Source organism: Sesamum indicum, linkage group LG10 (assembly GCF_026168435.1).
Source record: "Sesamum indicum cultivar Baizhima isolate 11 linkage group LG10, ASM2616843v1, whole genome shotgun sequence".
Lineage (NCBI taxonomy): Eukaryota > Viridiplantae > Streptophyta > Magnoliopsida > Lamiales > Pedaliaceae > Sesamum > Sesamum indicum.
Window position 1 is genome coordinate 15,179,388 of NC_142666.1, and position 72,089 is coordinate 15,251,476.

General features: G+C 36.6%; 4 protein-coding genes and 1 pseudogene across 9 annotated transcripts; 2 read left to right on the top strand and 3 right to left on the bottom strand.

The window, feature by feature from the left end:
• Positions 1-8,278: 8,278 nt before the first annotated feature.
• LOC105172016 (protein ENHANCED DISEASE RESISTANCE 2-like) lies at positions 8,279-11,653 on the bottom strand. 4 transcript variants are annotated; one of them, XM_011093341.2, is made up of 3 exons: positions 11,507-11,653; positions 9,596-10,559; positions 8,279-8,523 (listed from the first exon to the last, which is right to left on the bottom strand). In XM_011093341.2, exon 2 carries the CDS (start codon positions 10,541-10,543, stop codon positions 9,596-9,598), a length of 948 nt encoding a protein of 315 aa, XP_011091643.1. In that variant the 5' UTR covers positions 10,544-10,559; positions 11,507-11,653; the 3' UTR covers positions 8,279-8,523. The 4 variants fall into 4 exon arrangements, with proteins under 4 accessions (XP_011091643.1, XP_020552861.1, XP_011091644.1 ...); XM_020697202.2 differs by having other exon boundaries at positions 9,596-10,615; positions 11,507-11,641; XM_011093342.2 differs by having other exon boundaries at positions 11,503-11,641.
• Positions 11,654-18,878: 7,225 nt separating this feature from the next.
• On the bottom strand, positions 18,879-19,494 carry LOC105172110 (thioredoxin domain-containing protein 9 homolog pseudogene; annotated as a pseudogene).
• Positions 19,495-23,899: 4,405 nt separating this feature from the next.
• LAP3 (Calcium-dependent phosphotriesterase superfamily protein) lies at positions 23,900-27,867 on the top strand. The gene is made up of 4 exons (XM_011093340.3): positions 23,900-24,436; positions 25,835-26,119; positions 26,204-26,371; positions 27,271-27,867. Exons 1-4 carry the CDS (start codon positions 24,066-24,068, stop codon positions 27,689-27,691), a joined length of 1,245 nt encoding a protein of 414 aa, XP_011091642.1. The 5' UTR covers positions 23,900-24,065; the 3' UTR covers positions 27,692-27,867.
• A 9,310-nt stretch (positions 27,868-37,177) lies between these two features.
• ETFQO (electron-transfer flavoprotein:ubiquinone oxidoreductase) lies at positions 37,178-50,510 on the top strand. 2 transcript variants are annotated; one of them, XM_020697452.2, is made up of 18 exons: positions 37,178-37,776; positions 39,020-39,096; positions 39,911-40,017; positions 40,625-40,706; positions 40,780-40,888; positions 41,398-41,444; positions 41,552-41,626; positions 42,214-42,330; positions 43,905-43,973; positions 46,649-46,741; positions 46,943-47,045; positions 48,210-48,334; positions 48,612-48,661; positions 48,752-48,818; positions 49,110-49,189; positions 49,418-49,564; positions 49,654-49,720; positions 50,164-50,510. In XM_020697452.2, the coding sequence occupies exons 1-18, from the start codon at positions 37,320-37,322 to the stop codon at positions 50,245-50,247; spliced, it is 1,956 nt and encodes a 651-aa protein (XP_020553111.1). In that variant the 5' UTR covers positions 37,178-37,319; the 3' UTR covers positions 50,248-50,510. The 2 variants fall into 2 exon arrangements, with proteins under 2 accessions (XP_020553111.1, XP_011091641.1); XM_011093339.3 differs by having other exon boundaries at positions 37,179-37,776; positions 49,436-49,564.
• Positions 50,511-53,211: 2,701 nt separating this feature from the next.
• LOC105172013 (putative transcription factor PosF21) lies at positions 53,212-59,583 on the bottom strand. 2 transcript variants are annotated; one of them, XM_011093337.3, is made up of 5 exons: positions 59,440-59,583; positions 58,022-58,907; positions 54,864-54,996; positions 54,226-54,310; positions 53,212-53,867 (listed from the first exon to the last, which is right to left on the bottom strand). In XM_011093337.3, exons 2-5 carry the CDS (start codon positions 58,726-58,728, stop codon positions 53,488-53,490), a joined length of 1,305 nt encoding a protein of 434 aa, XP_011091639.2. In that variant the 5' UTR covers positions 58,729-58,907; positions 59,440-59,583; the 3' UTR covers positions 53,212-53,487. The 2 variants fall into 2 exon arrangements, with proteins under 2 accessions (XP_011091639.2, XP_011091638.2); XM_011093336.3 differs by having other exon boundaries at positions 59,307-59,583.
• Positions 59,584-72,089: the final 12,506 nt, after the last annotated feature.

Consider the following 72,089-nt stretch of genomic DNA (forward strand, 5'->3'; position numbering starts at 1 on the left):
CCCCCTTCAACAGAATGGAAGAGCACTGTGCTCCTAATTCAGGTATCTCTTCTTTTGTTTTCTTCTCTATACTTTACCCTTTTCTGACGCTCACTTTTTCTTGCTAGACGGCTAACTTCATTCGAGGCTTAACTCTAAAATGTGCTGGTTTTCGCCAAAACCATCTCTTAGCTGATCGCACAAATCGAGAGTTGAGAGCCCAAATTACTGCCTTCAATGCTAAAGAAGAAGAATGGTTGAGGTCGAGGTCGTTGATGGAAGCCCGCATCAAAGAGCTAGAGACTCAGATGGCTTCTGAGGCAGAAAAAGCGGCTGCAATTGGGGAGAAGAGAGGTTTTGAGGCTGGCCATGCAGCGAGAAAAATTGCAGGGGCCATTGAAGGTCGCGAATCCTTTCTTAAATCCGAAGAGTTCGCACAGCAGGTTCGTGAAACTCGCCTTAACGGTGTCCGGGACTTTCTGAAAACCTCCACTTTTGACACAGCCGTTGAAATTAAGGCAGCCGACTACCTGATGCAAGGATTTGATCGATGTAAGTCCCAAGCTACTCTTCTCCATGGCTTTGCTCCTGGTTTTGATGTTTCTCGTCTCAATCCTTGCCTCGATGCTAACCTCCAACCTCTGCCCGATGAAGATGACTCCCCCGCTGCTGACAATGATGAATTTTTTGTTCTTTTAGGCGAAATAGAAGATATGTAACTCAGTCCTTGGAGTCTTTGTTATTTTGTTTAACTTTTCTTCTTCTGAACTTTTCGCTTGTGATCATGATAATTGATCTTTCACAGATTCAATCTACATCTTTCATATAATTTACTCGTATAAATCATAGAAGAACTATTTCTTGAAATTCTTAGAACTTAATTAATCTTTCACAGATAAAGAAAAGAAATTTATTTGCCTTTCCCAGGCCATATTCTAACCTTTCACATGTTACAACATATGTCAGTCTTCTACAGACTATACGTTCATAATCTTTCACAGATTATTCTATCCCGTAGCTGATACCCTTTAATTAACTAGCCTTTCTCAGGCACTCATCTAAGGATATTCTAAACATAGAATCTTTTAAGATTCTGTATGTTCCACGGTCGTGGTACTTCATTACCTTGAGTATCTTGTAACTTATATGTCCCTTTTCCCATGATCTCAATGACTTTGAAAGGTCCTTCGCAATTGGGATCGAGCTTCCCAACATGCTTTGAAACCTCCACCTTTCTTAATACCAAGTCTCCCACCTGCAACGATCTGGGTTTTAAATTCTTGCTATGACCTCTCAGCATCAGACTTTTGTGGTGCAGCATCTCTTTTCTCTTCCACTATATCCAGGTCGAATGCTCGTTGTCCTCTGTTCCTCTCGAGGTCGAAGCTTACAAGCCTCTGCGATTCTTCACCTATTTCTGCAGGAATTACAGCTTCAGAACCATAAACTAAAGAAAAGGGAGTTTCACCTGTTGAAGTTCGAGGAGTCGTTCTGTAAGCCCATAGTACTCCCGGGAGCTCGTCACTCCATTCTTTCTTTGAACTCAACCTGGCCTTCAAATGCTGCAATATAGTTCTGTTCGTTACCTCTGTTTGACCATTTGATTGGGGATGTCCTACCGTAGTAAAGTTTTGTTGTATCTTCAATTCCTGGAGCCACGCAGTTATCTTTCTACCTTGGAACTGTGTCCCGTTATCGGATATCAACACCCTGGGTATTCCAAACCTGCACACTATGTTTTTCCATATAAAACTTATAGCTTCTCTTTCGGTGATTTTTGAGACAGCTTCCGCCTCCACCCATTTAGAAAAGTACTCCACTGCTACTATGACAAACTTCTTTTGAGCTCGAGAGAAAGGTCCCAGTATGTCTATACCCCATTGGTTGAATGGGCACGTAACTGAAACAGGGGTCATTGGTACTGCATGTGTGTGAATCTGTGAGGCAAATTTCTGGCATTTCTCACACCTTCGTACGAAGTCCTTGCAATCCTTCATCAATGTCGGCCAAAAATACCCCTGCCGGGTTACTTTCTGGGCCAACGATCTGGCCCCCGAATGGTTCCCACAGCTACCTTCATGAATTTCTCGCAGAACGTACCTAGCCTGTGGATCATCCAAACATTTGAGAAGAGGTCCTTCTATTGTTCTTTTATATAACTGAGTCCCTACTAACGCAAATCTCGGAGCTTTAAACTTTACGCGTCGAGCATGCCCAAGGTCAGCAGGTAAGACCCCCTCTTTAAGGTACGCTGTGATATCTTCTATCCATGGGCATTTTGAAGTTACCACGTTAGTTTCCATCCCTTCTAAGATCGCTGATCGTTCCTTTATCATCACTGTGATTTTTCTGTCCTTTATCCTTTCTAGTGTAGCCCCTAGCTTTGATAAGGCATCAGAGTCGAACAGCAGAAAAAGCCCAGATTTTAGCTGACTTTGTGATAGAAATATCCGGTGCCCCAGAGGATCCAAGAACATGGATGTTGCACGTGGATGGATCCTCTAATGCTAGAAAATAAAAGAGTCGATGCCTTATCAAAGCTAGGGGCTACACTAGCAAGGATAAAGGACAGAAAAATCACAGTGATGATAAAGGAACGATCAGCGATCTTAGAAGGGATGGAAACTAACGTGGTAACTTCAAATGCCCATGGATAGAAGATATCACAGCGTACCTTAAAGAGGGGGTCTTACCTGCTGACCTTGGGCATGCTCGACGCGTAAAGTTTAAAGCTCTGAGATTTGCGTTAGTAGGGACTCAGTTATATAAAAGAACAATAGAAGGACCTCTTCTCAAATGTTTGGATGATCCACAGGATAGGTACAGTTCTGCGAGAAATTCATGAAGGTAGCTGTGGGAACCATTCGGGGGCCAGATCGTTGGCCCAGAAGGTAACCCGGCAGGGGTATTTTTGGCCGACATTGATGAAGGATTGCAAGGACTTCGTACGAAGGTGTGAGAAATGCCAGAAATTTACCTCATAGATTCACACACATGCAGTACCAATGACCCCTGTTTCAGTTACGTGCCCATTCGACCAATGGGGTATAGACATACTGGGACCTTTCCCTCCAGCTCGAGCTCAAAAGAAGTTTCTCATAGTAGCAGTGGAGTACTTTTCTAAATGGGTGGAGGCGGAAGCTGTCTCAAAAATCACCGAAAGAGAAGCTATAAATTTTATATGGAAAAACATAGTGTGCAGGTTTGGAATACCCAGGGTGTTGATATCTGATAACGGGACACAGTTCCAAGGTAGAAAGATAACTGCATGGCTCCAGGAATTGAAGATACAGCAAAACTTTACTGCGGTAGGACATCCCCAATCGAATGGTCAAACAGAGGTAACGAACAGAACTATATTGCAGCATTTGAAGGCTAGGTTGAGTTCAAAGAAAGAATGGAGTGACGATCTCCCGGGAGTACTATGGGCTTACAGAACGACTCCTCGAACTTCAACAGGTGAAACTCCCTTTTCTTTAGTTTATGGTTCTGAAGCTGTAATTCCTGCAGAAATAGGTGAAGAATCGAGAGGCTTGTAAGCTTCGACCTCGAGAGGAACAGAGGACAACGAGCATTCGACATGGATATAGTGGAAGAGAAAAGAGATGCAGCGCGAGTAAAGATGCTGCACCACAAAAGTCTGATGCTGAGAGGTCATAGCAAGAATTTAAAACCCAGATCGTTGCAGGTGGGAGACTTGGTATTAAGAAAGGTGGAGGTTTCAAAGCATGTTGGGAAGCTCGATCCCAATTGCGAAGGACCTTTCAAAGTCATTGAGATCATGGGAAAAGGGACATATAAGTTACAAGATACTCAAGGTAATGAAGTACCACGACCGTGGAACATACAGAATCTTAAAAGATTCTATGTTTAGAATATCCTTAGATGAGTGCCTGAGAAAGACTAGTTAATTAAAGGGTATCAGCTACGGGATAGAATAATCTGTGAAAGATTATGAACGTATAGTCTGTAGAAGACTGACATATGTTGTAACATGTGAAAGGTTAGAATATGGCCTGGAAAAGGCAAATAAAGTTCTTTTCTTTATCTGTGAAAGATTAATTAAGTTCTAAGAATTTCAAGAAATAGTTCTTCTATGATTTATACGAGTAAATTATATGAAAGATATAGATTGAATCTGTGAAAGATCAATTATCATGATCACAAGCGAAAAGTTCAGAAGAAGAAAAGTTAAACAAAATAACAAAGACTCCAAGGACTGAGTTACATATCTTCTATTTCGCCTAAAAGAACAAAAAATTCATCATTGTCAGCAGCGGGGGAGTCATCTTCATCGGGTAGAGGTTGGAGGTTAGCATCGAGGCAAGGATTGAGGCGATAAACATCAAAACCAGGAGCAAAGCCATGGAGAAGAGTAGCTTGGGACTTACATCGATCAAATCCTTGCATCAGGTAGTCGGCTGCCTTAATTTCAACGGCTGTGTCAAAAGTGGAGGTTTTCAGAAAGTCCCGGACACTGTTAAGGCTAGTTTCACGAACCTGCTATGCGAACTCTTCGGATTTAAGAAAGGATTCGCGACTTTCAATGGCCCCTGCAATTTTTCCCGCTGCATGGCCAGCCTCAAAACCTCTCTTCTCCCCAATTGCAGCCGCTTTTTCTGCCTCAGAAGCCATCTGAGTCTCTAGCTCTTTGATGCGGGCTTCCATCAACGACCTCGACCTCAACCATTCTTCGTCTTTAGCATTGAAGGCAGTAATTTGGGCTCTCAACTCTCGATTTGTGCGATCAGCTAAGAGATGGTTTTGACGAAAACCAGCACATTTTAGAGTTAAGCCTCGAATGAAGTTAGCCGTCTAGCAAGAAAAAGTGAGCGTCAAAAAAGGGTAAAGTATAGAGAAGAAAACAAAAGAAGAGATACCTGAATTAGGGAATGAGCACAGTGTTCTTCCATTCTGGTGAAGGGGGTATGTAAAAGAGCAGCTTGGTCGCAAGGGAGGCAGCTTGCATCGTACAGCTCCCAAGAATCTTGACCCGATCGGGTTCTAAAGGCAGAACTTCGAGAGATCTGCCAGTCCAGAACCCATTTCTCACCTTCCAATTGAGCTATAGGATGATCTGGACCACGTAGGTCTAACCGAGTGGTCCTCCAACACTCCGTGATACTCCGCAGCATGTTCATATCTCTCTCTTCCTCTAGCCTAGTCTCCTCAGAGGGTAATCCCACCTCGCCAGATTGAGATCGTGTTCTAATCGAGTTGGGTCGAAGGGGGGACTTACCACGAGATTTCCGCTTTCTCGAAGTTTCAGCAAGATCTTCTTCATTCAGGGGGCGATCTTGCGACCTCGCACTAATTGAAGGGATTGCGGATTGAGGTTGACGAAAGCCCCTTGATTGGGTCTCTTCGTTACCAACTTCGATAGGAGTGGGCTCGGGGACTTGGGGAATGTCAGCGTCGGGTGTTGAGGAGGCCCCGGGGGTAGGCTGAAGAGAGGAGGCAGGGGGTGCAGTAGCACGAGCACGAGCTTCGAATTGGGCTCGAAGACGCCGATTAATGCGAGCTTGACTCACCATGCTCACTGCAAATAGAGAAGGATTCAGTTAAAAAGTTACTATACCAGACGAAATAAGATGTGAGAAATCGTATCACCTAAGGAACCCTCCACCTGGAGGGGAGCAGGAGTTAAGTGAGCAAGCCAGAGAATCTCTTCTACTAAAATCTTCTTCGGATTATACCGATAGGTGGTAATGCTGCTTATTTGGTCCCCATATAAGCCCTCACCTTCGATCACAGGGGTAGGTTTATCTACCTTTCAATCAAGAGAAAAGGGCCACTCACGACTCGGAGGAGTTTTGACAAAGATGAATTTTGTCTTCCAAGGACCAACATTGGAAGCAAGGGGATCAAGAAACCTACACTCTTTGCGAGATGTTAGATAGAAAAAACCGGCATCCCCGGATCGTGCAGAAGTCGTAAAGGAGTACAGTGACCAAAAGTTTTCAAAACTTGGTTCAAACCTATGTACTCGCATGATAATGACGAAAAGGATAAAATGCCGAATAGAATTGGGAGACAATTGCATAGGGCATAAATTTAGGTGGTGCAAAATATGGGCTACACAAGGAGCCAAGGGAAAACGCAATCCTGCTTCAAAATGTTGCAAGGAAAAAGAACAGAAGCCGGGAGGAGGCTGGTGCATACGATCGGTAGGTCGAGGAATAATTATTTCATAGTTAGAGGGGATAAAAAACTTGTCCCTTATATTTTGAATTTGTAACCTTACAGTACTAGATATCCCCATCCAAGGGTTTCGCTGCAACGTAGATTGAGAATACTCAGGTGCAGGGTCTTCGTTAGAATTAGACCTATTCGAGGGAGTAGGGGGGCGGAATCTATGTCTAGAAGGCACTAAATCTCTAAGAAGTATATTGGATGGAGTGGAGGAAGAAACAGCAGTGGAATTAGACCCTATGTCAGAAGTATTAGGAGAAGACATGGTACCTGTCAATGGAGGTGAGGATCGAAAGTTGACGAAGAAGGTTGACGAAGAAGCAACTGGAGAGAACAATTGGAGATTAAACTCTTCAATGCAGCAGCGTCGAGGAGTATATGTGGGAGGAGAAGGACAATTTGAAATGAATTCGTATATATATCACGAGGAAGGCGGTTTCAAATTTGTCCGTTGTCCAATCAACAAGCGACATCTGTACTGCGAAAAGGTATAAATCGCAGAAAGGGGACGATGAGTGACACGTGTAAGCTCGAAAACACTCCGAGATCACCAGCCCAACAGTCGGATGAGACTTTTCGACTTCTGGAGTGATGTCATTCGAAAAGTGGGGGAGTAATGATGAGGGTAATTCCGGAAAAGACCAATATATCCTCCTGAAGAAGGGTAAAAAGGACTTCACGCCTTGAAGGTATTTGACCAAGAGTCAACCCCTTGAGTGTTACGTATTTATGGCATAATTAATGCCTATAACCTCGGACACTTAACACCATTTGCGTAATGGGGAGAGTAGACATGAGGACATGAAAAAGCATGTCAGGGGGACGTGGGTGCAATTAGCATAAGAGGGAGAAAATCCCAAGGAAGAAGGTAATTTTTCTTCTTTTTTCATTTTGGATAATTGAGAGGAGGACTGCGAAAGAGAGAGGATTTTCTTGAGGGTTTTTTCTGTGAAGATTAATTTTTATCTTGATGAAAACTGACTTAAGCGTCGGAGTGTATTCGCCGGGACTCTTCCCAGCTAAGTAACGTTTGTTTCTCATTCTCAGAATATCGGTGGACGGGAACAGAAGGTAGATAACAAGCTTGGAGAGTGAGCTGCGATTTCGAGCCGGATCAGATATTGCAGATGAACATATTATCTCTCACGAAAAAAAAAAAATAATTTCTCCCTGTATTAATTAAAGTGAAGCAATTTACCCTCTAAACATGGGAGGGTAAATTGTAATTTTTTTTATTCCAAAGGGGGATAATTTGCTCATTTGCAATATCACGGGAGTTGTTTGTATTTTTTCCTAATGTGTTATAATGATATTATATAAAGGACTAATATAACAATTTTATAATTTTTTCAATTTTACCCCCTTTTAGTAGAATATTGCATCCACTGTAATTTAAATTCTGTTAAGGTGTATTTGGATTGATGCATCCACTGTAGTTCAAAATTAAAATGGAAGAATTTAAAATCCTTTACATCTAAAATTATCCAAACATATCTAGAGAATTTGTTATGATGGATTTAAAATTTTTCGATCCAAATGCAACCTAAAATTTATTTGTCGAGAACTCTAATAAGAGATATTAGGAGCCGGGGGACTAATACGATGTATTTGAAAGATTAAGGACTAAAATGGGATAAAAAAAAGAGATGAGGGACTAATGCTAAGATTTCGCCAAACAATGACCACTAAGAATGACATACAAATAGACAAGGGAAAAAAATATATTATAATGGGGAAAAATAAGGTAATTGCAAAACCAAGACTGAGTGGATGGACTAATACACAGAAAACCAATTACAATAGCCCTTTTTCAAGTGAAAAATGTACTTCATATATAATATCTGCATGAACAAAGGGGAAAACTAAAGAGTTCATTCTCAAAAATAAATAAATAAATAAATAAAAACACAGACACACTGAAAGTTCATTCTTGTGTAGGGATATATAACTTCGAAATTGAAAATGAACATATGCATTATCTGAAATAAATAAACACAAAGGCGTGTGTGCAAACAGACAGATATGAAAAACATTTATATAGTTTTGCCTGCAATCAATCGGGTCCGGATAGACGGAGGCCGAGTTTGTTAGATAATGATATCAATGATGAGTCCTCAAAGAAATAATGATAATATTATATCAACAAATGAAAAATAATGAACACAAGAATCGTATAATTACACGGCCATGTCGATTCTTCCCATTACACAGCAAGGAATAGATAAAACGAAAAGTATGACCAGATAGCAGATGGATGCATAAAGCACTGGATAAAACACTTTTACCTAATTGGAGAGTATTTCAGCGATATTTAATCAGTAAAATCCGCTGTTAACGTAGCAGTTAGGAGATCTGCAAATGTTTAAAATGATTAGGCTTTGTTTTTAAACAAGAAACCAAAATTTCAAGCGAATATAACTGAGATTAGTTGAAAGAATAGTGGATCAGCAAAAGGTGCACGCTGCAGTATAAAAACGATGTAAAATGCATGATATCTCCATGAATGGCATTTACATAACAGAAAAACATGTTTGCACATAATATTATCTAAGTGAAAAGCATATACAAGAGACCCTAATAGAATGTTCAATAGAACTATACTAAGATGACCTTCAAGAAAGAATATTTTCAAGTGCATGAGAAATAAACTACGATTTTTCTATTACCTACCACAATTGAGAACCATTACTAAGGTAATAACATGTTCTACTTTAGTTAATTATGGATTGCTGGAACAACAATGGCCAGATGGATTGATAGATGTCCACAGCCTTTCTAGGGCTTGTTACCTTCCATCTAAAAGCTATGGTTTTTATGATTTCTCCAGCTAGGGGTCCAGATGGCTAGCAAGTGCATGATTCTTTTAGGCAGAAAGCAAGACAACATCTACAAGTACAGGCTGGAACACAGTGCATCTGAGCTAAGGCCAAGATGGGTTAAGGTCTGGTTTGGTTGAAAATGGAGAAAGTGAGGAGCATAAGATTTTGAGGAATCTAAATGTAAATGAGCTTCCTCATATGAAAACCTTTGGCTTAAAAGAATGAAATTTTACACTTGAGGAACATTTGAAACTAAGATTTTGGAGCTTTGGAAATGAATGTAAAAAGTAGGAGAAATAAATATTGATAGACTATGGGAATATAATAATATTGAAAAAATGCAAGCAAAAGCGGAAAAGGTACATAACAGAAGTTGAGGAAGGGAGAAGGTGAAAACATGTCCATTGAAAAACTATATCATATGCATATGTTGTATAAGTGGTCATCAGTGACATCCCAGCTACTTCCAGTGAGTGATATCACCGTTTAAGACACCAAAGTCATGATTTCTTTCATGGCAGAGGAAATTTTACGACTTTAATCGCCTAGGTCAGAAGTATTCAACCTGAGATTCTAATTTAAGTCAGTGTTGTAAAAAGTAATACCTATTGCCTGTTAACATCTCCACTACTCCTGTTATCATCAACAGCCCTGTTCACATATGAAGCACTTAAGTTCGAACCACTATCTCGAGCACTTGGAAGGACAATAGAGATTCCCTGCCCAATAGACTTCCAAAATCTTGTAGGCAGAGATGAGGGCACACTCCCCATGCTATCTTCATATGTCAGTTCAATATGCCTTGCTGAAGCAACATCAAGCTCAGAGAATCTTATAGCTCCTAAGATTTTTTCTGGCAGCTCAGACTCACTTTGACCCTCTATAAGAAAAGCTAGATCAACAGTAAGTGTTGTCAAGTAACCAAATGCTAGGTGAACAACAGCAGTTGCAACCATTGAAGATCCAATATCTATATCAACTTCTATGAAGTTTTCTCCTATACAATACTTGCTAGAAAGTGATCGGCCAATAATGCAGATAGCCTGCTCGCCAACTGCTTTTCTCACAATCCAAGGGCCTTTTGCAATGTTGGCTATCATTTTTAATCTTGAAGTCATAAATCCTTCATCACCTTTCAGGAATCGACTAATCAATGAATCCTCCTGGCTAGGTTCCGTAGCCACAAAGTAGGCAACAGCACTATAATTATCTTTACTTGGGACTTGTAAATTGAAAGCCCAAACAAAAGGTTTATGACCTTTTGAACATTCCTCCTCAAGAGCTCTCCTGACACGGTTTTTTGGATTATTCAGCAGCTCTGAAATCCTTGTTGGTCCTTTAATCCAGTCAAAACCTAGTGGCTTCAGTAGATAATCTCCACCAGGGATCTTGACCTTTGTTTTCAGGTATTCCGGTCCTCTAACAAAGAAAACGTTTCCCGGAGGAGAAGTCCAACCATATGAACAGTTACCGGGCTGAAGATGTGGAACTGGACCTTCTGATCTCACTCTCTCAACCCACTCATGCTCCTTCTTTGCCACAAGCTTTGCCATACTAAGACAAAATCACCTGTCCGTCCAGAAATTCATAGAGCCATAAGGAAACAGGTAGTGATGGAATAACCACTGCAGACATTTGCAGCAAAAGGTAAGCTATAAAGGAAACTTTATTCAGGTTGTCAGAAGGTGAAAGTGATTTAACAGTTACATTATGAAGCAATGAGGAGAGAAAGAATATTAACTATAAGCAAGAACGTCGGAGCGACACAACAAAGACTAGTAAACTAACCAAAATACCACTAACAGAAACAACCAGAAAGCAATGAAATGATTATCAAAACAAGAACAATCAAGGCTGAAAACTGACACAGCAAACCAAACTATAAAACTTTTCATCTCAATTCATTGTTAACACCACACTGAGAGAAAGTAAGAGGACTGTGTGTAGATGCTCAATTTTCTTTCAGTTACATGCATCCGGAACTTCCCCCTAGGCCACTCAATCATAGAATTCGCCCCGATAACATGAAATTTTACTTATCATAAGGAAATATTACAGGATACAGAATATCACGTTTTCTGATAATTACATTACACTTCGCTAACCAAATATCAATGCTTACAACATTCTTAAACTTCTTTTCTGCCACAACAAACAAAAGAAGAACTATGATTCTGTTCCTCGGTAAATTCATCACCTGCTCAATAGTAAAATGGGTAGAAAAATGAAAAATCAAGGGTACAGGATCATCTGAAGATGCATGCTCAAAGCAAGGTGTGATCAAGATAAATTTATTCATAGAGAAAATTCAGTTCAATCCAAAAAAAAAAAACAAGAACAGCGCAGAGCCCACAATGTAACAACATTACGCCATCATAGAAACACAAAGAAACTCCCCATTGCCATCACGGAAAAAATAAAAATTCACAGCAACATAATACAAGTTAACCAAAAAAATTTGAATCAATCAGATAAAGAACACGTCGGAGAGAAGGAAGAATTTGAAGCCTACCCACCAGCTGGAGAAACGGAGTTTGAGGATTAGGGTTTTGTTCAGTGAATGATGATGGCTTTGATTGTTGCAAAATTGCAAAAGCTGGCGAAAATAGAGTTACGAATTGGTTTTTTGCAAAAACTGCTGCTTTATTGGACGCAAATTAAGCTGATCACGTAAAGCACCCACTCGACTCCTCTGCGCTTGCACATTGTGCACCAAACCAATGTGGAGTTGCCATCTGTCGAAGTTTTTTTTTTCAATTTTCTTATATTGATAGTGTGAATCTCTATTTTCAATTACGGATTACACTCCCATCTTTTGAAATTTGGTGTAATTACAAGTAAACCGTCTATGATTTAAAAAATTATTTTTAATACTCTTGAAGTTTGCTTTCATCTAATATATAAGTCCATCCGTTTGTTAAAATTCACTGAATTTATTGGCAAAAATTTTAAAAAGTAATTTTTATTTTTAAATTGTATTTTGATTAAAAATTAAAATATTAAAAGTAAAAGAAAATAAGAAAGTTATAAGAAGTTGATAAGCTTAGATTAGAGTTTATTCTCCCTGTATGGGAGTCTCGTTCTCTCTTCATGAGTGTCCTAGTTCAACTTAACTTCCTTTAATTGTCCGTTTTACTCCAGTAATTTGTTTCTGGCATCTCCTTTCCCTTGTGTCTGTGAGCGTTTGGGCACCATTCTTTAACGGTTCGAGGCATTTCTGGCATCGAGGTTCTAGTAGCAAGACACGGGATTACACTTTACTTTCATGACGACAGGTTATGATTGTTGGATTTTGTTCTTTCTTTATCTTGGTTCAATTTGGATTCCTTGTAAGGGTTCATAAATTTGGTTGCTTCTTTGGATTCTATTTTCTTCTTGTTGGTTGCATTAGGATTAGCTTTCCTTTTCCTTGTTGACCTTTAACACTCTGGTTTGATTCTTGTTTTCTTATTCTGCTATTTTTACTTGATCTCTTCTGTAGTGCACGGGAACAGCTCAGGTTTCTGCTTCTTTCACCAACGGGTGCCTAGCGTGATTTTCTCTATCTATCACTTCTTCTATGGGTGAGATGGATAGAGAACTAGAGAGATTTAAAAAGAACCTTCAGCTTATGGAAGAGGAGGGATGGAGTGGTGATTGCCGATGGACTCTGGAATAACGATTTGGAGACTCATGCCCTCTGTTTCGTTGGTCGGGTGCTGACATCCAGGGCTTACAAATTCGAAGCACTCTTCACTTCTTTGAAGGGTATGCTAAATCTGGTTAGAGGTATGGACTATCTACAATTGACGGATGGGTGTTTTTTGCTTTGCTTTCATCACGTTATTGATAGAGATCGCGCTTTGGGAGGGTGCTTGTGGAGTTTTGCATGCAATACTGTGATCTTAAGTAGGATACAAGCTCAGGAGAATCCGCTGCAAGTAGACCTGAATTGGTGTGACTTTCATGTCCTTGTCCATGATTTCTCGCTAGAGTAAGATGAATTTGGGCATAGCTACGTACATAGGGAATAGGTTGAGCAAGTTTTGGGAGATGGATATGGATGGTTCTGACTGTGCTTGGGCCGCTGTCCTTTGCATGAGGGTGTCTTTAGATGTTAATCTCCCTCTGAAAGGAGCGTTAAAAATTCGTACGACCTTAGGAGATGCACATATGGTAACCTTTTCATATGAATGCCTCATGAATTTTTGTTACTTTTATGGTCGCCTGGGTCATATCTCTGAGTATTGTGAACTACAGTTTATAGAAGGATTCATCGATCTAGGGACAGAAACTCTATGGTCCTTGGCCTCAAGCTCCCCTGCCAACTCACAGCAATACGACATCTACTAAAACGACCAGTGGCTTGAAAGGGATAGCTTCCCCAGCGGATGGTAAGCGTAGGGGCTCTATTTTTGGCTGCTTTGGGGCTTCTAGTTGGACCAAGGAGCCAGCAGCTACAGGGCGAATTCGAGAGGAATGGGAAGAGGATTTATGCTTGAGGTTGGATCAGAATGGGAGGGGGTTAAAGTGGAAAGCCAATAATCCCATGGATAGTGATGACGCAGTCGTAGAAGGGCCACCAACAATGGTTGCAGAGTGGCAGTTCATGATGGGCAAAAAGGGTATTTGTAATATGATACCGAATGACATAGACCAGTCTGAAGTTGTGCCGTTCACATTCCAGGAGCAGGTTCAGGATCAGGAGTTGCAAGTGGCCCACTCGGGTGTCCAAAATCAAGTCGATTTAGAGTCGGACCTAATCCAGGTGCCTTTGCTTTTTGCCGCTCGAGGACTTATGGAGCACCGTAGGCGTAAGCGGGCGTGGTAGGCGTGGCAAGCGTGCTATGTTGGGGTCCGGGATAGTGGGTGGGTGTAACAGATGTCATGGCATTAGCATCATTGAGCTTGGTAGCGATGGAGCGCAACCAGTAAGCTTAGGTTTGTCTTAACTGACGAAACTTCCTCACACTCTTCCGTAGTCCTATCGGCAGTTATGAAAATCTTAGCTTGGAACTATCAAGGTTGGGGGCCCCTTGGACAGTTCAGAAACTCCGCGAGCGCATTCGGCTCCATGACCCTGGCTTGGTCTTCCTCTCCGAGACCAAGTGTAATAGTAGGAGAGGGGAAGTGGTAAAAGAAAGAGTAAACTACTATGGGGGGTTGCTGCTGCTGTAGCGTAAGGATGTGGATCTAGTCTTATTCAAATCACCATATTGATGCAACAGTGCGGTTAGTGGTTGATTCAGTAAGATGGCGATTCACAAATTTTAATGGGCACCCTGAAGTAGCAAAGCAGAAGTTGTCTTGGTCTCTTTTACATCAGCTAAGTACTTAGTCGAAAAGGCAAGGCTTTGCATGGGGGATTTTAATGAAATTCTCAACCGACATGAGAAACAAGGCACCACTGCAAGAGCCCCATGGCAGATCCAGGCCTTTGGTGAGTGTTTATCAGATTGTAATATTCATGATTTAGGGTGTTGCGGCTCCTTGTTCACTTGGTGTAATCGTCGGGAGCCTCCAAGAATGGTACGCGAACGCTTGGATCGCGCATGCAACAACACCGAGTGGTCGTCTTTGTTTCCAGCTGTAGAAGTTTGTCACATCCATGAGCCTTGTTCGGATCATGCCGCTGTTCTATTGAACTCGAAAGGGGCTGCTAGGAGGGAGATTATACCAAAACGTCATCGCTTTCGTTTTGAGGCGACTTGGCTACGTTGATAGGATTGCAAAGGGGTGATTGAGAATGCATGGAAAAGAATGGCTACCGCTATCTAATTGAAGGTCTGTCTAGTAAAATCCATAGCTGCAGTCGTGATCTTATGAGTTGGGACCGCATGAGTTTTGGCAATATCACTCAACGTATAAATGAGCTGGAGAAAAGGCTTAAGGTAGAGGTGAACATGGAGATTACTAGTGCAGGTAAGAGGCGTGTGGTTGACTTACGGGCGGAGCTAGAGGAACTGTTAGAGAAGGAGGAAACACTATGGAAACAAATAGGGGAATCTCTATGGTAAGGAAGGGGACCCTAAACGTCTTTATTTCATACTAGAGCTTCCGAAAGACGTCAACGTAAGGAGATAAAACGATTGAAAACGACTATGGGAGAAGTCACTGTTGATCCTAGGGATATACAAAGAGTGATTCTTGAATATTTTTCTAGCATCTTCACTTCATCTTGGCCTCATGAAGAAGTGATAGAGCAGATAACTAATCGCTTGGAACCCAAAGTGACCGAGGAGATGCACTCGAAGTTGTTGCGACCGTTCACCTCGGAGGAGGTTAAGCGAGCACTTGACGAGATGTACCCTCTCAAATCTCCGAACCCTGATGGCATGTCCCCCTCTTTTTTTCAAAATTTTTGGTCTATTGTGGGCTTTGATATCTGTTCTTGTATTTTTCATATCCTTTATCAACACTTGTTCCATCCTGATTTATATCATACACATACAGTACTCCTCCCTAAATGCATTCATCCCGAAGCTATTATTGAGTTTCGTCCTATCTCCTTATGCAATGTAGTCTATAGATTAGCCTCTAAGGCGATTGCGAATCGTATCAAACCGATCATGGACACCCTTATATCACAATTACAATCGGCTTTTGTTCCAGACCGTTTAATTCTTGATAATGTCCTTGTAGCTTATGAGGTCAATTATCATCGGCTCACAAGTATAAAGCTAATGTCGGTCATATGTCCTTGAAACTTGATCTCAGCAAAACCTACGACTGCGTGGACTAGCTTTTTCTTGAGAAAGTGCTTATTAGACTAGGGTTTGACTCACACTTTGTGGCTTTAATTATGTTGTGCGTTACCTCCGTTTCCTTTTCCTTCTTACTCATGGTACACCATTTTGTTATCTGCGATCGGGAAGGGGTCTCCGTCAAGGGGATCTTTTATCCCCGTATTTGTTTCTTTTTTGCGTAGAGGCTTTCAATGGATTGGTGCGACTAGCTGAGGAGGAAGGATCCATACGTGGAGTTCGTATGTGTTGCCACAGTCTGAGGGTGACTTACTTACTCTTTGATGATAATATTCTGTGATGCAAATCCAGAGACTATTACTTTTATCCGTGAGCTGCTAGTCAGATTCGAGAAAGGCTTGGGACTACAAGTGAACTATCACAAATCGGCCTAGTGTTCAGTAGGAATGTTTCTGTACACGTGCAGGAGCAGCTTTACTTAGGGTAGTGAGGGTTGTTAAACATGAGAAGTGTCTTTGTTTACTGTCCATTGTAGGAAGATCCAAAAGACAAGTGTTCACAGGACTTAAAGAGAGGGTATGACAGCGATTTCAAAAATGGATGTCGAAGCGGCTATCCCAAGCGGGAAGAGCAGTGCTGATGCAGTTAGTTATCCAGGCAATTCCAACCCTTGTTATGAGTTGCTTCTTAATTCCAGAATCCATTTTGGCATAACTAAAATCCATGGCTACGAATTTCTTTTGGGACCAGGATTGCAACCGTAAAATCATTAGATTTCTTGGCCCGAACTTTGCAGAAGTAAAGAGGATATAGGTCTTGGTTTCAAGAGACTTCGCTACCGAAAGTTAGCCTTGTTATCGAAACAAGCCAGGCGTTTGGTAACTAGGCCGCAGGGCCTAGTGGATTTGGTGCTTCGCACTAAATATTTCCTTAATGGTGACTTCTTTATGGCACAGGTAGGACCAAATCCATCATTCATTTGGCGCTTAGTTCTCGCTGCGAGGTCTCTATTGACGGAAGGTATTCGGTGGGAGGTCAGTGATGGAAATTTGATCAAAATGGTGAGCAATCCATGGTTGCTGCGTTCCCCAACTTTTAGGCTGATCTCCAATCTGAAATCTCTGCCTGTGAATGCATCTGTGTCTCTGTTACTCAAGGCGGATCGTAATTGGAATAAGGAATTGATCAATGGGGAATTTGACCTATTGATGCCGAGTGTATTTTGCAAATTGTGCCCAAAATTTCACAAATTCGGATGAGCAGATATGGCATTTTGGCTCAAAAGGAATTTCTCTATCCGTAGTGCTTATGGCTTAATTCAGAACAAAGTTGTGGGGGCTAGTTTGTTATCAGCGGGGATGGGTTCTAGTTGCAAAGGGTACTGGTATTTTATATGGGGTGACAAGCTGCCACCAAAGGTACTTGCTGACATAATTCTACTAATAGAGTTATTAAATTAAGGAAAAAGTATTATTTTAGTCCACTAAGTATGCCAAATTTTAATTTTAATCCGATAATTATGTTCATTTTTGTTTAAGTCCAGTAACTTATGAAATTGCTTACTTTTAGTCCTCTGTCAGATTTTCGGATAATTTTACCCCTATGAGTACATATAGATTAAAAATGCATTTCAAAAGTTGCATAGGGGTAAAATTGTCCGAAAAGCTGACAGAGGACTAAAAGTAAGCAATTTCATAAGTTACTGAACCTAAATAAAAATAGACATAGTTATCAGACTAAAATTAAAATTAGGCATACTTAGAGGACTAAAATAATACTTTTCCCTTAAATTAATTATTGACTATGGTATGTTCAATCGATTTATTATAAAGTTCATTACAATTAAGCTCCCTTAAAAAATATAAAATTATATTTTCTTTTATAAAATTTTTAAACCTTCATGCACCACGTCCAAGAATTCCCCATTATTCTTATATACGAGCAATCAATTGTAAGGAATGTAATTATGAGTAATTTGTTAGATTACGAGAAATTATAAATAAGCAAATACTAGAACAAACAGATAAGAATAATACCATTAAAAAAATGAACAAAAGGCATAAATAAAAGCGAAAGAACGTCTGGATCCCCATAGAACTCAGAGGTTGGAGTTTGAATCCCTTCCTGGGTTTCTTCCACTGACACTCATAACATCACTTTCCTGCTATTGTAAGTGAAACTATTATTGTCTGCTTAGATTAGCAAGTAAATTTTCAACTCCCAAAGCGACTGTAAAGCTATACAAATTATTAAAAATATGGCGCATGACCAATGGTAGGTCTAAACCCATCGGTCCCTAAACTCTCAACCTCACCTGGATGGCTCAAGCCCACTCATGACCTTGGCCTATTTGGCTGGCTCAGCCCACTCCTGCTGGCCCATTACCCCGACCCGCCTTTGACCCGGCTGATAAGTACTTAACCCTAAAATCATAACCATATTCTCATTCTATCTTTTCATTTCTCCTTCTTCCGCCTTCCTTCCCTAGCTCTTCTCTCTTCATTCTCTTTGTCCCTAATTTCCATAGTTTTGAAACTTACTTTGCACCGTCTCTTTTCACCCTTCTCTTCAATGCAGAACCACTATAAATCTAAGTGTGGTTTTCTGGTTGTTCATAAGAAAGAAATTTGCCATCTTCCTCCATTCTTCTGCCCGATTAAGTGTTTTGTGTGACCCTAAGTTTTGTGAGGAAAACTTTGTGGTTTCAAATAAAGGGGTCTGTGTGGCCAAGATTTTCACGATTGGTTTGAGCAACGGTGAGTTTGATTGCCGGTCTTTGTGATCGTGGGTTGTCCCTCTACAGATCTGGCTCTTTAGGCCTTTATACGTTTATTCTTTGTTGTTTTTAATTCTTGTATAATATGATCTCCAATTAGTATATATATTGTTGTAAATATGTTCTGTAAATTAGTCTGCAATTTAAAGGTTTGAAACCCATAGTTTGAATTAGGGTTTTGTGCTCATTAGTTCTGGCCTGTCAAAATCGTTATAGGGTGAAACTGTTTTAACTGCTGCTTTTGTTTTTTACCACCACCGAGAGTAGTAATTGCATCAAAAGACAAGGAAAAAACCAAAATTTACCACCATCGATGGATTAAATGTAGAGAACATGTTTTCTATATTCATGATTTATGGCTATGTGTTGTAAGTTTGTAACAAATTGCCATCTAGAAAATCAATACGAGCAACAGATTGCCATGTACTTTTAGTTAGAGTCGGACGAATATGAAGTTGAGCTTTGCCAAACACTCCTTGATGGAACTTTAGATTTGGATGCCCTCAATAATGGTTCACCATCACAAACAATAACTTGGGATTTAGCTAACCTTTCCTCTAGCTCCTCTGTATTGAACTCATCTGTCCCACCAAGCTCATCAAATCCAACCACACAATCCTCTACTTTAGCATTTTTCGCAAGGGCAAGAGTTGGAAGAACAACAATCCTGAGTTTCTCAGACAAATACATACTTTTCTCAGCATTGATTTTCACAAAACGCGTCTCTATATGTTGCTTTACCAATATATTCAAATGCTTGTCCATAACCTTGCAAAGCCAATTCTCATAGTAGAAATGGCAGATGATACGCTCGCTAGCCTTACCCACAGAGAAGAATTCCTTCTCGTAGGGAATCTTCGAATAGTCTCCATGGCCGAAGGCAATCTAAATCCAACCAATTCAACACCGCTATCTCATCGTCTATCTTCTCCTCCATCGCCTTCGCCACCGTCAGCACTTGCTTCTCTACTATAAATTCAAATGAGAGAGGAGATACTTTTGTCGCTTGGGTTTTAGTTTCAAATTCTCGTTGCAATGAATGCATCAACACCTCAGCAACGAGCTCCAAATAGTTTTAACTGCTGCTTTCTTATTAATAGATCTCCCTCTGTGCCTTTATTTGAAAAAATGCCTGAGTCTGTATGGACTGGTAAAAATGTTGATATTTCTTCCTTATGCCTTTTTGGATATTTTACCTTTGCTTTGCATGCTGATGATAAACTTGAACCACGTTCTAAAAATGTGTATTTATTGGTTACCCTGAAGGCATTAAGGGCTATAGACTATGGCTTAGGAGTAAACCTGGCTTTAAGGTTATAGTTAGTAAGGATGTAGTTTTTAATGAAAATGAAATGCCTTGTCTAAATAATACACCTAGACAAACTTGTGAAGTAGATATAGGATCCACCTTTATTAAGGTGGAGGTTCTGTCATAAGATAACCAACAAGGGGAAGGAATAAGGGAAGAAAATCAACTTGAAACTAATATTAATCATGAACCTGAACATAATGATAAAAATTTACAAAAACAATCAGCTTGCAAGAGATAGGGGAAGAAGAGAACATAAGTTTCTTTCAAAACTTAAAGATTTTCACCTTGCCTAACTGACTGAAAATATTGAACCTAGTACTTACAAAGAAGCCTTAGAATCTGCAGATTCAAAACTATGGCTGAAAGCCATGAATGAAGAAATAAAGTCTTTGCATGCTAGTAAAACTTGGGTGCTTGTTTCAAAGCCTAAAACCTGCTCTATTGTTGATTGTAAATAGGTGTTCAAGATAAAGCAAGAAAATAATACAACATGGTTTAAAGCCAGATTAGTTGCAAGAGGTTTTACACAAAAAGAAGGAATTGATTATACTGAAATTTTTTCCCATGTTGTTAAATATACTACTATAAGAATTATCCTTACTCTTGTTGCTCAGATTGATTGGGAATTAAAACAAATGGATGTTATAACTGCTTTCTTACATAAAGACTTAGAAGAACAAATTTTCATGCATCAGCCTAGTGGTTTTATTGATAAACAAAAACCTGATCATGTTTGTTTACTTAAGAAATCTCTTTACGATTTAAAACAATCTCCTAGAGAATGGAACAAAAAGTTTGATTTTTTTATGCTTTCTTTGAACTTTAAAAGAAACACCTATGATCTTTATCTGTATTTTAAATTTGACCACAATATCTTGTTTTTCTTGTACTTTATGTTGATGATATGTTGATTGTCAGTCCAAGTCTATAATTGATAAAGGAATTACAAAACAATTTTGTTTAAAAATTTTGAAATGAAAGACCTGGGATATGCTAAGAAAATTCTAGGTATGTCTATTGATAGAAACAGAACTAATTCCACAATTTTTCTAAACGAAAGCTCATATGTGAAATTCTGTTTAGAGAAATTCTCTATGTCTAAATCAAACCTACTTCTGTACCTTTGGCTGCACATTTTCAATTAAGAAAAGTTCAAAGTCTTGAAACAGAATCTTATGTTCTCTATTTTAATGTCATAGGTTCTGTAATGTATCTAATTATAAGTACTCGTCTTGATATTGCTTATGCAGTAAGCTGTTTAAGTAATTATATGTCAAATCCAGGCTCTCCCCATTGAGAGGTTTTTAAATGGCTTTTGAGATATCTAAATGGTTCATGTGATTTTGGAATTAAATATTCTAAGTGTTCTAAAGGAGTGAAATTAATTGGTTATGTAGACTCAAACTATACTAATGATATGGATAGTAGGAAATCTACCACCTTTTATATCTTTACTCTATGTGGTGCTTGTATTAGTTGGAAGTCTCAACTTCAACATATTGTTGTATTATCAACAACTGAAACTGAATATATTACAACTACTGAAGCTTTTAAGGAAGCAATATAGCTTGAAGGTTTGCTTAAAGAAATTGGGTTTCTAAAACAAAACGTAACAATTTTCTCTGATAGTCGATCTAGAATTCAATTACGTAAAAAATCAATTTTTCATGATAGAACGAAACATATGAATGCTAGATATCATTTTATTAGAGATATTGTAGGAAAAGAAATCATTAACTCAAAAAAGATAAAATTCTAAACTTATGTTGATCCCCATGATCTCACCAACCCATATACATGCAAGTTCTCCTTTTCTTTTGCAGGTTCTGGAAGTACGTATGGGCAATGATGATTTGCCAGATCCGACCCCTTGGGCCTTGCTTCCTCTTATGGGTCCTGTTCTAAGGTGGAGCATATTAAAAATATGGCCCATGACCCATGGTACGCCCAAGCCCATTGGTCTCTAAACTCTCAACCTCACCTGGATGGCTCAAGCCCACCATGACCTTGGCCCATTTAGTTAGCTCAGCCCACTCCTGTTGGCCCATTGTCTTGACCCACCTTTGACCCGGCTGATAAGTACTTAACCATAGGGCCCTAACCCTATTCTCATTCCGTCTTTTCATTTCTCCTTCTTCCGCCTTCCTTCGCTGGCTCTTCTCTCTCCATTCTCTCTGTTTCTAATTTCCATGGCTTTGGAACTTACCTTCCACCACCTCTTTCCACCCTTCTCTTTAATGCAGAACCACTATAAATCTAAGTGTGGTTTTCTATTTGTTCATAAGAAAGAAATTTGCTATCTTCCTCTTCCTCCATTCTTCTGCCCGATTAAGTGTTTTGTGTGAACCCTAAGTTTTATGCAGAAACCTTTGTGGTTTCAGATAAAGGGTTCTGCGTGGCCAAGGTTTTCATGATTGGTTTGAGCAACTGTGAGTTTGATTGCCAATCTTTGTGATCGTGGGCTGATCTGGCTCTCTGAGCCTTTATACGTTTATTTTTTTGTTGTTCTTAATTCTTGTATAGTTAGATCTGCATTTATTTGTAATTGTTGTAAATGTGTTCTGTAAATTAGTCTGTAATTTAAGGATTTCAAAACCCACTATTTTGCTATAATAGATTGAATTAGGGTTTTGTGCTAAAGGGTTTATACCCAACACAAATAATTATTACCATTCCAAAGTTTCAAAAGACAAACTTTGAAGAAAAAAGTATAAAGAAGGAACAGTGCGGCGGAAAGAGTACCTCTCAAAAGAGAGTGTTAGATGCACTTGTAATTCACCACTAAAAGTTGAGGGTAAAAAAGTATTTGTCCTCAAAAGAGGTGGTAATTGGACTTAAATCCGATTGTCTTGGGATCGGGTACAAAAAATTAAAAGCGAAGCGGATAGTGGGTTCTAAAAATTTAGGATCTAGAAGGGTCTCGGATTCTTAAGGACCCGTCGCGATATGATTATTTAATATATATATATATATACACATATATTATTTTATAAATTTTTTAACAATCGATGAAATGAAAAATTGTCCCACAATACTTAACGAAGAGGAAGATTAAGAAGTTGTTAGTAATGTATAATTGCTATAAATTGTTTGAATGATTTTGTTTATGAATAATCTCATTTAATTTGTACTTGAGACTTTGTTTTTGAACTTGAATATTTGAGTTAATCCATGAACAATTTTTTTTGTAATTGATATGTTAATTTTTTTTATATATGCATATATATATATAAAATAAAAATAACAGTGCCTATTAAGTTAGACCTGTTTCTACGGGTTTGTACCGGGATGGGGCATAGTGGGGCCCGGGTCCTTCCCAAAGTTGGTGGAACGGATCACAAGTCCGCCCAAACTCATTTCGTTGCCACCCCTACTCCTTAGCTTGAACCAATGAGGAATTATGGTCAAGATCTACTTCAATTCACCTTCAAAATAGACTTGTAAATTTGTAATTTTCGAATTCGACAGGCACGAACAATAAGCCGAAGAGAAGTGACTTATATATTGGTCTAGCTATGGACCGCACGAATAGCCCGGACCTTCCTACAATTTTAAAATTTGAATCATTTATCAATTACTCATTTGTTTATGTATTATAAAATTTGAATCATTTACAATTATTTATTTATTGATTTTATAAAAATATAATTCCGAGCATCTTTGCATGGGGTACTAATTAGTAACAAAAGAAACCCGAATCACATAAACATCACAATTTGTTAATAAGATCTTACCTTACATGACTACAGAACATGCAACTAGTACATTCAGTTGTTGGTCACCATCAAGCTTGTGCTATCATAAATATATATATATATATATATATATTCATGAGACAAAGATAGGAAAAGCTAGCCAGCCTCTTCAAGACAACATCCGAACGGGAAATTTTAATTAGAATTTGGCTTGGTCGCATCTGAATCAATAATATGGCAATTGCAATATACTTATCGTGTGATTGGTATACAATTTAGGAAAAGTGAGCAATCACATAACAAGTATGATACACAAGCTCTGTGATTGGTTTAATTTGACCAAACTTGATTTGGATAAGAATTTTTTCATGCAAACCGTCTCTTATTTTACTCGAACAACAAGAAAGAATACAAAAACCATGAAGATTTTTACTGATAGGAAACCTACTTACTTCCAACCCCACAAATCAAAAGCCCATGATCACAAGTCCCACATGATCAACTTCATCCATCAAACACCATCCTATAATAACATGCTACATTCCTACTTCATCAAGATTTCACCAGACTTCAATTCCCTCCTCAAGATTCAGACACACAATTCCAATTATGGAGAACAGGATGCTGCAAGTTAAGGATGTTATTCTTTATCAGCATCCATGCATTGTCATATTTGTGTTGGCATTGAGTTTCATAGTTATGGACCCTTTTGAGCTGAGTCCAGTGGGAGGGCATGACTTTAGGCCTGTGGAGAATGAGATTGCACCTTATCAGCAGGTGATGGAGAGTTGGCCGTGGGACAATGGGAGCCGTCTAGGGCTTGGGAATTTGGTGTTTAAGGACGAGATTTTCGGACCCGAGTCATTGGAGTTCGATGTGTTGGGCCGTGGCCCTTATGCCGGACTAGCCGATGGACGGGTCGTCAGGTGGATGGGGAAGGATGCGGGGTGGGAGACGTTTGCACTCGTAACGCATAATTGGTACGTACGTAAGGCTAGCTCTTTTATTTTATTTTATTTTTTATGTTTTTCTTGTATGATACTTGATGCTTATTTGAATATGATTAGTCCCTTGTGTGGAAAATGTATCGATGTTTTGATTGTTGTCGATTGCATCCTCAATCGAGTCAGGAAAATTGCATTTTATGTCTCGCAAGTGAGTTTATTTGTGATTTTAGTTACATTATTTTTTAATTTATCATATTACATATCATACCTACAAAATGTTTTGTAATTTAGTCCCAAACCTAAGTTCCATTCAACCTTTTACGAAAAGGGCATATGCCTGGCATACACTCCCTTAAGTTTTGAGGAAAATTAAGGTTGTTTTTGTAAAAAATTTAATAAAATTAAAATTTGGGACTAAAATTGTAATTTTTTTTAGAGTTACGGGATACAATATGGTAAGTTAAAAAATATGAAATTAAAATTACAAATAAACTAACTTATAAAACATAAAATACAATTTTTCCAACAAAAATCCCATTAAAAATAGGACAACCAACCCCTAATCTTTTTTATGTAATGTACAACAAGATCGTATAATAGTGAGCTTCTTTTTAAAGATTTGGGAGATTGATTGTGTTAATTGCTATTTTCTATTTTTTTCTTTTTAATTTTGGGAGGATTTTTGCTTATTAGTATTGAAATAAAATACAATTAACCTATCAAATTATAATCCTACTATTTCAAATGCATTAATCATGTCAAGTTAAAAGAACGAATACAATAAAACTATTCTTTTCCTCACTCTCTCGATCCATTTCTTACGACGTTTGTCCAATGAAGATACAAAGAATACGTTATAAGAAAATGACTCAATAATTATAAAAAAATTAATGTAAAAATCAGCTTTGAGCTTAGCAAGAAAAAAATATTCTTGTTAAATTCGTTGTTAATCTATATTATTTAATTGAAAAAAATGCAATTTACTCCATATGATATGATAAACGAACAAAAAAAACCTGTAAAAATTAAAATAACAAATTACCCTCGTGTTTTGGAAAATGAAGAAAGCTAAACCATTGATAGGGGCAAATTGCTTCATTTTTTGAAACACATAAGAGTAATTTGCTAATTCTTTTTTCATAAATAGTATTTGCTCATTTAACATATCACATGGGGTAAATTGTGTTTAACCCTTATTTAATTATACAAGAAAATTACTTGCAAATGAATTCAGTAACAAATTGTTTAAATATTTCGATGTTAAATTCATTTGTAAGTAAATTTCTTGTAAAATTGAATAATGTGAATTAGCAACAAATTTCATAAAAATTTTTCTTACTAATTAATTCGACCCTGATATTTTGTCAAAATATTGAGAGAGAAGGTTAAAATTAACGGAGTTGCTTGCATGTGTGAAACCATATATTCCAGGACTGAGAAGCTATGCGCACAAGGTGTCAACTCAACGACAACGAAGCAATGGAAAATCGAGGCCAAATGCGGACGCCCCCTCGGCCTACGGTTCGACCAGAAGACTGGGAACCTGTACATCGCAGACGCGTATTATGGGCTGATGGTGGTCGGGCCAGAAGGAGGCGTCGCAACTCCTTTGGCGACGCATGTTGATGGAAACCCTATTCTCTTTGCGAACGACCTGGACATTCACGACAACGGATCCATCTTCTTCACAGACACCAGCAGGAGATACAACAGAGTGTAAGTCCAAGAAAATTGAACTCTGTACATATGTATTGTAGAACACAGAGATGACGATGAAGGTGGAGAAATTCTTGCATGTAGGGATCATTTCTTCATTCTCTTGGAAGGGGAAGCGACGGGGCGACTACTTAGATATGATCCTCACACGAGAACAACACATGTTGTTATGGAAGGGCTGGCGTTCCCCAATGGAGTGCAGTTGTCTAAGGACCAATCTTTTCTTCTCTTCACCGAAACTACGAATTGCAGGTAGACATGCATGGGCAACTCTCTCTCTCTCTGTCTCTCTCTTTCCACGCTACGTATTTACTCATAGATCTTGAAAAAAATTGTAATTTTAGTCCTATTGCAGTCAGTTTGACAAACTATGGTCAAAATATATATACACGCATGTATGTGGATTTATTATAGTTGCCTTTATGTGATATCACAAATAAGCAAATTACCTCTTTATAAAAAATTAATAGATATAAATACAAGGGTATTTTTCACAGTAAAACAATTTACCTCTTTAAATATATATATGTGTATATATGTGTGTGTGTGTGTGTATGTACATGCATATATGTGGGTTATTGCATTTACCTTCCCGTGATATTGCAAATGACCAAATTACCCCCTATGAAAAAATAATAGCAACTTACTCTCCTTGTATATTTTTAAAATGAAACAGTTTACCTCCCTTTCTAAAGAGGTAAATTGCTTTATTTTAGAAAGTATAGATGGATTAATTGTTGCATTTTTTAAAAATATAAGGAAATAAATTATTATTATTTTTCTTAGGAGGATACTTAGTTTGTTCATTTATAATATCACAAATAATTACTTTCGTTTTTCTCCATATATGTGTGTACCATTCTATACAAGTTTATATTAATTTTTCATCCCCTACTTCCCACGCCAAATCATACTACTTCTTCTGTTCCAAGTATTAATATATACATATTATGTGTTAAATAAATGATATAATTTTTGTACATGCAACATGTATATATTTAATAAAATGAAAATAGCATATAATTTGAAACAGAATATCCAATCCAAAAAAAAAAGGTATATATCTCTAATTTATTTCAAATCCCGACCGGCCTAATTATCAAGACTCATGTCTCAATGCGTCAACCCTCTGTGTTCTACACCATATATAGGATCATGAAACACTTCTTGGAGGGCCCGAAAACGGGGAAGACAGAGGTGGTAGCAAACCTGCCGGGGTTTCCAGACAACGTGAGAATAAACGAGAAAGGCGAATTCTGGGTGGCAATAGACTGTTGCAGGACAGCAGCACAGGAGGTGTTGATCCACAACCCGTGGCTGAGGAGCGTCTACTTCCGGCTGCCGATCCCCATGAGGCATCTGGCGAGGATGGTGGGGATGAGAATGTACACTGTGATAGCACTGTTGAACGGTGAGGGGGAGATATTGGACGTTCTTGATGACAAGAGAGGTGATGTGATGAAGCTGGTGAGTGAAGTGAAGGAGGTAAATGGGAAGCTGTGGATTGGGACTGTGGCTCATAACCACATCGCCACTCTTCCTTACCCTCAACATACTCATTCATATGTTTGAAAATCTTTTGATCACTACCTACTTTTTTGTGTTTTAAGTTATGATCTTTGCTCAAGTAGATCAACTTTATGAGTTTAGCATGTAATTTGAAGGGGGAAATTAAGACTACTAATTATGTTGGGTGTAACAGTTAATGTGGATCGTTTGTTTTATGTTGTTGTATTGATTATGTCGAATATTGATGCTAGCTAGTACCTAACTTCATGTTGATGGGGTTAATTAATTGGGTTAAAATGGAGAGAATAGTTGACAATTGTTGAGCTTGCTTCGGGGGTTAAGTTGGGTATGCTCAAACATTGATTATTAGGGAAATTTCATTTTTAATATTATATGGAGCACTTTGGAAAAGAATAGATTAGCAATTTAAACAATTAATTGATAATTTTGGGGAAAATTTAAGGACCCTGTGATTTTATAAATGTTCAAAAAAAATTTTTGTGAAAATTAAAATATTAATTATACCCCTGTAATATAAAATAAAATTTAAAAAATTTTCTAAGGTCAGGGTTGGCAGTGCACGCGCGTTGACTGCGAAAATTGGTCTGAAAAGTACTTTTTTTTTAAAAAAAAAAAAAACAATTTTGCCCTTCTCTCCAGGGTTGCACTTCTCCTTTAACCCCAACCAATTTTTTCCCTTTTTCCCCTAACTTCCTGATTAGCCCAATCTACAATTTTTTTTTTCAAAACTAGCCATATGTCCTCACACTCAAGTCGACAGAAAAAAAAAAAAAAAGATATCGAGCATGCAAGGAATTGCTCGATTTGAGGTTTTCAGCTTCACTATTTTGTGGACGTAATGCAAAGGTGAAAATATGGTTGCGGAATCCTTAACAAAACCTTCCAAAGGTAAGTTGTATTATCGTTGTAGATTTCAAGTTTGTAACTTTTTTCATTGGGTACAATTTAAAAGAGCAACATGAACACTAAATGGGTTCCCGATGAACTTTGATTTTGGAGCACACAGAGGATCAAGAAAAGATGCATTTCAAACATACGAAGATGAACAAGATGGGTTTGATATAAATGAAGTGGTGTCGAAAGTGTCAAATTTTGAGAGATCAAATGTAACTGTTCAAGGCAACGGCAACAGAAAAATGGTTAGCAGTGCTAATTTTTGGAAGGAGTGAATGCGGTCTTATGTTTCTTGGTTTTTGTTCTGTTAATGAAGTAGATTTTAAGCCTTATTGTAATTGTTAAATATATGGCCCAAATATCTACAGGCCCAAATCACAAGGAGGCCCACCACCCGGATCCAACCCACTACCCGAACCCGACCCGGTTGTGACTACTACTTAACCCACCTTCTAAACCCTAATCGGTATGTCCCCTCACTCTCCCTCTCTCTCTCATCCGCCGCTTCCTCACCCTCTCTCTCTCTGTTCTTCTAATGGTCCCCTCACCGCCATACCGCTTCATATCTCCGGCGGTTTCCCGGGCCAAACCAATGGCCTTAGGGAAACCGCCTAACGACCTAACCGCTTGACGGTTTGTGACCCCTATAAAGGAACCCTCCTCCTCCTCTCTCGGGTACGACTGAAAAACTGAATCCTCTGTCTCTCTCCTTCTCCGATAAACTGTTCTCTGTGAACTAGAGCGTTGTGAGTTACTGTTGACCGGTCAGTTTCTGAGATCTGTGTGATCTGTGGTGTTCTCGGTGAAGACGTGGTGGTGCAACCGTGATTTGTGGTTGAGGTGTTCGGGTCCGGTACTCTGTGTGACCGTGTCCCTAATCGATTGGATCTGGCTTATACCCTGAGCCATTTTCAAACAAGAGGTTTTTTGTTCTTTTCAGTTCTGTTATTTTCTTTACTTTCTGTTGTAATATTTCTGTATATCTTGGCCTGTAATTCATAAGGAGTTTCGTACTCCAAGTTTCACTGTAATAGTTGGTTAGGCCGATTATTGAAGTAATACCACTGAGGGGACTCTCCCTACAGTGGTATCAGAGCTTGCGTTCTGATACGTGCTGATCCTGGTGGCGGTAATCTCTGAAAAACCCCTCCTTCCTTTCCTTATCGCTTTATATTTTCTGTCTGTTAAATCTTACTGTCATATCCCCTTATCCCTGTTATTCCTGTTTGCCGTGGTAAACCCCCTAATATCCCCCTTGGCCGGACCCGTGAGGTCGTCGGGTATCTAGGCGGGACTTAGGCTGGTAAGCCCCGGTTTTGGCTACAACTGCTATATTTTGTGTTTTTCTGTTTCTGTTATCGGGTATATTTGTGTGTTCTGTTAATATTCTGTTATTGGCTATACCTGTTTATGCTTTCTTATTGCTTCTGTAAATCGACTATATTGATTACATCTCTTGTGACTCCCTGTTACACTCTGTTATCTGCATTCGTGTATATCTGTTGTCTCTCAGTTATACTCTGTAATACTCTGCTGTCCTCTTGGATTTATTTGTGTGAAAACTATCCTCAGTGCCTGCTTGCTTAACGTACTGGTTATTTTTCCTTACCTCCTTACTACAACTTTAAACACCAAGTGTTTTTTCCAAAAATTCTGTTTTTTTTTCTTCCACCTGTTTTATAAAAATCAAACTATTCCTTTTTTTTTTTTTATCTCTTTTAATGGCTGGTTATAGCCTTCAACCTTTTGATGGTAAAAGTGACTTTGCCATTTGGCAACAAAAAATGAAAGGTGTTCTCATTCAACAAAAAGTTTTCAAAGCCATTGATGGCAATTATGCTGAAAATATTTCGGAAGAAAAGAAACAAGAAAATGATGAATTTGCTTACTCCTCTATCATTTTAAACCTATCTGATACTGTTTTGAGAAAAGTTGGTAAACAAGAATCTTCAAAAGCTTTGTGGTATAAACTAGAGGAAATTTACACTGAAACTTCTTTACCTAATAAACTGTTTTTATTAGAAAAGTTTTTTAGATATAAACTCGATTTATCAAAAAATATTGATGAGAACCTTGATGACTTTACTAAACTGATCCAGGATATTAAACTTACTGGAGATAAAAATATTGATGAATATTCGCCAATTGTGCTTTTGAATGCCATTCCTGAATCTTATTCTGACGTAAAGGCTGCCATTAAATACGGTAGGGATAGTGTCAATATAGAAACGGTTGTTAATGGCCTAAAGAGTAAAGAATTAGATATTAAAACCAATAAACCTAGTCAGAACCAACATGAAGTCAACCTTGTTAGGGGTAGAATGAAGACTAGGAACTTTAATCCTAGGTACAACAGTAGGAGTAGAAGCAGAAATAAAAACAGTAGAAGTAAATCCAGGACTAGAGAAAATAATTTTAGAAATGATAAAATAAAAGATAGACGTTGTTACAATTGTGGGATAAGAGGACACTACATAAAGGACTGTAGAAAACCTAGACGAGAACATAGAGATAAAAACTATGATGAGAAAGAAATTGTTAACAATGTGTCTATTGAATCAAATGGTGAGGTCTTTGTTGTGTACGAAGTTAATTCTGTGAATTCTCTTGACATGCATGAATGGCTTATTGACTCTGGCTGTACTTTTCATATGAGTCCCTTTAAAGACATTTTTTCAAACTTAAAATATGAGCATGCTGGTTTTGTATCCATGGCAAATGAGAAAAGGTGTGACATTAAAGGTTTAGGTGACATTTCATTATGTTTTGAAGGAGGTCATAAAATGGTTTTGAAAAATGTTAGATACGTACCTGATTTAAGTCATAACCTAATATCATGCACTGCATTAGAGGAGGATGGGCTAGAAGGTAGATGGGGAAAAGGGATCATGAAGATTATGAAAGGATCTTTAGTTATTTTCAAAGCTGAACGAAAACGGAACCTTTATATTTGCACTGCTACTTATGAAAACACTGCTGCATCTGTTTTTGAAATCACTAAGACTACTCTTTGGCATAAACGACTTGGACACATTAGCATGAAAGGTCTTGAATTCTTAAAGAAAGATGGTATTTTAAATGATAAATTTGACAAATTAGACTTTTGTGATGAATGTGTTATGGGAAAGCATCATAGAGTCCATTTTCCTGCATCCCCCTCCCCAAACCCATCTATGTCCACATGCATCTTAGACTATGTTCATACTGATGTTTGGGGTCCTTCAAATGTTATTACTCATGGGGGCAATAGATATTTTCTGTCTATTATTGATAACTATTCTCGTAAAGTGTTTGTTTTTTTAATGAAGCATAAATCAGAAGTTTTTGACAAATTTGAAAAATGGAAAACTCTTGTTGAAAACCAAACCAGTAAGAAACTGAAATCCCTTAGAACTGATAATGGCCTAGAATTCTGTAACCAACAGTTTTCTGAAATGTGTGATAAGTTTGGTATTAGAAGGCATAAGACTAATCCTTATACTCCCCAACAAAACGGAGTAGCTGAACGCATGAATAGAACACTTCTTGATAAAGTGAGATGCTTACTGATTAGTTCTGGCTTGCCAAAAACGTTTTGGGGAGAAGCTGTTTTAACTGCTGCCCATTTAATCAATGTGTCTCCTTCTGTGCCATTATCTGGAAAAACCCCTGAATTTGTATGGAGTGGAAAACTGCCTGATTTATCCTACTTACGTGTGTTTGGATGTTCTGCTTTTGTTCATCAAAATATTGATAAATTAGAACCTAGATCTCTCAAATGTATTTTTATTGGTTATCCTGAAGGGGTGAAAGGGTATAGATTATGGGTTAGGAGTAAACCTGGCTTTAAAGTCTTAATTAGTAGAGACGTCACTTTTAACGAAAATGAGATGCCATGCTTAGAAAAGACTCAACCCATAGAAACAGAAACCACCTTCAATAAAGTTGACCTAGAGGATAACCAAGAAGGGGAGGAATTAGAGCACAATGTAGAACAAAATGCAGAAAATTTTGAACATCTAGGAAACACAAACCCGGTAACCAATTCTTTAGACAATTACCAACTTGCTAGAGATAGGGACAGAAGACAAATCAGGATACCTTCCAAACTTAGAGATTTTCAAACCAGTCTCAACACTGAATTAGGAGAACCCTCTAGTGCTGAAGAAGCGTTAAAATCTGATAACTGGCTTAGAGCTATGCAAGAAGAAATGAAGTCTCTAATAGATAACAAAACCTGGATCCTTGTTCCCAAACCTAGAGATGCCTCTATTGTTGACTGTAAATGGCTGTTTAAGATAAAACAAGAAAATCCCATAAAATACAAAGCTAGACTAGTCGCTAAGGGATTTACACAAAAAGAAGGCATAGATTATAATGAGATTTTTTCTCCAGTTGTGAAATATACTACAGTCCGCATTATACTTGCTCTTACTGCTCACCATAATTGGGAATTGAAACAAATGGATGTCAAAACTGCCTTCTTACATGGTGATTTAGATGAAAAAATTTATATGTCTCAACCCTTTGGTTTCTTGGATATGTCTAAACCTGATTATGTGTGCTTGCTGAAAAAATCTTTGTATGGACTGAAACAATCCCCCCGTCAATGGAACAAGAAATTTGATGAATTCATGTTATCTTTAAATTTCATTAGGAGTAACTATGATCATTGTCTTTACTTCAAATATATGGATGATACTCCTATCTTCTTAGTTTTATATGTGGATGACATGTTGATTAGTAGTCCTAGCTTACAACTCATTCATACTCTTCAAAAAGATTTATGTAAAGCCTTTGAAATGAAAGACCTAGGTAATGCAAAACAAATCCTTGGCATGAGCATTGTTAGGAACAGGAATTCGTCCGTCATTCTTCTAAATCAAAAACCATATCTTTTAAATGTTCTCAAAAAGTTTTCCATGGAAAATGCAAAACCTACTTCTGTTTCATTAGCCACCCACTTTCAGTTAAGTAAGAATCAATGCCCCAACACTGAAAGCGAAATACAAAAGATGAGTAAAATCCCTTATTCCAACGTGATTGGTTCTATTATGTTCTTAATGGTGTGCACTAGACCTGATGTTGCATATGCTATTAGTTGTTTAAGTAGGTATATGTCAAACCCAGGTTCCCCTCACTGGGAAGCCTTGAAATGGCTACTCCGATATTTACGTGGATCTGCAAATGTTGGTATCAAATTTTCAAAATACACTGCACACACACATCTTGTTGGATATGTAGATTCAAATTATGCTAATGATAGAGATAGTCGTAAATCCACTACTTCTTATATGTTTACTTTCTGCGGATCCTGTATTAGTTGGAAATCCCAGCTCCAACATATTGTCGCTTTATCCACTACTGAATCTGAATACATTGCCACTACTGAAGCATTTAAAGAAGCATTATGGCTTAGTGGCCTTTTAAAAGAAATTGGATTCTTAAAGGAAAAACCTGTGATATTTTCTGATAGTCAATCTTCCATTCAATTGTGTAAAAACCCAGTCTTTCATGATAGAACAAAACATATAGATGTTAGGTACCATTTTATTCGTGATATTGTGAGTAAGAATGAGATAACATTGGAAAAGATTAACTCTGATGATAATCCTGCAGATATGGGCACTAAGTGCCTGCCCTTAGAAAAATTTACTAAGTGTTTAAAAATACTCTTGTTAAATCCTGACTAATTTCAGCTGTGTTATTTCAGTGGTTTTTTCTGCAGGTACATCCATGGAGTATTTTATGGCAATGATGAAAATAAACCAGATCCTAAACCCCTGACCTACCCTATTGGGTATTTGGTCCAAGGTGGGGTATGTTAAATATATGGCCCAAATATCTACAGGCCCAAATCACAAGGAGGCCCACCACCCGGATCCAACCCACTACCCGAACCCGACCCGGTTGTGACTACTACTTAACCCACCTTCTAAACCCTAATCGGTATGTCCCCTCACTCTCCCTCTCTCTCTCATCCGCCGCTTCCTCACCCTCTCTCTCTCTGTTCTTCTAATGGTCCCCTCACCGCCATACCGCTTCATATCTCCGGCGGTTTCCCGGGCCAAACCAATGGCCTTAGGGAAACCGCCTAACGACCTAACCGCTTGACGGTTTGTGACCCCTATAAAGGAACCCTCCTCCTCCTCTCTCGGGTACGACTGAAAAACTGAATCCTCTGTCTCTCTCCTTCTCCGATAAACTGTTCTCTGTGAACTAGAGCGTTGTGAGTTACTGTTGACCGGTCAGTTTCTGAGATCTGTGTGATCTGTGGTGTTCTCGGTGAAGACGTGGTGGTGCAACCGTGATTTGTGGTTGAGGTGTTCGGGTCCGGTACTCTGTGTGACCGTGTCCCTAATCGATTGGATCTGGCTTATACCCTGAGCCATTTTCAAACAAGAGGTTTTTTGTTCTTTTCAGTTCTGTTATTTTCTTTACTTTCTGTTGTAATATTTCTGTATATCTTGGCCTGTAATTCATAAGGAGTTTCGTACTCCAAGTTTCACTGTAATAGTTGGTTAGGCCGATTATTGAAGTAATACCACTGAGGGGACTCTCCCTACAGTAATGTTATTTCAGTTTCCAAATTTTGCAAATAGTTTTGTTTTGGGATGCCATTAAATTAATGCTGGAATTTTCTTTTCTATACATTGTAAAAACACATAAAAGTTTCCACAAAATGGACCAAAAATTTAAAACTCCCTGTTAAAAAAAACTGTAAAAATAAGTAACTTGTGCAAAAAATAAATCACCTCAGTTCCTTCAGTTTTCAGGCTGTTGTGTGCTCAAAATACAATAATACCATAAAAATTACATACAATAGCATTACAATATGCATTATCGGCCAAAAAACAACAACAAATTTGTCAAAGAACATTCAAATACAACATCCAAAAAAACTGTTAATCCCAAGTTTTGATAGCCAACATACAAAACATTCAAATCCACCAAATTTTACATACTTTCATAGCCACCTGCATGTCTTTTCTTGGACCTCTCCTTGATTTTTTCTAAAATTTGGAAAATTAATGTCATTTTGTTTCTTCTGCTTATTTTCATGTCCTCATGGTTTTTCTCCAGCAGTGTTTCCCATCAAAGCAACATTTCTAGGTCCTTGATAATCAATTTTTTGCGGTAAATTTAAAAAAAAGAAAAAGAAAGAAATAAAGGAATTAGAAGTAGTTCCAGAAAAGAATAAAAATTAGGAATAACTATTAATAGAACTTATAGTAGATGGAGGTGTAGTTGTGGGGTTTGTGGCTGCAGATGATCCTTCTGTTGTTTGTTCATTCTGCGTTTCTATAGTCAAGCAAGGGGCATTCGTTAGAGCAACCCTCTGTCTCCGTGTCTCTTCTTGTTTTGTACAGAGGTTTTGAGCCATCTTGTACGCCAAGCAGAATCCATAGGGGTTATCCAAGGTGTCACAGTCTCTCGGCATGCACCTTGGGTCTCCCACCATCTTTTTGCTGACAATACATTGATTTTCTGCCGAACAACGAATCTAAATAACAGGGAAGTGCGGCTGGATGATAGCTATCCATTATGCAGCTGTTCTGTGGAAGACACAATGCACGCTCTTGCGAAGTGCCCATTTGCCAGGCTCTTGTGGGCGATCTCTAGGGTGTCGTGGAGACTAGTACAACCTACTGAACGGGATGCAGAGGCCTGGATCCAAGGAATTCATCTTCGTGTTGAAAGGAGAGAATTTGAGATGGTAGTGGCGGTCTGCTGGAGCTTGTGGTCTAATAGAAACTTGAAGACTTTTGAAGGAACTTCTATGCAAGCTGAGGAGGTGATAGAAATGGCTAGGCAGCAGTTTAGGTTTGGGAACAATGGGATGTTGGATGACCCAAGGTAATGTGTTACTGAGTTAGTGTTTAGCTCTTTTTTTTTTTTATCATCACTTCTTTATAAATATAATACTAATTTGTAATTTTGTATATACTTATTAAATAGTAAAAAAAATTATCAATAATTTTGAAGAATCACACATACATATAAACTATATATTAAAAATCATCCAAAAGTTGAAGTCATTAAAATAGGAGATAACACTTTTCTTTTCTTGTAATTTACAAACATATATGTATTTAGGGGTGGCAACTGGTGGGTTCTGGGTGGATTTGGATGGATTTAGGATCCGTCGCGACCAACTTTGGACGGATCCGAGACTTCCCCTGTCCCGATTTTTTTAAACCCCACCACGCCTCGCTTCGGTACAAAATTCGTCGGGACGGGTCTAACTCGATGAACCTAATTATATTTTTATTGTTTATTTGTTGTACAAATATAAAAGAAAAATTTGATATATCAGTTACAAATAAATTTGTCCCTCAAATATTCAAATCTAGAAATAAATTCTCAAATCAAAATGAATACAACATCATCATTCATCTTCTTCCTAGTCAAGAATTATTAGATAATTTTTTAATTTTTTCAACTATTGAACAAGTATCTAATAATAAACAAATAAAAAATATATTATTTTATTAATATTTATTCTATCACAATAAAGTAAAAGAAAAATATAATTAAAATTTTACTTACCATTTACCCGATCAAGTTCTACTAATTTTTAGAACCCGTTACCATCTTAGATAATATTTTTTGGATCTGAACCCGCCCTATTAAGATCGAGTTCGAAGCGAGTCATGTCGTGTACGGGTCTAATTGCCACCCTCAATGTATTCTTGCACATTTATGAGCTATAGCAAACAAGGAGGTAATGCTTTCTCCCGGACTCTATTCTCTATGAAAATCAACTGTAAATAAGCATCAAAACTCTCTCCAAATCATGCGCGGACTCATCTCTTCCTCTTCCAAGTCCAAATCATCAAAATCCTTACTATCTTATTCAATTGCGATTCAGTTTCCACCTCTTCACTCTCCATCTGATAGCTCTCAGTCGAGTGTAAAGAATCTATACTCTTCCTCGTGCTTCAGAAATTCAACAAGCACTGAACCTTTGAGCCGAAACAGAAATGGGTTTTTCTCATCTGGGTATTCAAGAAATCCTGCAAAAATTGCTGACTTTGGTGGGAACGGATGTGGGTTTTGGAGGGCTCAGGGTTTGGTTGCTGGAGCGAGGAGTTTCAGTGGCGAACCAGTGAGCAGAGAGTCTCTGAATTATGATGTGGTGATTGTTGGGGCGGGGCCTGCTGGGCTATCAGCAGCTATAAGGTTGAAGCAACTGTGCAGAGAAAAGGATGTTGATTTGTCAGTCTGTGTTGTCGAGAAGGGAGCTGAAGTAGGTAAGTTTTATGTTGCTCCTTTTTATTGCTGTTGATTATGCAAATGGAGCTGTATGGTTTGCTTGAATTGGCATTTGAAAATTTGAGTTAATGAATAATGATTAGTTGAGTGTGTTTTTGAGTTTTTCTTGTATTCTAACTTGATCAATGACATTATAGGATTCTGTTCAGCAATAACTTCTTCAATGTTTGCCAGTAAGGGTAGTTTTTTGGTCTTGTAGGTTTCTGTTGTGGATAATTTCATGGTTAGCTAAAAAATCAACTGAAATATATTTCCAGTTAAGAAAGTTTGCTTGTTTATGTTTTCATTTTCAGCTGAGCTTTTGAAACGACAGTTAAAGTGAAAACACGTCTGTTTATATTTATACGTATCCTTATTAGAAATAGATTAAGTTGACACCATAGTCCAATATAAAGCACGAACTCATTAACTAATCCAAACATATACTTATTTTACACGAAAACCTATACATAATTAATAGAAAATGAAAACATAAACATAAACAAATTGAAGTTGACCAACTTGGTGAATATGACTCAGTTCGGAAGTCATTCATAACTGTGCTATTCAAAACATAAATTCATTGTGAGATTTAGAGATTTTCAGTAATCGAGGCAAGTTATAGTAGGGCCTAGGCCTGGAAGATGAAAAATCCAGTATGGCTTACTCTATATACAGTAATTTATCTTCTTATAACCTCACATAATCTTGGTTTCTCAAAGCGAATTGGCATATTTCTGATAATTACGGATTCAGAAACAGATTCGTGGAAATCTATATCTTTGTCTGAGCAAGAACTTTGACGACATGTTAATTTGGTCAGAGTTATCACTATACCATACACACCAAACAATTCCGACATTCCTTTTATGTATAATTATCTTATCTTTGTGAGGCGGTATGTGCTTTTGATCTCTAAAGTCTGTCGAGATGTTTTGTCGAACTGAATAAAAGTATTTTACTAACATCCACAGTTACAAATGCAAAGAGAAAATTGATGAACAATGAATTGCTTGGATTTGGGATAGATTATCAAAATTGTCATGAGCAGTCAAGTAATCCTGTTAAAGGAATGCCTAAGGCTAGAAGATGAAGCTATATTTGTTTCTAAAACCCCTCAGGACTTGCTGCTTCTAATCTACTTCAGCATAGTACTTTATGCCTGTTCTTTGTTACTGCTTCCTTCTTATAGAATCCTAAGCCACAAACTACTGAAGCTTTGTTTGTGATTTCGTTTCTTAGGTGCTCATATACTATCAGGGAATGTCTTTGAGCCTCGAGCATTAAACGAACTTCTGCCAAATTGGAAACAGGAGGAGGTTTGTTTATGTAGTTCCTTTCTCCTCTTGCAAATTAAAAAGGTTGTTTTGGCATAATGCTTTCAGTGTCCATACAAAACTCTAGCTTGAATATGTATGCTCTGTTTTTGATAATGAATTTAATACTTCTCTTACGAGAAACCTGTTAAAGCTTGACAATTGTGCTATGTGATAATTTTTAACATATTGACCTTGTTGGTAGAGTTAGTTTTCAAGCATATGAGTCACTTAAAGAACTTTTGTGAAAACCTTGCAATGATTAGGATCAAGACCCCTGGCCCCATGAGAATTGTTACTTGAACTTGAAAAACACAAAATTAAAAGTCTGTGTCCATGGAGGCTAACACAACTAATTGTCATTGGTTTGTCTGTGGCTTTCATGTGTGAAGCATAAGATCGATGTCTTGAATACTCTTTCATTTCTTGTCAATTCATTTGGTTTATGTATGCTATAGGCATTGAATTCATTTATTGTTGTATCCCAAGAACATAAGTATGCTCATACTATGATGTTGTATAATAGACTATCCACATTAGCATTTCAATGAATATAACCGAACAGCCTCTTCCAGATGGTGAAGCATCATTTGAGAGGATGCACCAACATAACCCATGATAAATATTGTATCTTCTATACTAAATGTTGCTAATGACAAAAAGCTACGAAAAATTTGGTATTAGTGGAAGTGAAAAGTCATCTTATGATTTCTTAGACAATGTTCCTTTTACATTTTCACCTATGCTTAAAATTCTCTCCTTTCTTCTTTGTTGTCATGCTTTAGATTGATTTTTCTTTTATCAACAACATTTACAGGCACCCATCCACGTTCCTGTTTCTTCTGATAAGTTTTGGTTACTTTCGAAGACTCGTGCTTTCCCATGTCCATCTCCATTCAATAACAGAGGAAACTATGTCATAAGGTGATATATCTTCTATGCCTTTCTTAAACAAACAGCGGTTCAAGATCTTTTTTACCATAGTCATATTTTAATTGTGTTTGTGGTGATATGATACAATGGAAACCTGTACTATTCTGTATCAGAAGGGAGACCCATTTATAATGGTGCTAACTGCTAAAACTTTCTCTAGTTTTATTCAGCTGTATCTTGTTACTAGTTCTGATTCAAATGAAACCTGCGGTTCTGTGTCCTTCAATTTGTTCAACCGTGCTGCCTCAGGTGGATTAAATGTGATGGTTTTGGCTCAAAAGGATTTTCAAACACATGTTGTTGTTGCCCAATCCTCATCCCCACCCATATTTCTTCACGGAATTTCCTGAAGAAGTATTTGGCTTCTTTTGCTTGCCACTCTAGAATCACTCTAGAATGTCCTTCACTCGCCACTATTTAGAAATTCTTTCACTTAGAGCTGCATGATTGTGAATCATATGCCTTTCTGTTCACATCCAATATTAATGAAATACATGTAAGAACACACTTATGTTTAGAATTATGCACCACATGTGCATATTATATTAGGAAATGTGACTCTTCCTCACATTATAATTATGTAGATATACTTTTGCAGTTTGAGTCAGTTAGTGCGCTGGTTGGGTCTGAAGGCTGAAGAATTAGGAGTTGAGATATACCCAGGGTTTGCAGCTAGTGAGGTATTTTCAATTATACTAGTTCACTTGTGTAATTTTTATGAATAATTCTCTCTCATTTGTTGTTTACTTTCAGATACTATATGACACAACTGACAAGGTAATTGGCATTGCAACCAATGATATGGGAGTTGCTAAAGATGGCTCTAAAAAAGACAATTTTCAACCTGGAGTGGAATTGAAGGGCAAGTCTTACTCCATAACACAATCTTCGTGTTTGATTTCATATGGGTATTTGAGTAAAGGATGCATTCAACTGCAGATTTTCGAATTTTGGGGACCATGTACGGGTTATAATAATGGAAATATTGCTATTATAGTGCATCTGGCTAATCATTTTTCAATGGGCCTTTTCTATTTATTTGTAATTATCTCATCCACAATTTGCAGCCGAAATGACCAGTGTAACTACTTGTTCGGATCATCCTCTGTTACCTTTACTACAGTCTACATCTAGTGACTTTCGGTAGCCATATGTATCTTTATTCCTTATGACTTGACCATGGTTCTAAGAACCAGAGGCCTATCTGAAGAGAGGGATTTTTTCTTGTCTAGGGCAGGTTGGGGTTGGGGTGGGATAGAGCTGGCAGTAGAGTGTAAGAAAAAGAAAAATGATATCACCATTTGCCAAAGTGGTTTGAACTGAATGAATGGTTGTTTCTATTCATTAAGCACTATTTCATGGCTAATGCAGGACGTGTGACGCTGTTTGCAGAAGGCTGTCGAGGATCTCTATCTGAGGTTTTTAGAAATTGACCTATTGCATATTGCATCAATAAAGGTTCTTTGCAGACCAAGTTTGATTTAGAAACTATGGATTAATTTGAAATTCATGTGATTCTGCGAAGGAAGTAATCAGAAAATTCAACTTGCGGGAGCAAGGGCAGGGGCAACATCAGACATATGCTTTAGGAATTAAAGAGGTACACTTGAAGCATCTTATCTGAGGGAGCTTTTTTTCCTTGTACACTCTGCGCATTCCTGGTGTGTTGGTTTTTGGTTTCACAAGCTTCTCATTTATTTTTCTTACACTGCTTATCTTTCTGTTTATATATTAAATAAACATCCTTAGATGCACCCTCAGCTGGTTTCTAGTGTTGGAACAATTTATAGTTATAAAATCCTTTTGAACTTTTCTACATGTGAAAAAGAATGATGCCTCTTATGCGTAAGATCTTCTTATATGTTGTTCCTCTCTCCTTTTATTTTTCATTCTCTCAGCTGTTTTCTTTTCCATTTGGCAGAAAATAAAGGCGTAGTGTAGGCATATTAATCTAAATTAAAAGCTAAGAAGTGAATTAGTCATATCTTATTTGTATATTTCTTGAAATACCAGAAAGTGCATGGATGAGTCTAATAATTAGAATTGCAAGTGGTTTCTAATGATTCTTTCTGTGGATGCTCCTCAATTACTTTAATAGGTTATCTTTTGTGCTAGAAGCTTCCTTTACTTCTTCCTTTTATTTTGATCCATCATAATGGACCTTAGTCCTGAACTATTCATTTTCAGGTCTGGGAAGTTAGTGCAGACAAGCATCAAGCGGGCTCTGTGCTTCATACATTAGGTTGGCCACTTGATTCCAGGACTTATGGAGGTTCTTTCTTGTATCATATGAAAGATAGGCAGGTATTTCTTGTTACTACATGAATGTTCCAAATTAATGACGCTTGTCATTGAGATATCCAAAATTGTGTTTTATTTGGGAGATTTCTTTAACTTAAAAGTATTTTAAAGGTTAGGTTATCTGGTAAATTATTCAAAGCTGAGTATACCAGTAGGGATAAAATATACTCCACTGTCTAGAAAATTTGGAAGAGCACCATGGAATCATGTTTTCAGTTTAACAGAAAATGCCAGCCCCTATCTCATGCAAGTTAAAATTAGTTTTGGCTCAGAGCAAGGTTGTACTCCTCTTCCAGTTAGGATATTCAGTGACCATGAATGCCTTACTGGGGAGAGGAAGTTGGAAGTCGACAGGTCACCAATCCACCTTCAATCAATCAACCACTGCTTCCTGAGCCCCCTAATATGGAACTCCTAGATTATCTACCAGCATAGTTAATAGAATAACATCTATAGTAGATTGTTGATCTAATTCGTTGAAGTGTTTCAATCTGAAAAGGGAAGAGGGCTGGCGAGTTAATGATCACATTGCGTATCAGTGGCTCTTGAGTTAACTTGTACTTGATGGCCTATGTGTGGACCTCTAACTTTGCTGCATACACCCATTAGCAGTGAATATTTTGTGGGAGACATCCGCCAAAGTTTAGGGTTCAAAATGTGGAATGTTTGGCTCTTCTAAGGACATAAATATAATGAGGCATGTATAATTGATCACGTAACTACAACGGAGTGGATGTTATAGATGTTTGGGTCATTCAGGACTGCTGAAACTGAAGCTGCATGCATACATATTGCAAGTTGATTTAGATTGGACATTAAGCCTACAAGATAAGTGAAAATATTAAGAATCTCTCTCTCATTTAGAGATCCTATGCTTATGATGTTTGGATGCATATCCTTAATAAAATTTGCATGCAATTTCAAGTCACATGGTGCACAGACTTGGTTTAGATTCCATTCTTTTTATGATGTTTGCTAATGGAACATGATAGTTTCCAAATTGTATGAAATATTAAATTGACTGCTTCCTTACCATGCAATTGACACCTTGCATGGTAATTATTGAAGAGAAAGGTGACCGACCCAAGGACTCATCCATCAATATGAACCAAATAACTTGCAATGTGGAATAACTGTTGAAATAGGGAATTTAGCTGTTTGTTTATTCATTTCCACGGGATACAAGAATGCCATATACTTAATTGACATCCATTTTTGTCTAGTGTTGGAAAAAATAGCACATCCTGTAGCAGTTCTTTATTTCCAAACTAGGGTGTGGAAATATTTCACTTTGTAAGAATTTGCTTTCAATCAGACTATATTGAGTTATTATAAATCTGAAGAGGATTTGGAAGCTTGTTAACTGTTTCCAAGAGTTGCTTCTTTAGGTCCACGTTTGCATATTTTCTGACGTGATATCTAAGTATTTTTTGTAAATGAGGTCAACCAACCATTAATTTATGTGTCTTCTGGCATGGTTTTTTCATTTGTTTGTGTGACAGATAAATAGCTTCTATATTGGTAAAAAATAATTAGCTTTAATATACTTTGCTGCATTTTTTCTTTTCCCTCTACAGGTGGCTGTTGGATTTGTTGTTGCATTGAATTATCACAATCCTTTCTTGAATCCGTATGAAGAGTTTCAGGTAAATCTGAAGTCTTCCTAGTTTCCATTTTTTCTTATTTCTGCACCTGTGACCTACAACCTGGACGAATCTGTCTGTAGCAGGCTCGCTGATCTTTCATCAAAGTCCTTTTTCCGTTGTTCTGTCGATCTTTTTACTTCTAAACGTTCCAGAATGTCCATAGACTTTAGAGTGTATTTCGTAGGATGTATTGGGAAGTGGAGGTATTATAGAAGGGGTGCAAGGTTCTTCCCTTGTTTGATAGGAAATGAAGGGGCAAGGAAAGGGACGAATTAATCCCTCCTCCACATAGAAATTCAATCCCCCCAATCTTGTCTAAGAGGAGAAAGTCAAGGCCTGGCTGACCCAAGATCGGCATGGACCAGCTTGGAAAAGCCTGCCCAGGACTGGCCCACTACTATTTATGGCTGGTCTTAGGGTAGTCGTAGACTCCTAGTCCTTTAAATGTGCCCCAATTGGGTCCATTTTTATACATAGGACCAAATCAGGCCTGGATGTGCTTTTATTTAATGAAATTGAGGTTTTTTTTTTGAACAATTCCTTAAATTTATGGTTGTATTATGAAATAAATAGATAATAAATTCAATCACACAAAAAATTATAACTAGAAAACATAATACTTAAGACTATATAACGAACTTCAGTAATAATTTGACTAACAAGCTTACAATAGTAGCCTTATATGATAATAAATCCAAAAAGGATTTAAAATAAACTTTGAAAAAATAAACAAACAGTATTAATGAATTAAAGTACTAAGAACTTAGAAGTAGAATAATAAAGATAGAATTTTTTAAAGTTTCAAAATTATAAAAAAAATTACTAAAATAGTCAATTTAGAAGAATAACATAAAAATTATATGCCATGCATTATTATTAGAAAAAGATGGCCCAGCAGGCCCGGGCTATGACCAAGGGGTCTCGGGCTGGGCTGGTCCTATGTATCAATACATGGGACCGGCCGGATCCTCCTAGGCAGGCTTGGGCCAAACCAGTCCACTTTTCATTGGTTTAATCCGGTCCTGGGCGAGCCACCCCAGCTCGGCCTACTGTGCATCTTGAGGAGAGATTGGGTTGAAATGACTTCGAAAAATGTCTCCTTTGCTTTGATTTTTATTGTTGTAACAAACAACTGAAGTGATTTTATTTCCACTCCCTAAGTGATACCAAAACACCGCCCGAAGGTTTCCTTCCTATCCATCCTTGGGGAAGGAATTTTTAGTGCTTGCTCGGTCCTTTTTCCAATATTCTTCCTTCCATGCATGCTACCAAGCCCAATCACTCTTTATGAAACCTTTTCTGGCTAGAGTGATTGATTTTGAAGTTGTGTGGTTTTGAATCAAGCAAACTTGTGAGACTCAATGAATGTCTAGACATAATGGAGGGAGCTCCTACAAAGGAACAATTCCGACCCTATTCTAACTTTAAAAAATTGGATTTTAGTTCTATCTGGTTACTGCAGTATTGAATTTTGTTTATACAAGTGTATACCCAAAATTATCATTTATACTGCATAAATAATTGTTTTTTACATAAATATATAGTTCAATAAAGTATGTAAAAGATATGCTGCTTCTAATTGGGATATATATAGAGTTTCGAATGTGAGACATGATTTCATCATTGGATTGCCATATACATGTAATTCAGCAAGTTAGAAAGCAAGAGCATAGAATCCTTCTTGTTAGAGAATATCGAATGGTTCCCCTCTCTAAAGCGTAAACTTTTAGATCAGGTAGTCATTCAATATAGTATTGGAACCATGCGAAACAAGATTTTCTGAGTTCAAATCTCATTGCTGCATATTTATATGAAAGAATTTCACATGCTTGGCTTCATAGAAAAGAATACCACCACTCGTAGTGTGTTTTGGAATATTAAATATTAAATAGTTCTTTTGAGCTTAAGCTTTTAAATAAGATGGGGGATTCCACACTTCTCTATTAACTTATAAAGCTATTGCAATAACAAGAAATCTAATGATTTTCTGAAAGTCCATATGTTGGCGGAGCGATGCAAATAATTATATAGAATGTTCTTCCCCCACGGACCTCCAGCCCCACCCTTAATATCAATAAACTTTATCCTATCAAATATGAAATGTTAATTACTCAATTATCTTAAGTAATGTGGAATTACTTCCATGACCTTATGTTATAGTACTGAGCATAAAGACTCAATCCCATGCTTAATTCTAATTATTTAATCACTGGAACAAAAGCTTGCATCCAGAGTGATGCCTTAAAGTATATCGAAGTTACTGATCTGATAATCCATGCCAGTTAAGGGAATTGCTTTGAAGTGGTATGAATTATTGAGTATTTAAATTAATGAATGTAGTATATCGACACAAGCTGGTTCTTTGTAAATTTTTTTAATTTTTGGTTTTTATTAACTTTTTATATGTTAATAATTAAAGGGCATTATTCTACTCTTCTAGGGTCTGTATAATTGCGTCTCTTCTATGTGCTTTATCTTCTGTCCAGCAACACTGCTGCTGTTGCATCCCTGTGCGGCTGTGCCTCTATTTTGTTTAAAACCTTCAATATATCACCGAAATTCTAAGCATCTGTGGTTAGCTTTATGTTACCTGCCTTTAACGAAAGAGAATATTAATGCCTATATAGCTCCTTCAGATGGTACTCATCTTTATTTTTTCGCCTTCCTCTTTTCAGAGATTTAAGCATCACCCTGCCATCAGTCCTCTGCTTGAAGGGGGCACTGTCCTTGAATATGGTGCTCGCACTTTGAATGAAGGTGGTTACCAGGTGAATCAAGAATCTCTTTCTCCTTCAGTTTTAGAAGTTATAACTATTTAGGAAAGAGAAATAGAATGGAGAAGCATTCCATAGCTTTTTCTGGTCGTTACTTGCATAAAAGTTCCTGACATTACTCAAGTACTAGCTTCCCTGCATGCATTGATGTGATTAAATCTATTCAAATAAAATATGATGTTAGTTAAATTTCAGTCTATACCGTATCCAGTTTTCCCTGGTGGAGCAATCATTGGATGTTCAGCCGGCTTCCTAAATGTACCTAAAATTAAAGGATCACATACTGCTATGAAATCAGGTATCACTCTCTAAGAATAATTATGTTAAATTTTTGTTAATTGTTACTTGAAGTTGTCTGGGAAAAGCATTATGAGAAGTTGGAACCAAAACTAAAATATTTGTAATTACGTACGTCTTTCATCAAGCTTGAAATCCAGTGATAATGAAAGGTTCCCATATTGACTCCTTCTGGCAGTGTCTTGCTTGCTTCCTAGACTCAAGGAGATAAGTAATACTTGTTTGATGGAGCACGACTTTTTTTTTATTAGCAGTACATATTTGTAGTGATTTTATTTGTGTTAACTGAAGCAGTTTATCGGGTTTGGACATTAAACGAGGTTTTAATTTGCCTCTGGAAATGTGAACTGCAACGAAAGCAAAATTTTGCAGTAAAAGAGAAAAATGACTTGTTGATAAGTTTCTCTATGGACATGGATGTACTTTTTCTCCATACAAAGCAAGCTATCACTATGCTGTGGAATATTGATCTTTGCTTTAGTGTTTAGCTTAGTTATTTGGTGTTGGGTTGGCTCGAGCTTCTACATTATTTTGTATTAGCAATGCTAACATGTGAAAACTTACACCGTTTGCTTGTTAGTCAAATTTCCAAAGACTTCCGCTCATTAATCATGATGTTTAGGGGAAAAAAGAAATCCATCTTCTTACCCGTATGGTTGTCACTCTGCTTTCTGTTTTGTTCAGCCATATTTGATAAGAGAAGAGCGTTTTACCTATTTCAAGAACATATAAACATCCAATGTTGCTGGAGGCATGCCCATTATTATAACTTATGAAGTTCTTCTAACGTTGCTTAACTCATCATGCTTATTTGGATGTTAGCACAATTTCATATAGTGTTTACTTAGTCAATTTTGGTAGTTTGTTGATTGTTTGCTTGGAAATAAAAATGAAACGATGGATGAAAAACTCTAATCTCAGAATGTGCGCCAGCCACATGGTTTGTTTTCTAGTGCTCAAAGGACACAAAGGATACATGTATGGGACTCTAGGACATGGTAACTGACACATGCAGGAATTACATTTGCAACCACTTTAAGGGGTTCAATGTTTAAGAGATAGCTGTCTGATGTTCAATTTCTTGAGCTGTTTTAGATTGATTTAAAGGAACAACATAGTTGTCCATCTAAGTTTACACAAAAGATACATAATTGATCTGTCTCAGGAATGCTAGCGGCTGAATCTGTATTCCGTACACTACATGAAGGCTCACCACTAGAGGCCTTCTGGGACAGTTTAAAAAGTTCGTGGATATGGAAAGAACTTCACAGTGCAAGAAATTATCGTCCAGTGAGTGCTGCCATTGATTTATTGCTTGCTTTGTAAAATTTCTTACTTGTATTTGTTTATTACACAAGGAAGCAAATTTCTGTATAAAGTCCTGCTGCCTAGCAATCGCCCAACCTGATATGTATGCTTTGGCTATGGTTTTGTGTGTGTAGAAAGTTGAAACATACTGCTTGGTAGGTAGAATATCACTTTATCTCACTTGAATATCTCGTATATATGTAAAATAAAGCCTTTCATAGCAACTTCCCCATAGTAACACATTCCTGTTATATTGCAGGCGTTTGAGTATGGCTTCTTCCCTGGTTTAGCGCTAAGTGCACTAGAGCAGTAAGTCAAATGCTGAAACGGAATGTTCCTTAAATTTTATAGTAGCTTTTGGCTCCAGGTTTACCAAATAGTTTATGCTTCCTCTACCAGTTATATATTGAAGGGGAGATCTCCATGGACGTTGAAGCATGGAAGACCCGATCACGAGGCAACTGCTGTAAGAATTTATGGTCAAGAAATTAAAAAACTATATATCACATTTAACTTTAGATTCTCTATCTATGCCATGTAGCAATGTGATAGTAGTTAAAATTAAGGAAAGTCGAGAACTGTGAGAATCAAGCATGAAAGATAGTCAGTCAATCTATCTAGATTTCACTGTAACTGTAGCAGGATAGCTGAAACTAATATGAAAACTAGTGTTAACAAGAAGCTCCTTGGGCTACTTCCTAGGATAAACTTGTATTCACTATTATTCAGGATGCCAATTGATGTGTAAAATTTCCAGGAAGCACAATTATTCAGGCCAATCGACTACCCAAAGCCTGATGGTGTTATATCTTTTGACGTGCCAACCTCTTTGTACCGGTACTCTCTCTCCCTCTCCCTCTCCCTCTCTCTCGTTTTCTATCTGTAGCATCTGAACTGCATTTTTTCTTTGGAATCACTTATGTTGTGTACATCTCCAGGTTTTTGAAACCATGGAGAAGAATTGTTTTTCCTGGATTTAGTACTAACTGACCCATTTGTGAAATTCTCAACAGAAATAGGAGACTTGTAGAAATAACATTTAAACTCTCTTCTGATATAATGTAGTTTCTCATTGTCTTTTAGGAGCAATACAAATCACGATCATGACCAACCAGCTCACCTTCGCTTGAGGGACCCCAAAATCCCTGAACTAGTTAACGTACCCGTGTATGCTGGACCTGAATCAAGATATTGCCCAGCACGTGTCTATGAGTATGTATACTTCGTCTATGATCAAACTACCATGAAATTTGGCTTCACTGATAACTGGTTTTCGTTTATGATCCATGCATCAATAATAGGTATGTAGCAGACGAAAGTGGTCATCTGAAGCTGCAAATCAATGCCCAAAATTGCCTGCATTGCAAGGTACAAGACTCTGCTGGACTTCTTTCATGTATGCTGTATGCAATTAGAATACAGAGACACCTCCTAAAATTAGGTCTAATCACACAAAAATTTCCTGTCCCTTTGCACAATGCCACTATACTCCCTGAGGTCATAGTTGTAATTATACGAACACTTGAGTGGAAATTTTTAGCAAGTATACCCCTTAAGGTGAACTATGTCAACACCCCTCGGGGGGTATACTTGTAATTCCGTAAAGGACATTTGATATTTGTGTAATTAGACCTAATTTCAAGGATTGTCGATGTAAGCTAGCCAATGTAAAAATAATAATCCATCAGACTATCCAAATCAACATAAACTGGAAAGCTTGATGGATTATTATGCAGCATATTTTTCCCAATTATATATATATATGTATGTATATATGGAGTTGGTGAGGTTAACTTTGTGTACTTGTCCAGGCTTGTGATATAAAGGACCCAAAACAGAATATAAAGTGGACAGTGCCAGAAGGTGGTGGCGGCCCTGCCTACACAATCATGTAGTGTAGATAAACTTCATCCCTGCAGCTGTTACTGTAACTGGGTGGGTATTATGATACCTCGGACTCAACAAATACTCATCGTTGTTATTTGTATACTCTCAGACCCAATAAAATACAATAAACTGGGTGGGTACGATGAAGATATCTCACTATTTTTTTTTTAAGTTCTTGAGACTTTGGAAGTACCGTTTCTTGTAAGGTTAATCCTAATTCGCCCGACTCTGAAAATTTAACAGCAATATTAGAGTTTCATTAACAGAAAAATGTTTACTTATTGTATGTTTATTTTATTAAATGTGATAAATTAATTTAGATGTAATTATAAATTTATAAAATAAATAAAATGAGTTTCTAAAGGTTGGTTTCTTTTATATTTTTAAATAAATCTTGTTTGAATAAATAAAATTTTTAATTACTACTCAATATCATATCATATCATATATATAGATCAACTTAAAATTTGAAAAAGAAAATTCCGGACAATCTTTTCAAAAACAATAATTCAAATTTGATAGTCTGCCATGTAAATTTCATAATTTTGAACTAAAAAATACTTTTTTTTAAAAACCAGCAATAGTCCAAATGAAATAGACTGCTAAGTAAATATATAATTTTGCACTAAAAAACAATTTTTTTAAAAAAAATATTTATAGATAATATATTAGTATTAAACATATGCTAGTGAAAGAAATATTATTAATTTATGTAAGTTAAGCACAGATTTTTTTATGATGTATGTTTTATGTACGAGTTTGAAAAGATAACAGTAAATATTATATTTGATTTTTTAAGTTTTTGTTTAGAATGATTTTAATCCCTCGAGTTTATTTCTTGACTTTAGCATCCTTAAATTTTAATTTTTGTCTCAATTTGGTCCCTCTTACCATTTTTCAGAGAAAATGTGGCAGAATTTTGAATCTTTGGAGGGTAGATGATCAATAAGTTTGATTTTATCACTTAGTCCCTTAAGTTCATAAAATTATGAAATTAATCCTTTTTTACACGAAAAATTAACTTTTTTATATTTTTTATGCTGATATGTTGTAATTATCTTATGTGAATAATGAAAACTTTGAACTCTTGTAAACATAATAACAATATATTGCTTAACTTAAAATAAACAGTCTCTTTTTTTTAATAGTTAAACAAAAACAAAATTATGAATAAATTTTATAAAATTTATCTAATATGAAAATATAATAAAAAAATCTAAGTCAGTAAATTTTTTATTTTAAGAGTTAAAGATAAATTTAAAAAAGTTAAACCTTAACAATTGTCTATCAAATATCGGTGTTTTCAAACAAAAAGTAGGTAGATTATAACTTTTAATTAGATTCTTTGGTGGATTTCATGTATATAAAATTCATTTTAAGAGGTTTTCTAAATATATAATCCCATTTTATAGAAAACCTCTTAAAATGAATTCTATATATATTTGAAATCCACCAAAAATCTAATTAAAAGTACATTCCACCAACTTTTTCTTCAAAATCATAACTATTAATATTTAATAACATTGTTAAAATTTAATTTATAGACATATCTTTAACTCCTAAGATTAAAAAAACCAAGTTAGATTTTTTAAAAATATTTTTAGATTAGATAAATTTAATAAATGTATTTATAACTTTGATATTTTTTGTCACTTTTTAAAATTAAAAAAAAAATTATTTTAAGTTAAACAATATGTTAATATTATGTTTACAAAAGTTCAATGTTTTTCTGTTTTCATACAAGACAATAACATCATACCATATAAAAATATAAAAAAAAATAATTTTCTTTCTACAAAAGAACTACTTTGATAATTTTATAAATTTAAGGGACTAAAGTAATAAATTTTTCCATCCACCCAATTTGATTTTTTTATAAGTTTTAATTTTAAAAAAATAAAAAATATTGTAAGGGCAAAGTCAACAATTTCATACCTCCATCCACGAATTACATAATTTCATCAAGCATCAGAGAGTATTTGTAATTTTCGAAACGCTGATGGAGTATTTATAATTGTGCTAAACCTCAAAAGACGTCGTTATAATTTATCCTATTTTTTTAATAAAAGTATTCTTATTCTTGTTTGATTAATATTTTTTATTAATATGACTTTTATGTTTTATATACTAAAAATTATTTTAGTATAATGTTAATTAGTAAAGTTACAAAAAATAAGTTTGCTTCTCAATCTATTTTCTCGTATCAAATAAACAAAAATATTTGAAATTTCTTTCCCTTCCAATCTCACCAAACAAGTTGAAAAAAAAACTATTGTTCTTTCCTTCTCCTTTTAGCTTTTCACTTCCCCTTCCCCTTTCATTTTTTCTTTTCTCATTTGAATCAAACGAACTTTTAAATGCACTATATATAATCAATAGGAACATATATAACAACAAACGTGACAAGATAAATTAAGCTATAAAAACAAGGCATATTAATTTAAATGAAAGATTAAACAAAGTCACTTGAGACTCTTGTGAATAAAATTAGAAAATCGAACTAAAAGTATAAAACCAAAAATTACAATACAAAGACAATAATATTGTATACATTAACGTACCAAAGTAAAAAATTGAGAAGAATGTAAAACCAATATTGCAACAACAAGTTTAAAATATATTTTAAACAACTGATAGTGAAATACAATTTCAAATAATTAAGCTAAATAAATAATTAGTTTATAAAGATTCAACATCAGTAAACTAAAAATGAGAAACGTTTCAACTATAATAACAAAAGAAAATAAATTACAGCAATAATGTTCCAAAATTAAAATAAAATTAAAAAATAGCAATATTAGAAAACAGAATGATCAATTTTATAAAATTGCTTACGAAAGAAAATCCAAAACCAAGAACTTTGACTAATCAATTTTATGTTAATATTGGACAATTTTTGTCACCTTTTCACACAAAAAAATTGAGGGAGGGGGGGGGGGGGGGGGGAGGGAGGAAGAAGAAGAAGATGATGATGAAGAGGAGAAGCAGAACAGTTCTACCACTAAACACAGTAGTGCAACAAAAGAACCTGACATTCTAGATGGGAGCAACTGAACAATCAACCTTAACAATTTAACCACAACTAAAATTCAATGAACTGCCTAGTGAATCCCATACTATATAGTTTTTTACCTAAATGGACTAACCAAAAGTTACCGAATGCTGCGACACCACCACCCTACCAAGTTTAAGATTCGGGGCATATACGACCAACCTTCAACATCCAAAACACATGCCTGTTTCTGCGCCTAATCCTTAGAAGATGCATCAGAAGAGAGATCTTTCTGAACAGAAGGCGACATAGAATTCTTAAGCTTCATGTCCCCAGTGGGTTCCTGCTGCTGCATTGAGGATTGTGGCTGCTGGTGCTGCAACTGTTGCTGCTGAAACTGGTGGAGCTGATGCTGTTGAAACTGATGCTGCTGCTGCTGCTGCTTCTGAGAATGGATCTGGAGCTGCTGCAATTGTTGAGCTGTTAATAATGTGTGTACCGCATGGTTGTTTGCATAATATTGTTGGCTGGATCCATATGATGTGGGAAAATTCATCATAGCTCCACCATTTGCAATTGTTTGACCAGTGAGCACCTTAAGATGCTGGATTTCTTCTTTCAGTGCATCATTCAATGCTGTGTTTCAGGATTTTAAAAAGAAAATTAGTTAGCGGCTTTTTATAAGAAGAAAAAAGACTGTAGATATCAAACCATAGATCAATCGCACATCAGGCTTGTTAAAAACTGCTACTCAGATTCCTACTTAACACAGATGATCAAGATAGTGATAAGCTTCACCAACACTCTATTCTTTAATTGGGAGCACACAATTCCAGTTACTTCCCTTAATTTATCAAGTCAGGACGATGCCATAAGTTTCCTAGAAACATTCTGTTGGTTTCAACTATTCCTAGCAGACCAAGTGGCTGAAAGCGTGCAATAAATGGAAAGTGAGGAAAAGGTCTTGCAGATGCAGTTGAGGATAGATTTTTACCATCTTGCAAGTGCACTTGTTGTTCCATCGTTTGCAACCGTAGTTTGAGTTCACTATTTTCAGCTGTAAGACCATTTGTATCCCTCTGTTGAGGAAAATACAAAAAACAATCAACATAATGCTTTGATAATTCAGGTATAAAGTAGCTAAAGAAAAGAATTAAAAGAAAAATATGGCTAACAAGAAAAAAGAGCATGATCTCGTCACTAAATAGGAATATAAAACTGAAAGCATATGAAATTTCATTATTTCAGCCACGCCAACTTTGTTCTGTTCCTGAAGAACAAAAAATGCTACAAGTCATGTGGGTAAAAAGAGTTCATGTTTCTCCCAACAGGGAGCAGACATAATTTTTCAGTAGTGCGTTCCTACAATCCCAAGAAATCAAGGGTCTATCTCTAACTTCACGCAGCTTCTTCATCTAGCCCTTCTTTCTGTTGTTTCTTCTCTTTCCATTATGACATTATTAAACAACCCCTTTATGTTTAGAGGTAGAGCTGCAGTCTAATTTGATATGCCTCTTTGTGAGAATGTATCTACTCTTCTTATTTTCTTTTGGAAGTTAGGATGGAGGTTGTTAATTGAGGCCACTGACCATATAGAATAAGTAGTCAGATAAGAAAATGTTTAAAAATCACCTGCAGTAAGGTCAACTGAGCAGACAAGGAAGTTGCTTCTGTTTGCAAAGTCTGGACTTTCCTCTCCAGCTCAGCTATATACCTCATCTTCCTTTCCTTTGACCTTGCCGCTGACTGCCTATTTGCCCAAATCCTGTTTACAAGGCACATTAGGCATGGATGTGAGAGAACAAAGTAACACGGAGGGGATGGGGGAACAAATCAACTAAACAATGTGCTCTAATTTTCTCAACGATATTCTAATGAGGTGATATATGTACTAAAAGCCAGGGATAGAACAAAGCAAATGTTTCGGAAACATGGAAGGAACCAAAACCAAATTAAAATTTAAATAATGGCAAGGATGGACTAGCCTCGATTGGGTTAACATCTAGACTAGTCCAATGTTTACTTTTTTGGAGTTGGGCCCAGAATAATTGGACGAGCCCAGCACCGTACCACTATTGTTGACCCACCTCAAGAGGTGGGATTGGGCTATCCTACCTCTTGAGGTGGCGTTGGACCAACATGGAAATCACACATACACCCTCAACTAGGCCAAAACGATTTACTATTTTGTCCTCTTGGAAAAATATCTTGGAGCTACCGTCCCATCCTTCATTTCTTCTCCAGCAGGCTGAAACGTACAGAAGAGTATCTTCACTTTTATGTTTTGAGCTTCAGAGCAAATTCACTGGAATAAGGGTTCGTAAAAGAAAAATAGTACACCGGTCGGCAAGATCACCTGCACAGCAACCCATTGACTAGTAGCTTCGTCCAACTCGCTGACAGAATATCTTTTTATTAATCTTTTTTCCTTCTATTGATGACTACTGAAACTTGATGCTCTTTTTTTTTTTTGTTTTCGGTGCAGATTGGATTATCAAGAACAACCAAGTGAAGAAACACATCAATCAGGACTGGGGTCGCTTCTTCATTTTCCCTTCTATCTTTCTGTCCTGTGTCAGTTAAATGGGGAAGAACTGTAGCATAGAGTGTAAACTTATTTGGCCTGGTAAGGAAGGTTGGAATAGTGGGCTCAATTCGGCATTATAAAATTAAAAACAAAATGGGACTAGAGGGTATTGGGGTATTAATCACTTGAAATAATCCTCTGAAGTAAACAACGCACTAGATCATCACAATTTTTATCACATTTAACATGAGATAGTCAATAAAGAGTTGAATTGGATGAGATCACATAACCACAAAGCATGGCAAGAACAATCCTGATGCCAGAACACAGGAAGTGCTGAGAAAGAGAGAGGAGGAGAATGCGTAAGAGTGAAACACATTCAGATTGATGACTATTGTCCTTTTGTGACAACTCACAAAGAATTACAACTGAAAGTCTAACATGTCGCCAATCATTGGCATGTGAAATGCATAGCTATCATTAAGTAGTACAATTTGCAAGAAATGCTAAACCAACTTTTACTGCATTCAGCAATATAAGGCATGATAGTAAAGGGAAAGACGAGGAGCACTCCAACATACATAATGAAGGTAACTCAAACACAATAAGTAGCAGGTACAAAAATTTTCATGTGAACAAGATCCTAAAATATCATTACACAAAATAAAATGACACTTGTTTCGACTATAACTTGCTTCGGTGTCACAGCAAGTTGCTTCCACTTTCTTCAAAAATGAAAAATAATTTGAAAACAACGCAGAAACATCATCCACAGGCAACCATAAAGGTCCCCATATCTAGATTCAGGCAAATCCAGAACATCTTAGCAGACACATCTCATACGCATAACTTCATCCAAATCAGAAAATGAATCATTAAGGAAAATTACTTGAAGACTTCGCTTCACTAACACATCCTCCTTATGAAACATTATAAGAAATCATGAATGTATTCTTTCAATCTCATGTATCTACTGCTTTGAACTGAACCACAAGTTTAGTTGCATTAAAGAATCAAGTTTGAATGAAAATGTCTGCTAAAGATGAAGCAGACATAAAAGATCTAGCTCAAGTTACATATTGAAAATTGACATAGGGCTTGAAGAAAAGCATGAGTCATAAACAAGAAAATAATTGAAATTACTACATGTATGAATAGAAAGCTGAAGCTGCTCATATCACCAGAGCACACATCTTTACTAGTATTTATCTTTAATTACTTTAGGTTAAGGGGGAAAAATAGAAGCAATTATGTAATACTATGAATGTAGAAAGAATAATCCATTGATTTCAAGTTTTTTCTCTGGTCTTTAAATTTTTCACAATGATACATCATGGATCTTGCATGCTATGCGACCTTATATCCATATGTAAATTGCTCTTACATTCCACAGCCTAGAGTCCTACTGTAATCACTGATGGTCTTATTGAAATAATTAGTGTATAGAAGGATGCATTTTTCTCTGGTCAAAACAATCTGTCAAAATCCGCTTAACTGTTACATAAAGACTCTAAGGATATGTCCTGCATGTTCGAAAGACCATAGCAAATAACCTAGAGTGCATGCCTAACCGTAGTTAATGTCTCCTATCCAATCATAAAACTCAGCACAGAATACTGGATATCAGAGCATGGATAAAGACAACGTTTACAAGTGTCATAAGACAAGCCAAACATGCGTACCACAATTATAGCTATTTCTGTTTCCTACACTCCAGGCACAGAAGACTTTTCTGCAAAATTTTTGTCAGTTCACATTTTAAATGATTTTTTTTAACAGATTAATATCAGCAAGAACAACATTAGAAACTGTTATTAGTGAATATCAAGCAGGCATACTCAAATAAAACAACCCACAGAATTTGCCACAAGGAAAAAGTTAAATGGAAAGAAGCGAATGTCTATGCAAGCTGTGATTACTCTCTACACATCAAAATTGATTAGGGAGGTATTTCATACACAACCAAGCAAGAAGTACACCAATCTAGATTTGAACCTTGATGAAAAGCAAAAAGCCCATCACTGCCTCCGAAGTTTTGATCATTGAATGAAAAATAGGAGGAAATTAGTTAAAGAAATAGACTGGTACTCAGAATGCTATGAAAGTTTGTCAAGTTCGCGTTTTATGTTTGAGGATTGACATGCAGAAGGGAAGAAAACAATGCTGTGCTTGATCCATCAGGTTATAAGTCAATGTTAAAGTCAAGACTTAAAAGCCAACAAAGATACATTAATACAATCATATGTCAGCATGAAAATGTTACCTCTTGGCACGCTTTGGATCAATTAGAGCAAGTTCAGCAAGCTTAGCGGCAGACATGGCTTTCTTAGAATCAGCTTGGGATGGTTCCTCTGCACCTGACATGAGCATCTCCGGTTTGATTGTAGTCGACCCATCCATGGACTGGCTATGCTGATGCCTAATTCTTGGCTTCTCACTTACAGCTTGAGCTACATTATCAGCTGATTGGTTGGGTAATGCTGATCCAGGAGCAGATGAAGAACCTGGATCCGCTGCTAAAGAAGCAGACGACTCACCCACTTGGAATGAAGAAGTTGCTGAAGTTGAATTGAACTTATCCATATCAAGATACATCGAGAGCAAGTCCTCCTCTGTTTCATCGGAAAAAGATGGCCCATCGAATCCGCCCACAACACCTAGATCACTATCAAAACTAATATCATCTGGAAGGGTAAGAATCTCAGAATGAGCACGTCGGTGGCCCAAATTCTTGGGCGGATTGTCGGGCATCCGGCTTATATCATGACTAAATCGGCTAGAGTCGGACTGCAAACCATGACCAAAATGACCCTGCTCCGATGAACTGCCTGGCCCCAAAGGAGGCAAATTCGATGGTCCTGATTGCTCCGACTTGACTCCATAGCTACTATTGGGTGGCGAGAAAACGGAGTACCTCCCCGATGGAGGTAGCAAACTCCCACTGCCATGATGAGACTTATCCTTATCCATCAATCACAATCTCCAAAACCTATATTCTCCAGACCCCAATGCTTTTACCCTCTAGAAGGGCACCTAACGTTCAAGCAAACCCAGAATGAGCGAAACCCTAAAACTTAGACTCCTTGAAATTTCATCAAAAGGATCCTCCTATCTTTTAGTTCTGCCAAATGTGTTATTGATGAAAGTACCTAAACAAGGAAAAAATTAAATTTAAAAAATAAATATGTTCTGACTTCCAATTAAAAACGCGCTGAGACTCAAACCCTAGAGAGGAATACCCACAAAGTCGCAAACGCCACAAAGAAATGAAGAAAACCCCAAAACAACAATCACGGAACACCAACAAAGATCCGATTATTCAATGAGCTTCAAACACACAGAAGAAATCATAACGCAAACAATAAATTCAAATAAATACAAAAACACATCAAAAAAATTAGAACTCAAAAGACCACACGGCATGCACACATACAACTCACAGACACATCGACAAAATCAAAAAATAAAAAAAGAACAATGGGACAGAAGGAATATAAAAAAACAACAAAAAAACCCAAAAAGGAATAAAAACACAGAAAAGTGCTTACAGGTAAAGATTATTTATATTTTCAAAATTTTCCTCTCTTTCCCCACTGGGCCTTGAGATTAGATCTCTAAAGAGAGGAATTGAAAGAACCCAACAGCTTTTTCACATGCGAATAGAGCAGACGCATCACGTACATCACATGGTCAGCGCCATGGAGAGAGACATTACGAAGCTTCAAAGAGACGATGAATACATATATATATATTTATATTATATATACATACACACAGAGAGACACATAAAGATGTGTCTATCAGTGTGTCTTGTGTGTGTAAATGAAAAGGAAGGCAATTAAATAAATGATGGAGGTGAGGACTCATCCACTGCCACTCGGGTATGGTATGGCCAATGGGCCCTAAATACATTTATTAATATTTATTTTTATTCTTTTTTGAGAAAAAAAAACAATTTCAAGAAATGCACTCTTAGTAATTAAAAATGATATTACTTAATTATTTGCACTTTTTCTTTTCACTTTTCTTAAAATTTATGAGCTAAATAAGGAATTCTTCTTAATTCTTGGTTGTAAAATTTTATTATACTTAAATAATTTACTTGATAATTTAATAGGGGTGAAAGAGGAGGTGATTTTAATGTAATATAAATTGAATCTTATCTTCTGAATTTGAATTTCTTTCTGAGCAAGTCTGTCTCAAATATAATTTTTAATTATAGCTGATTGTTATGATTAAAAATAAATAATTATAATAAATATTTATTGACCACAATCATGTAATATTTGTTGACCGTTGTTTTACGAGAGTGTGGCTAAATGAAAAAATATATTTGCCACAGTGGATAAGTTAAGTTTTTGCATCAACTCTATTAAAAGTAGGTGATAGTAAATTGGGATAATACACTCTCATTTCCTGAGGTTCGGTATAATTATACATAGACCCTCTATAGTTTGAAAAATTATATTAGCACCTCTGATATTTGAATCTGTCTAATAAATAAATTCATCCGTTAGTTAAAATCACACAACTGTTGATATTAATAAAAAAAAATAGAAAAAATCTATATTAACCCTCGGTTGACTTATTAATGACTTATTGCAGGTCAAATAAATCTTTTTATGACCAAATTACCCATCATATGTCTTCATGCGTTAATGCATATGAAGAGATATAGCTTCACCATTATAAGGGCAGTTTAGTTCGAAAAAAATTGTTTTACCTGAATAAGTGAGTAATATCAATTCTCATTTAGTTTTTCTGTTAATATCAGCAAATTTAGTTAATTTTACTAATGAAGTAACTTATTTGGTAGATGGAAGCAAACCTTAGGGGTGCTAAATGTTATTTTTCAGATAACAGGGGGTTTACGTGTAATGACACCAAACTTCAAGGGAATAGAGTTATATCGGTTTAAATTACAACAATGTGTAGAGATTTGTAATTTAATAGTGGTTATTTGTCTACTGTAATGTCGGTTGTTGGTTAATATTTATGATGATTTTTTTTTACAGATAATTATTTATCTACTTCAATAGTAGTTATCGATTAGTAATTAAAAGTTGGTCGGAATAATAATTGTTGATTACTTATAACTATTTGATGTTAATAATTAATATTAATTATTAATGATTGAACTTTATTATATAATTATCATCTATTCCCTTGGGTATTAAAGAACAATTAATACTTGCACAACTATTACTTTTTAAAATTATTTTTAGATGTAAGAGTAATAATTAAAGAAAAAGATGACAGAAGTAAAAGTGCAACTGCACCAACACACACTATATTAATGTATATTATTGTACGGTGAACCCTTTTAAAGAGTTAGTACTCCACATATGTTTAGAGTACATTAGTGTACGGTTTTTTTCAATAATTTTTTAATTCAACTATTTATTTTAAAAAATTATGATTGAATCAACTCATTATAATTGAATTATTTACTTGGATGGATGAAGTGGAAAGGGTAGGATGTATTATTACATAATATTTTTTGAAAATGTTTATGAAATTAGGGACATTTTATTTTATTTTTATTTGAAAGAGTCTTTTCGAACATATTACTTCATCTGACTTTGTTAATACGTTTTGTCACTACTTTATAGGAAATAAATAGGTATATAAATATTGGGTACTTATGAATCGATTCCTAAAATAGTATCTCTTTTTTTAAAAGTATTTTTTTTTTTGAAATTGACACATAAAATGGAGTATTTTATAAACTTATGTATATAATAATTCATTATACTATATAGGCATATAACCTATGAAATGGAAATAACGCTACAATCGTATTCCAAGCTAACTCTTTTACAAGCACTTACTATGATTGAATCATGAACACACCCTTCTGGACATTTCGAAGGTCACCTAGACAAACATGCACTGTCTTCAAAATCACCCATGACAGAGCTTCAATTTGTGTGCAAATTTACAAACACTTCTTGCTTACTTTTGGTGGCTACTATCAGAGTAATCAACTCATTTACACAACTGAAACCTGCGGAGTTCTAGGTTATACTTTAAAGAAGAGTGTACAGAGAAGTATACTTAGAAAGTACTTTTGGACATACTCAAATGATTGAGTAGTCGCATGTTCAACTATAAATAGGCCTTTGTGAAGTTTGGACATATTTTATAATCAACTAAATGTGATATCATCTTAACTTCTTTAGCCAGAGCAACTTTATATTGTGTATTAATGTTCCTCACTTCTCAAGTGCAAAGGAAATCACTCACGTGACTCACTTATGCAATGTGATCCTTCAAGCCTTATGTTGCTTACTATCATAGTGTAGGGTGAGTGCACGTCTGAGAGAACTAATCAAAGTCTAATGAGATTTTACGCCTCTAAGATCCAATACTATTCACATATTCTCATAGGTCACAAGAATCAAATTTTATACAATCGTTTCAACTATCATGAACTGGAGTTTTGCTTTATATAAAATCTTGGTAAAAGGAATAAGTGATCAAACAACTCGTAAAACATAGCTTAGGACAACTCAGTTATGCACATCGTCTCTCCATAATAATTGGTACTAGTATACTTGGACCACCAATAATCTTGGAACCTAAAGTATACAAACCCTAAAAAATGTTCTTAGCAATATGCATCTGACAAGATAGTATCTAATTAATCTTATATTACTCTATGATATCTAAGTGATCACTTGGCTACATCACAACATGTGCATCAATGATCACTTTGGCTCATCATTTTAATTGCTGAGCACATGACTAGTTGAGCAAGTATATTGTGCATAAAAACTCTACAAGCTATTAAATAATACTAGTTGGCATCTGTTTTCTTCTTTCAATTTGGCGTCCTATTTAACTGAAAATGATTTAAGTATGCAGTATCAATAGAGATCATGTGATGCATAACATAAAGAATGCTCCTACTTCTCCAACGTGAATGTGAAAAACAATCATTCTATTTAGGGAGATCTCTATATCCTTGTCATCTTCATTATGTGTAGCGTTCTTGAAAGATTATGAGCCTTGGAGTTAAGCTCAAGCACAACGACCTCCACCTTGCAACATGGGACGATTCTCATCATGTACCGAATATCTTCAATCATTGGTCTATAGATTAAGAGGTCTTTCGAATCAGTATTCAGTTTATTGATCAAATTCTGTCAGTCTCCTTCGAGGACGATGGAGTGCCAGCCGTCGTTCACTATACAAAGAAAGGTTTCATTTGTTAGAAAATACGATTCTTTTAGTAACGAAAAATATTCGTAGCAAAAAATCTGAACGATGTCATTTTGGTTAAAAGTCTCGCTAAGAGATAAAAATCATAGTAAAAAGTGCCTTTCAATGATTTTTTCGTATAGCAAAAAAATTGTTAGAAACAAGTCATTTTCTTGTAATGGTTGATCCCTAGTGACAACGCTTCTTGAGCAGCTAGTGGCTCTGCTAATAAAGGATCAACAACGAATTTGAAATTCCTCATCCTCCAAGGTAATGATTACCGACATCAAAAGCATTAATTCCAATTCCCATCTCCATCCATGTAACAAACACAACACTATTAAAGTTAATTTCGCATAACGTCCAACTCGCAAAAGGGTTTCTTGACATGGCGCAAAATCTGGTAAGTCTGAACAGACATAATGAGCTGTACATATATTTGGAGCATTGTTGTCGACTAGTGTATGCAAAAGTAGCGAAGTTGGAACAGAATATGTTACAACAGAGGGCAAAGATGCAGTGGATGAACGAAGGAGACCAGTGCACACGTGTATTCTTTCGCAAGATTGCACATCGACGTGCAGTAAAGAGGGTGTTATAGATTAACGATGGTCATGGAGTCACCCAGACCAATCCTGATGCAGTGAGTGAGGAGTTTGTCTCCTATTATCAGTCCTTACTTGGCGAAAATCGACGACGGGAAGTGTTGGATCTGCGATTTTTGCTCCCTTGGGCGCGACATCTTGTGGATGAGGACGAAGCCTCGCAGCTTATTAAACCTTTCACGGCTGAGGATGTGAAACTTGCAATGTTTGATATAGCAGAAGACAAAGCTCCAGGACCAGATGGCTATTCGTCGGGGTTTTTTAAAGCTGCATGGACAGTCGTGGGTGATGAAGTCACTAGAGTTGTCTTGAATTTCTTTGCTACGGGGAAACTTTTAAAGCAAGTCAATTGTACGCTCTTGGCGGTTATTCCCAAGGTACACTCCCCTATTACTGTAACTAACTTTCGTCCCATTTCTTGCTGCAATGTGATTTATAAGGTTATTGCTAAGCTAATGGTCTAACGTTTGAGTGTAGTCTTGGGCAAGCTTGTTAGTCCTTGTCAGGCGACTTTCATACCTGGCAGGAAGGAGTATTGGGGATAACATCATGATGGCACAAGAGTTATTCACTGGATATAATCAGAAGAGATTACCTCCACGGTGTGCCTTGAAAGTGGACATACGTAAAGCTTATGATACTGTGGAGTAGGATTTCCTCCTTGCCACACTTCAATTATTCGGGTTCCCGATCATATTTATGAGATGGATTGAAGAGTGTATTACAACACCATCATTCTCGGTGGGCTTAAATGGGAAGACACACGGTTTTTTTGTGGGCTCAAGAGGGCTTCGCCAAGGTGATCCTCTATCTCCATACCTCTTTGTCCTTGTTATGGAAGTGATGCACTTGGTCTTCCTCTAAATTATTGAGCAAGATGGATGCTTCCAATTTCATTAGAAATGTGAAGCCTCCAATATCTTTCAACTAAGTTTTGCCGATGATGTTATCTTATTCAGTCGAGCAACGGTGGACTCTATACGTGTATTCAAGGATGGACTGGATCGCTTTGGTGATTGGTCGGGGCTTCGATTACATGCGCAAAAAAGTCATCTCATACTGTCCCGAGCGACTCAAGGAATGAAAGATGAGCTGCTGACGATGCTTGAGTTCCAGGTGGGACAACTGTCGATGAGGTATTTAGGACTCCCCTTAATATCATCTAGACTTTCGATATCTGATTGCCTACACTTGCTGAATAAAATTGAGTCTCATATTGCTGGATGGGAGGGGTTGGCTTTATCATATGCAGGACGAGTGCAAATTATTAAATCTGTGCTTTCGTTCCTTAGTATTTATTGGTCTTCGGCTTTCATTCTCCCATACGGTCATTAATGAAATTGAAAAACGCTTACGGGAGTTCCTATAGAAAGGCACGGGGAGTAGTGGTATGCTAAAGTTGCTTGGAGGGAGGTGTGTAAACCGAAGGATGAGGGGGTTCAAGGATTGAAAGACATTGGGATCATGAATCGGGGCCCTCATGTGTAAAAAATTGTACGATGTTATTCGTTGTGACAGGATATCCATTTGGGTGGAATGGTTACACCAAGGACGGGACTCCTCTATTTGGACTATATCTGAAAATAGAGGCTCATAGTGTTGGAAGAAACTTATAGGGTTAAGGGCATGGCTGCGATCGGAGGTTGTTTACCACATCGGTGATGGGCGGGATTTTTATTTATGGAGGGACCCTTGGCACCATCTAGGCCCTCTTATTCAGAGAGTTCCCCATGGACCTATTGTTACGGGATTGCAGGAATCCAGCAGGTTATGGGCTGTCATTCACGAGGGTCAGTGGCAATGGCCTTCTATCACTGACTTCGAATGTCTGGCGATCTTGTAGGTACTACTTGCCATTCACGGAGGTAATGACCAAAATTTTGTGGCGGTTCTCGGGCAATATTGTTACCACACAAGGCTTCATAACTTATTTGATCCCCCGAGTCCAAAAGTAGGCTGGTATTCACTACTTTCTGGACCTCTAAAAATTTCTCGGCACATGTTCATTCTCTGGCTCGCTATTCAGGAAAAGCTTGCAACGACGGACAAGCAATAGTTATCATATTTAGTAGATACACACGCATTTGTTCTTTCATTGTCAGTATAGTAGACGTTGTTTGACTATTATCAGACGAACTATTCGATTTCTTTGGCCTAACAGACAGTGGCAGATGGATATTGAATGGGCTTCTAGGAAGTGGAGGGGCAAACACATTATTAACATGGCATACCGTGCGCTACTTGGGGAATGCGTTTACCACATTTGGAGGGAACGCAATATGAGACAGTTCGAGCACACTTCGAGGTCGCCGGCTACATTAGCTAGCTTAATCATAGAGGATGTCAGACTACGAATTCTTAGCAAAAATCTTCCTAACTCTGTTAGCTCTAGTGCACTTTATAGATTATGGCGTATCCCTTGGCCTGTCGAGGGATAACATATCATACTAGCACTGTTGTATTATATCTCCTTTTTCCATTTATGAAATTTACCTTTTCCCAAAAAAAAGTTAATTTTTACGGAAACCCCTTGGAGGAGGTTGCCACAGCAGCTTGTCGTGTGGAACACGGTCACTAGGTGCCAGAGAAGTCATGGGTTCCCTAAACTCACAGAGATATCTATCTGCTGCGAGCATCATATCCAAAGGTTATTGGCCTTTTCCTTCCATCAACTTCTTATTCCGATTATTCCATAAGTATCAGCAGAACACCAAAAATCTATCAGCATTCTTTGGTGGAAGCTTTATACAAACAAAGCGGAGCCAACCTACTACATCAACTTGATAACCACTTGTAAGTTATTCGGCAAAAGAGAGATTGCCTTGTGAGCGCTAATTTTATTGTGTCTATAAATTTGAACATAAGAAAATTATCACAAATAAAATATATTGATTGAAAATAATTTAAAAGAGTATAATCTCTATTATATCCCCTAATTTTTCTCTTCAAAGTAATATACATGGATTTGACAAAGTCAAAGAAAAAATCTCCTCATAGATCTCCTTTGAACTTGAATTTAAATTTCTATAACGTTAATTTGAGGGCTTAGCACCTGTAATCTCGAATTAAACGCTATAATTTTGACTTGAAATTTGAGGATTTGCAAGTGGATTCTCCACTTGGATCTTCTTGAGAATATACTTGAATACTTATAACATTAATTCGAGGGTTAACACCTATAATTCCAAATTAAATTCTACAATTTGTTGCGTACCTTTGACAAATGACTTGATCTCCACCTTGAGCACTTTGGATATTTTTTAACTTGAAGAACTTTATAGAGAGAACTATTTGGTCTTCTTCTCTTACTTCACTCTTTATTCTTGACGTTTGTATGTGTTGAATGAGGTTCAAGGATCCGTTTATATAGGTGTCAAGGAGGTAGAGTTGTGATGTACTTGAACACCTTTTGTATTATCTCTTTATAATTTAATTTAAAGAGATAAATATATTATATATTTAAAATGATATGATTGGTCAACTTGACATTATCTCTATAATATTTGTATTTTTTAAAGAGATAAATATCACAAATATTTATCTTGACTTAATTGGAGCGTACATGCAGTTGCTCAACGTGGCGCCGTCTAATTGGCTAAAGTCTTTGACCGCGAAGCATAATTTGATTGGCCAAAAGTACTTCTTTTTTATACTTTTCGGTTGTTGATTTGGTGACAAGATATATATTAAAATATCAATTAAATTAACTATTTACCCTTGAAATTAATTTAGTAAATTCAAAAAAATATAAATAGAAAAAGATTATAATTAATAATTGATATATTATTTGGAACTTTTTTCATTATTTAATTTGGTGCAAAATTAATTTGTTTACATGCCCAAACTTCTCATGAAAAGGAGTATGTAAGCAAATTATGCATGATAGTTTCCCTAAGATGGGAGCAAAGGGCCAAAAGTAGCTTCCTTAATGTGATGTCTTGCAAGGTTCGAAAGAAATGAAAAGCAATTGTGGTACACCATCCATCCAAATACCTTAACCATATTAGGAGTTTTTCTCTTTCATATAAAGCTCCAATCAGTTGGGTCAACGTCGGAGACTGATGATCCCGAGCATGAAGGAATAACAATATTCATATGTAGCAACGCAAGGTGATGTGCACTCTTTACTATGAAAATGCCCTTTCAATCAGGATGCTAAATAAGATGGTCCTTTGTGCAGCGTCGTCCAATTGGAATTGCGAAAATGATCTGAGAGTCGATAGGGTGGAAAGTTCCATGAACCAAGGCCTGTTTCCACTCCTTTCGATCAATATCAATAAGTGATTGCAGTTTCAATGACAAGTCAGGAGTTTGAGATAAAATTATAGGCATCAAGTCCAACTCCCTTGGCAACCATCTACCCCACCAAACGCTGATTTGTTTTCTATTGCTGACCCGACAACAATGAACTTCCTAACCAAAGAATGCTTCTCTGTATTAGGGATGGCCTAGCCCCATTTTGCATGAAAAAATTCAGCATGTTGAAAGTATATTAGACTTGACCAGTTGACCTACAAGTATATTCGGATGTTGTAAGATCTTCCAAGCTTGCTTAGCTAGTAAAGTGTTATTGAATGTTGCAAGATGTCGGAATCCAAGACTCCCGACTCCTTTTGGTTTACACATTAATATTCAAGCAAGCTAATAGATGACTTCTTCCTTTATTGTGAAACAAAAAATTAGACATCATTCCCTCTAATTGTTGTATGAAATTAAGTGGTAATTCAAAACACGACACAAAATTTGAGGGAAAGAATTGTATAACCACTTTAATGTTGATTTCCTTGCCCACTTAAGATAGAAACTTGGCGTTTCAACCTTGAAGCGCTTCCAAACCTTATCACGTATACCTGCAAACATCTTCCTTTTTGACCTTCCCCTACAACTGGGAATCCAACGTATTTTTCGTGTTTATCAATCATCCGAACACCAATCGTTTCGTTAGTAGCTTTGCTTGTTCAACCCTTAAATTTTTACTGCACACCGTGCTAGATTTCTTACTCATTTATCCGGTTCTAGCTTCATACCTATTTAGTAATCTAGAAATTGCTTGCATGGAATCAATAGTGGCCTTATAGAAAACGAAGGTATTATTAGCAAATCGCAAATGAGGAATTCAAGGTGCAATTCTAAAAACCCTAACCCCTCTGATTAACTAGTATATTCAGACTCATGAAATAGACAACTCAAAGCCTCTAAATAAAAGAAGAAAATATAAGTTGACAAAGGATCCCCCTAGCGAAGCCCCCCCGTGGACACACACTACCAAACTCCTCATCGTTAAGCACAAAATGATATGAAATAGAGGAAACAAGAAGCATAATGAGACAAACAAAATGGAGAAACCCTAACTTACTCAGCATGCTTTCCGAGAATCATCATTCCACTTGGTCATACGATTTGCTTATATCGAGTTTGGTCATTGCACAACCTTTCTTTCACCCTATTTTAGATTCAAGAAATTATTGAGCTCATAAGCATAAGAATATTATCGGTACTAAGTAGTCCTAGAATGAAAGCTAATTAAGTTCATGACATAATTGAAGAAATAAAAGGCTATTCTATTAGCAACCTAATCTAGATGAGATCTTATAAATAACATTACATAAGCTAATAGCAAAATTGACTAACCATTTTCAGCTCGTCACATTTGGAATAAGTACTATGTGTGTGAAATTAAAGGGAAGCATCGAAAGAATGTTGGTTGAGAATATCAAGGGTGAAATGAATAACATCTTTTCTGATAATCTGTCAAAAATTATAGAAGAAGATAGACATACCATTCGATGCGAGGGATTTGAAAGGAAGCATTTGTGAGATAGACGCCAATACATTGGCTTCTTAGAACGACGTACTGATGACCTACTTCACAACATCTAATACTCGAGGAGCCATAGAATGAATTTTGGATATCTCGTAATGCCAGTCACCTCCAACATTCTTCAATTTCTCAATTGATTCCTTTTAAATCTAAAAGATACCCGCTGATGGAAGAATCAGGTATCCCTATCCTCCTCCTTAAGCCATTCCACCTTAATTTTTTTGTCTCCACATAGCTCCCTCTTAGGTTAGACATCATTAGAGATCGCTTTTACATTCTTTGGTTGCTACATTAACCTCCAACGTTGGATCCTTTTTCTATCACTTTTCTATATTCTTCTCCACATGTCGGATTTTTTCTCGAATAATGTCGAAAGACTTCCTGCTCCATCTCATAAATCCGAGTCTAAATTTCTCCAAATTACAAAATATTTCATCTGAAGCATTAGGACCTAATAAAGAGTTGAAAAATTTACTTAAAGGAACTTTTTTCATATATAGGAAACATTCAAGAATGTATCTACATAAAGTAGGTGCAAATGATTTTGCACCAAAAGAGTTCTAATCATTTCTAAAATATTTGATTCTTCTCTTGTTTATAAGCTCATATATCTGCAAATAGATTAGTAGCGAATGGACAAGGTAAGCAAAACCAAATCACTTAATAGCTTTCCAATCACAATTTCGCTATGAATAGGAGATATCAATGAAGAAGTGTCACTATATTTACTAGTAGAATCTTCGTGCATATCTCAATTGTTACATTACATAAGCTTATTAGTCCAAAATCACTCCATTGACTGTCAATTTTGGGAATTAAGACTATCATACTCGCAATAAAATTTCAAGGAACATGTTTCCTTGGAAGAACTCCAGCATAGCCTCACATACATTGTTGCTCGCTATTTTTAAACAAAACTAAAAAAAGTTCAAAAAACCATCATGTCTAGCTACAAATTCATATGTATAGCAAAAAATGCCTCCTTAGTTCTTGTTATTGAAAATATATATCTTCATATGTATTCTAACTAAAAAATATTTTTACAATCACTACTATATATACATATACATTTTTTTAATTTATAACTTAATAAACTAATAAAATAATTTTATATAACATATATGATATCACTAGGCATTCTAAATCAATAAAAAATATAACTATGATTTCATTCACATAGAAAATATATATATATATATATGTAAATAATATTGATTTGACACCAACAACATCAAGTACATCCAAACATATTTTTATATACATGTAAACTTATACAAAACTAAAAACACACATTTTCCATTGAAAATTGCAAATTGAGAATATGTACAATATCAAGAATTGGCTTGCTTGCTTCTATTATTGACAGTTAATATAATATTTCATGATTAGCATATGAAAAAATCTAGACTAATATGCCAAGTTGTCTTTGGTGCCAATAAGTCCATAAACAAGAGCAAATTTTGAAAATAAATACTAGTGGATTTTTCTTTTAATATTATTATCTCATTCGAGATGTTGATATATATTACATGATCCTTCATGCTCAATACCATATATGATTGATTTGAATATTTTTTTCCCTTAGCAATAAAGTGAAAGTATTTAGTGTTACACCCCCCTTCCTCTAGTACCTATTGGTTTTTGTTTAAAAAAAGAGTCCATAATTGACAAGGTATGTACCAGGAAAGACCTAGCTCTATTAAGTCAATCAAATGAGCTTTAGATGGATCAACCTTGTATTAATGTTCACAATGTTTAACTTCATTCTTTGCAGAATTTCCATTTTAACATATAACTAACATTTTTCAATGCAATATTATTCCACTATTTTAACCTATCTTTCATCCTATATAATTTCTATTGCAACTTTAGCAACCTTGGTTCTTTCACTTGTTGCCACCTCTCCCATACTAAATCTAAAAAATCATTATGAAGCATTCACATATTGAAAAAACAAAATGACAAAAGTTTTCTCGTTAATGTTATCAAATTCCATTAGTAGGCGTAGATATTCGATTCCATTTAGGCAAAATATTTAACTTGGGTATTGGGGAACATGTCAACCCATGAACTTGATACTAAAATGTATACAAGCATTACCATAGTTGTGTATTATACCATATATATGGGCGGCCCTCAATCTCTATTATATTTGCAAAATTCAATATAGCTTTGGCGTCGGGCTCAACAGTTTTCCATCTCTCTTCCACACTAAGAACCATATTGAAGTCATGCCAGCCAACCAAAGAGATAAATTTGGAATTACTAATTTTAAAAAATCCTTTCTTTCAACAGCATTACGTTCAGTATAAACAGTTGTGACAAACATTGGCTGATTCCATTGTCTACAACAATGTTTCATATACATAAATTATTCACAGTCCCATCAGGTTTGGCAAGAGATTTCCTCTTGGAAAAAGGATTAGATTTTATCTATGCAATTTTCTATGATATAAAAATTCAAACCTTCTTCCATGAACTATTTACCCAAAGGAATATCAATTCAAGGATACACATGGACTTTAGTTTATTTTCTTCCTTATTCTATTTAGTAACTTCTAACTAGATTTATTCCCAATCCCATGAATATTCTAGAAAATACAAGTATGCATTATAATTAAATAAAGAGAGTAATCCTGTTGAGCTCTTCGTCGAAAGTTTTTTGAGCTACGCTCTTAGTTTTTCAAGTCTGTTTCTTATTC

Bases quoted from the DNA above. Each gene is read 5' to 3' on its own strand.
- LAP3 (XM_011093340.3), top strand. From the start codon at position 24,066: ATGGAGAACAGGATGCTGCAAGTTAAGGATGTTATTCTTTATCAGCAT. The intron at 26,120-26,203 runs GTAAGTCCAAGA...TCTTGCATGTAG, and splicing joins AGCAGGAGATACAACAGAGT to GGATCATTTCTTCATTCTCT. The intron at 26,372-27,270 runs GTAGACATGCAT...CACCATATATAG, and splicing joins ACCGAAACTACGAATTGCAG to GATCATGAAACACTTCTTGG.
- ETFQO (XM_020697452.2), top strand. From the start codon at position 37,320: ATGCGCGGACTCATCTCTTCCTCTTCCAAGTCCAAATCATCAAAATCC. The intron at 41,445-41,551 runs GTTTTTAGAAAT...GATTCTGCGAAG, and splicing joins GTCGAGGATCTCTATCTGAG to GAAGTAATCAGAAAATTCAA. The intron at 49,190-49,417 runs GTACTCTCTCTC...GATATAATGTAG, and splicing joins GTGCCAACCTCTTTGTACCG to TTTCTCATTGTCTTTTAGGA.
- LOC105172013 (XM_011093337.3), bottom strand. From the start codon at position 58,728: ATGGATAAGGATAAGTCTCATCATGGCAGTGGGAGTTTGCTACCTCCA. The intron at 54,311-54,863 runs GTGATTTTTAAA...TTTCCTCAACAG, and splicing joins CTCAGTTGACCTTACTGCAG to AGGGATACAAATGGTCTTAC. The intron at 53,868-54,225 runs GTAAAAATCTAT...CCTGAAACACAG, and splicing joins ACAAGTGCACTTGCAAGATG to CATTGAATGATGCACTGAAA.
- LOC105172016 (XM_011093341.2), bottom strand. From the start codon at position 10,543: ATGGCAAAGCTTGTGGCAAAGAAGGAGCATGAGTGGGTTGAGAGAGTG.